Source organism: Macaca nemestrina, chromosome 8 (assembly GCF_043159975.1).
Source record: "Macaca nemestrina isolate mMacNem1 chromosome 8, mMacNem.hap1, whole genome shotgun sequence".
Taxonomy (NCBI): Eukaryota; Metazoa; Chordata; class Mammalia; order Primates; family Cercopithecidae; genus Macaca; species Macaca nemestrina.
The window spans coordinates 21,764,865-21,836,791 of NC_092132.1; the positions used below are offsets into that span (position 1 = coordinate 21,764,865).

Genomic DNA, 71,927 nt, shown 5'->3' on the forward strand with positions numbered 1-71,927 from the left:
CCTCTCACACTATGCCCAACTTATTCCCGGTGGGCAAAGGCCACAGCTCACTTATCTTTATTTCACCAGTGGCAGGGCCTTGGCATGGCACTCAGAAACTACCAGAAAAAGGCATGGAGAAGGAACAAATGAATATTTGGTTTCCGCAAATCCCAAAGGATTTTCATTTGATGATAGCCAATAGAAAAAGGTGAAGTAATAGCCAAGTTCTACCACATGTCTGTAGAAGTCAATTTTCTCATTTATGACATAGACATTTTTGTGATAAGTCTGCAAGGAGGAAAGTACATTTGCCTAAGTTTCTTAGATAAAATCAACTTTTAAAGTAGCCTCCTCCCCTTATTTTATATGACTTCTGGCATGACATCTTGGAAGTCTGCATATAAATCAGATGTTTGTAGAGCCAATTGACTTAAATATCACAGAGATACGCGTTTTCAAAAAATACCATACGTATCTTCTGGGAAAATGAAGACTGCTTCAATAAAATGAAATCCACACCCAATGTGCATCACCCCGGGACCCAGCAGGTTACAAAACTTTGTTCAAATGCTTTGACTTAAGAGATTTTTAATAAAGGGACCAGTTACAGAGGTGCAGATGATAGGGTTCGTGGAAACTACGAGACTAGCATCTGTGGGAAGCTGTTGCTACCTCTGGGTCTTAAGGGAAAAGGGGAGGAAAGTGCTTTCACAGAATCCAGTGACAGCTGAAATCAGGGCAGAGGGGTGGCCTGGCAGGAACTGAGGTCACAGAAGAACTAAGGCTTAGGTGCTGATGCCTAAGTTCTTCTCATCTTCTGCTAAGTACCTTCAGCGACCAACAGCAACTGGAAACCAGACAGCAAGAGAACCCAGGTGAGGTGGTTTGGAGGGCTCAGCCTCCTTAGGCCTAAAGAAGAATACAGAATGGATTGGAGAGAAGTGAAGGGGAGAGATGCAGAGAATAACCTGCATGGTCCACCCCTTTTGTATCCACTCAGCATCTATCTTGCCCCTCACTCGGGTGAAGAAACTCTCATCCTCAGCATTTTCGAGACGGAGTCTTATACACTGTCACGTCATGGTAAGAGATGTCAATACAGTCATACTCTCACCTGGAACCTAAATTGTAGTGTGCCTTTCACACAACGGAGCGGAAAGCTGAGAGGGAAAAGAAAATTATAATCCATTAGATAAGACGAGCATAACAGTTACATTCCACACCTCAGTAACTGGTCATGTAACGGAAATCAACAGCCATAGCTTCCTCCTTCCCACCTCTCCTTACCCTCAGCATCTCAGATGGGTGGAGTTTTTACCTGATAGAATGACTCAACCCTTTATTTCCCAGGATCCAAGCCCTAGTGATCCTGTATTACTGAGCTGTCACAGTTTGCCATCAACCATTATGATTGCACATAGGAGTGCTAAGAAGTGACCCACTGAGTCTTTTAGGCTCCTAGACATGGTTTTTTTGCCATCGTTAGATAGCAGTGGCCTAATTTCCCTTGATTAAGATCAGTCACTCCAGTCACTACAGTAACCTTCTTGTCTGTCTGTTGATTCAGTAGCATGAGGATCTTAAAATGCCTAGGGGACAGTTTTAGCTTCAGATTTAATAGAAGCATGTCTGTTTCCTCAGTGGCAATCAGAATCTGCAAATGCACCAACCCAGAGTTTCAGGGATGAAAACCCAAAAGGCTACATCTAAGTTACTATGTGTGATAGTCTCAAACGAGATTGGGCTACACCCATTCCTTCCACCCTTGGTTCCAAGACCACGTACTCTGGACATAGAGGAAACACCACCATATCGACCTCCTTCTGTAGGGCAGTATCCCTACATTTTTACAATGTTATTTCTTAGCTGGTCTTTAGAAGGTCATTCTGCAGTTCTACAAAAGCTTCTGAGTGATGAGTTACATATAAGATCAGTTCATTTCACCAATAAGAGCGCGGGCCTGTACTTCTTTTGCTGTAACGTGAGTTTCTTGGTTATTTAGAGGTGATATTGTATGAGTTATCAAGACAATCAAAACTCCTCAGACTACGCAATGACGGCTATGAAAAACCAGTCAGCTATGTCTTCAGTCCCGATTCTCATTTACATGGAAGAAGAATGTTCTTCTAAATTCTAAAGTCTCTCTCTCTGTACTTTTCTCTCCTGTTGACCTCAGGAAATCTTTGAGAGAGGCAGATATGGTAGGATAGGAAGAACACAAGCTTTGGAGTCAAAAGTCCTGGATTCAAATTCCAGTTCTACCACTGGTGAACTGTGTGATTCTGAGCAAGTCACCTACTTAGTTTCCTTGTGAATACAACAGAAATGTTATACCTCCTTTGTAAGGTTTTGAGGTAAATTAAATAAACCAATGTAAGGCCAGGCATGATGGCTCACACCTGTAATCCCAGCATTTTGGGAGGCCAAGGGGGGAGGATCATTTGAGTCCAGGAGTTCAAGACCAACCTGGGGAACATAACAAGACTCTGTCCCTATAAAAAATATAAAAAGTTAGCCAGGTGTGGTGGCACATGCCTGTAGTCCTGGCTACTCAGGAGGCTGAAGCAGGCAGATCCTTTGAGCTGAGGAATTCGAGGCAGGAGTGAGCTATGATTGCACCACTGTGCTCCAACCTGGACGGCGGAGCGAGACCCCATCTCAAAAATAAAATAAATACACAAAGCAACGCAGATGAAAGTCATTCACACGATAGGCACTCAATAAATGTTAGTCCCTTCCTCCTGCCTTCAAACTAAATTTCATGTCTGAAGCATGAATTTTAGAAATCATTTGCAACAGGCCAGGCGCGGTGGCTCAAGCCTGTAATCCCAGCACTTTGGGAGGCCGAGACGGGCGGATCACGAGGTCAGGAGATCGAGACCATCCTGGCAAAAAAAAAAAAAAAAAGAAATCATTTGCAACAAAACACGTGCCTTGGGTACATTTATAAAATCTCACCAAATGCACTTTCTCTGGGCTCGCCCTTGCTGCAGTGATGATACTCTTGCCATGGTTTTATAAGCAAAATCTACAGCTCTAAGCTTTTCAATACTTCATCTTTGACTGTCACAGAGGGATAATTCAACATTCTTTTCTGTCTCAATATTTCTAAATCTGCCAGTTTTGTGCAACACAAAATCCTTTCTCTGGGCTTGAGTCCAGTTTTCTCAGCAGATGATTTCTTTTGGTAAGTCCTAATACAAATCATTCTTTCTGGTCTAATTCAACCCTTGGCCCCAGTACACACATAAGCACGTAAGATTGGAGGGGCTCTGGGGAGTAACGGGTGAAGGAGAAGGTGAGTGTGTGTGACCCTGTCTCTGGATACTTCTCCTGCATGGAAGGTCTACACTGTCAGGACCAGTTTGCAAGCAACAGAAATCAACCCTGGCTCAGGCAAAGATTTTATTAAAAGACTATTTGGGTGCATAGTATCAGCAAGAGGCTGAAGACACAGACTTGAGAAATGCAGGAACTGAGAAAGCTCCGGAGGACCAGGCCACAAGAACCATAGCAAAGCTCCCACCACAGGAACCATTTGTGGTAAGCACCCCTCACCGATGCTGGCAGGAATGCCCTCCCAACAGAGAACCACCAACCTCCTTCCCTCACTCCCCCAGAAGAATGTGTCATTCGCCAAACCTTTTAGTCACATCCTGGTACCCTGGCTGGACCACAGCAGAGAGTGAAAAGATCAGATCTTTTTAGGTCCTGTTTTTGGAAGTGAGTGTGACCTCCCACCAACAGTGCACGCAGTGAAGCACCCTCTAAAAATCAGGGGGCTAGCAGAAAATGGGTCCTAACCAGATGGCAAAAAAAAAAAGATAATTTTTACCGTGAGTTCATCGACTTACTGATTTCAGGTCATTTCATTATTTGTTTGTTTGGTTAAAATAAAGTTTATTATAACCACTTTATAGAGAGAACTAGCATGATATATAAAATATATAATATATATATATATTCATAACATTTTTAAGGCATTTGAAAATGGAACATGTACAGGAGTGCTGTAACCACTGGCACAGAAAGACCATTTTATTCAAGATGGATCAGATAGGTGAAGGTAACAAGAACAGATCCCTTCTGAATGTTGTTCCAAATACAGTTCCTGCCTCTTCCTCTGGGCAGGCCTGGGCAATTAGGAAGAAATCCTTCCAGCAACACAGGCCATCTCCCCAGGGGCACAGGAAGCACAGAATTTGTTCTGTTCTTGGCCTGAAAGCCAGAGAAAGTGAAGTCTCTCTCAGAACAATGAGACTGCAGTCCTCAGGCTTCCACTCAACCATTTATTTCTTCTTTTACCTAAACCAGAATCTTGAAAGGCCCTGCTTGGCGCTTCCCTTTCCTCATCCCTTGCAAGGAGGCAAGTCAGGGTGTCCTACAGTGTTTGCATCTTAGGTATGGAGTAAGTCTGTCCCGGCTCTCTGTGGCACTCCCAGTTCTGCTGCTCATCAACTGCTGCTTGGAAATAGCCACATCCTCCTAACTGGTCTCTTGCCCTCTGTCATGTACTTCTTCTATCCATCTCTCTACTCCGCAAGAGAATCTCCCATAGCGCTATCTGCCCATTGGCGGTCTCCTGCTTACAGCTCTTCCATGGCTCCCATCATTTCAGACAAAGCCCGGGCTTTCCAGTGAGGCACATGGAGGCCTCTGCAATCTCACCCTTGCCTATTTCCCCATCACCAGCTATCCTCATGTCCTGCTCCACATACTATTCTTCACCACGTCCTATGCTGCTCCTCTCCTCTCTGCCATTGTTCCTACTGTCTCCTCTCCCCGGAATGCCCACCCACTCCCATCCTTACCTCCATTTGCTTGATTAGTTCCTACCCGTCTTTTAAGACCTAACTGAAGACCAACTCCATGAAGCTTCCTCTGACTATTCCAGGCTGATTAGGTGCTTTACCCTCCTAAGTGTTCTAATAGTACCCTGTATCTATCTCTCTGTCTCTCTGTCTCTCTCTCTCTCTCTCTCTCTCTCTCTCTCTCTCCCCGCCCCCCCATTCCTCCCTACCTCCCTCTCTTCTCCACCCCCCTCACTGCACATAGGCTCAGCTTTAGATATACATATTAATGTCTCTCTCTCTCTCTCTCCTTACAGCCTGTACACTCACTAAGGGTAAGTGTTCATCTTTGTGTTCTCAAAGCTGCTTTAGAAAAGCCCCAGGATCATAGCAAGGGCATGATGCATCCCTATTGAGACAATCAATGAATAATAATTTGTAGTAAATTTTACCACCCCAAGAATGCTCTAAAACAGAACTAAAGATAAGCATTCCTATTGCTTAGCTGATAGAGCAGGGGAAAAAAAATCTAAGACATGCACCATCTCTTCAAAATATACACAGTTTCAAGACATTTAGCAAAGGTTTTATGGCATACCATTTTTAGCAAAGCAGATGCTTAAAAGACTAAATTATTTCTTAAATTACTATCAACCGTGGTTGAAAATATTATGTCCCTTAAGGGACTGAACTTCTCAGGCTATAGTTGGAATGAAAGAGAAGATGAACATTCTGTACTTCTTTTTAAATCACTTTCTTCTTCCTGAAATGAAGGCACTATTTAAAAGAAATCAAGGATCCATTTGCTTTTTATTCTTATTGAATCGCCTGAGAGAAGCAGTTAAGACGGCTTGCAGTTGATGGGCCACAGTTGACACACACTGAGATCTCCTATGTGCCAGGGATCAGGTATTTTTTTTTTTTTCATAAAATAACTTCTATACAGGATTAGTAGATCTGTTTACATACAAAAAACAGAAAGGACCTCATTACAGTCAGATTTCACATAAATTACACATTGACTTTTAAAAACTACTATTCAATTTCATTTAAAGTCCCTTTTAAGGACAGCATTAGGAGAAATACCTAATGTAGATGACAAGACGATGGGTGCAGCAAACTACCATGGTATGTATATACCTATGTAACAAATCTGCATGTTCTGCACATGTATCCCAGAACTTAAAAGTATAATAATAAAATAATAAAGTCTCTTTTAAAAATTTCATTTTTGCTGGGTACCGTGGCTCATGCCTGTAGTCCCAGCACTTTGGGAGGCCTAGGTGGGCAGATCACAAGGTCAGGAGTTTGAGACCAGCCTGGCCAACATGGTGAAACCCTGTCTCTATGAAAGATACAAAAAATTGGCTGGGCGTGGTAGCTTACGCCTGCAATCCCAGCACTTTAGGAGGCTGAGGGGGGCAGATCATGAGGTCAGGAGATCGAGACCATCCTGGCTAACACGGTGAAACCCTGTCTCTACTAAAAATACAAAAACTTAGCTGGGCGTGGTGGCAGACTCCCGTAGTCCCAGCTATTTGGGAGGCTGAGGCAGGAGAATGGTGTGAACCCGGGAGGCGGAGCTTGCAGTGAGCCGAGATCGCGCCACTGCACTCCAGCCTGGGCGACAAAGTGAGACTCCGTCTCAAAAAAAAAAAAAAAAAAGAAAAAACAGATACAAAAAATTAGCCGGGCATGGTGGCACACTGTAATCCCAGCTACTTGGGAGGCTGAGGCAGGAGAATCGCTTGAACCTGGGAGGCGGAGGTTGCAGTGAGCCGAGATCATGCCATTGCACTCCAGCCTGGGCAACAGGGCAAGACTCAGTCTCAAAAAAAAAAAAAAAAAAAAAAAGTCATTTTGAGGCCAGGCACAGTGGCTCATGCCTGTAATCCCAGCACTCTGGAAGGCCGAGGCAGGCGGATCACTTGGGGTCAGGAGTTCAAAACCAGCCTGGCCAACATGGTGAAACCCCATCTCTACTAAAAATAACAAAAATTTGCTGGGCATGGTGATGCACGCCTGTAATCCCAGCTACTCAGGAGGCTGAGGCAGGAGAATCACTTGGACCCAGGAGGTGGAGTTTGCAGTGAGCCAAGACCGCATCACTGCACTGCAGCGTGGGCAACAGAACAAGACTCTGTCTCAAAAAAAAAAAAAAAAAAAAAAAAATCATTTTCAAGGCACAGTGCATGAAATAAACCAAAGACTGAAGCACTTGAGATAAGTGGGTGTTGGGCACCTCATATAAACAGTTATAGGTTGCTCTGGAACTGGGAGTATCACTTGGAAAAAACTGGAGAGGTGAAAAGTTTGCAGACTACAACTGCAGACTTTTGCTTTCTGTGAAAAAATGACAGACACAACAGGCAAAAATAGACAAACCACCCCAGAAAAAGGACAGGAGGAATTGTGTTTTTCTATTTCCTAATGAAAAATTGTCATCACTGTTAATGATCATCCTTCAATCAATAATGTCAAAGATCCATACAACATGGCTGTGCATGGTGGCTCACACCTGTAATCCCAGCACTTTGGGAGGCACAGGTGGGCAGATCACTTGAGCTGAAGAGTTTGAGACCAGCCTGGGCAACATGGCAAAACCCTGTCTCTACGAAAAAAAAAAAAAAAAAAAAAAAAAAAAAAAAAAAAAAAAAAAATTAGCTGGACATGGTGGTGCACACCTGTAGTCACAGCTACTTGGGAAACTGAGGTGGGAAGATCACTTGAGCCTGGGAGGCAGAGGTCACAGTGAGCCAAGATCACACCACTGCACTCAGAGCAAGACTCTGTCTCAAAAAAAAAAAAAAAAGAACCATACAACCACAACCATCTTTATAATGTGTGTGTGTATAAACGTGAAAACAGAACACCAAACAGGTTACATGACTTCTCCAGAATCCAACAGATCAAGAGCTGACTCACACAAGGAAACACACTTAAATGACTCAGAAAACGCTTCTCCAATCACTAGAGTCGACCAGTCAAAACATGCAGTGGTGACAAAAATGTGTGCAAGAATAACCAGCAGCAGATCTGCATTTATTCTGGTGGTCAGGGAAGGGCTTCCAGGGTGCCTGATTTTCAAATCTGTTGTTTCTCTAGGATTCTGGTTGACTTTGAAGAGTAATCGTTTTCGGGGCTTACGTACCTGTTACCGTTTTTCTTGTATTCTTTGGACAAAACTCATTAGATGAGAAGTCCTGAAAATATTCAGTTACTGGGATGTGTAAATCAGATGATTTGAATTTTACTTCAACATTATATTTCTCAGGGACATTGGTCAGAACAGTAAGTGTAATGGAATATTCTGTCCCTGTTGGTTTGGTCTCATGGTATCCAATTCTGCTACTACCAGCTAGCTCTGTGTACTTCAGTGAGTCTCTCTTCTGTGAGCCTTAGCTTTCTCATGGGTAAAGGAGGACTGGACTAGGTCACCTCTAACATCTATTCTGGGTTTTTTAATTTTGTTTTTGTTTTTGAGACAGAGTCTCGCTTATGTGACCCAGGTTGGTCCCAAACTCCTGCTGGTCAAGCAGTCTTCCTGCCTCAGCCTCTCAAGTCGCTGAGATTACAGGCATGAGCCACCACACCCAGCTCCTGTTATGATTTTTAAGCAGACCTATGAGTAAGTTAACACATCTGAGCCTCAGTCTCTTCATCTGTAAAATGGGAATAAAAAGGTCTACCTTGCAAAGTTACATGAACATTGTTGATAAAAGTAAACCACCAGACACGTATCTAGACAAATTTCAGTCCAAGCTATTTTTGCACATGAGAAATCTCAGAACTAAAATATGACACTCACTCATCCAAGATACCATTTGAAGGATTATTGATAGGCTGGTTTTAACCAATTTCAGGCACTAATATTGTATTGAAAGCTCTGCATCCATAACAAATTTAACATACAAAATTGACGGTCACAAATTTAACATCCTCACTTTAAAATCTTTTTTTAAAGATACACTAGAAATTTGACCTATTGATGTAAATGTTGTGGTTTCATTCACTTCCTTATATTACACAAAATTTAGCAGGCTTGTCTTCAAATCCTTTTTGCTACTTATTAAGAGAAAAAAAAAAAAAAAAAAGAATTTTCATTAAAACTGAGCAATTGGCCTACAAAGGGGGGAGGAGGATTACAAAATCCCCTTGACTCTCTCTCAGAAACAGAACCAGGCCCACATTTGAGGAATGCCAAATGATTCTCATTAAAGTAATGAGCATACTTTCAGTGACATGTGTCTGACCGCCTTTAATTTAGTTGGCAGGACTTGTGGCAGCCAGAAACCCAAAAATATCACCCAGCTGGCAATTCCTGCTCACACACCTAACAGACGTATTTCACACTGTTTCAGAGATGCCCCACCCTAGACAGATGGGGTGTAAGGTCATATGCAAATTGTTGTGACATTAAACATACATTCCTTGTGACCACACTAACAGGTTGAATTTAATACATTGAATTCCCCTAGTTCCTTCTTTATAAAATTCCCTCTAACTTGAACAGATTTAGTTGCTTTCTGCTCCTGCCCTACCCAAAAAGCTAAAGTTATTTTTAACTTACAACTACTACTGATAAGTACTTTTCACCAAAAAAAAAAAAAAAAAAAAAAAACCCTTTCAGAAAGAGACACTATGAAAAAACAAAGTATCATTGCACTTCAGTGAGAAGTAGTCAGCCCCTCAGCCAAAGTATAAACCAAAGTCATTTTGGTTTAGAAGCAACAAAATACTTTATGTTTATGATTTTTTTCACAGTCCTTTCTACAATTTCTGTAAACAGTCTTATGAGGAAGTGGACAGGTAAATTTGTGTTGTGTGTACCTTTGAAAATATAGTCTTCCAGCCGGGTATGGTGGCTCACTCCTATAATCCCAGCACTTTGGGAGGCCGAGGTGGGTGGATCACCTGAGGTCAGGAGTTCAAGACCAGCCTGGCCAAGATGGTGAAACCCAGTCTCTACTAAAAATACAAAAAAGGCCAGGCACGGTGGCTCACACCTGTAATCTCAGCACTTTGGGAGGCCAAGGCGGGCGGATCACCGGAGGTCAGAAGTTCGAGACCAGCCTGGCCAACATGGTGAAACCCTGTCTCCACTAAAAAATTACAAAAATTAGCAGGGCATGGTGGCAGGTGCCTGTAATCCCAGTTACTCAAGAGGCTGCGGCAGGAGAATCTCTTGAACCCAGGAGGCAGATGTTGCAGTTAGCCGAGATCACGCCATCGAACTCCAGCCTAGGCGACAAGAACGAGACTTCGTCTCAAAAAAAAAAAAATTAGACGGACGTGGTGGCGTGCACCTGTAATCCCAGCTGCTCAGGAGGCTGAGGCGGATAATTGCTTGAACCTGGGAGGCGGAAGTTGCAGTGAGCCGAGATCGTGCCGCTGCACTCCAGCCTGGGTGACAGAGCAAGACTCTATCTCAAAAAAAAGAAAAGAAAAAGAAAATATAGTCTTCCACATTTTCTACTGAATAAGGCCCATTTCCATAGTTCAAGTGTAATAAATAGTAACTAATAAGATGCAAGGAATTATTTCATTATACTTGTACTCCATTAGACACATTTGTCCCACATCTGGAAATTTGCTGAGTGAGCTATGCTCCATGCCCTTAAAACCTTACAGTTTGATGGGGAAGGTGGACATGACTTAATTGAGTAAAAGATGGAGGTGCAAACTTTGCATAAAGATAATGACAATAAAGAGCCATTAGCATTGGCACTGTTAGAAGTCCTTCATACATATTACCTCAATAAATCCTCAAAACACCTTTTGAGGTAGATACTATCATTATTCCCATTTTACAAAGGAAGGAAGTATGGTACAGAGATGTTAAGTAACTTGCCCAAGATCACACAGCTTTTTAAGTGGGGACTATGATTTGGACCCAGTGAGTCTGGCTCTAGTCAGGGTTAGAGGTAAGCCTGGGTACCCGCTGGAGTCCCACCACATCTGCTAGGTGATCTCATGCAGGCTATTTAACTTTTCTGAGCTGAAGTTTCCTCATCTATAAATTGGACTAGCCAGGAGATCGAGACCATCCTGGCTAACATGGTGAAACCCCGTCTCTACTAAAAAATACAAAAAAAAAAAAAAAAAAAAAAAAAAAAAACTAGCCAGGTGCGGTGGCGGGCGCCTGTAGTCCCAGCTACTCGGGAGGCTGAGGCAGGAGAATGGCGTAAACCCGGGAGGCAGAGCTTGCAGTGAGCCGAGATCCGGCCACTGCTCTCCAGCCTGGGCGACAGAGGAAGACTCCGTCTCAAAAAAAAAAAAAAGAAAAAAAGAAAAGAAAATTGGACTAGCAATTTCTAGCTCACAGGTTTATGAGGAGTATGAAACAGGAGTGTGTTTGCAAAGTGACTGGCACACTGTCCTCAGCATGGCAGACATCTATCATCAGTGGAATAGGACATTAATTTTTTTTTTCTAAGATGCCACCTTTTGACTACCTTCCCCATCTGCCTCACTAACCCGTAAAGCATCACTATTGGAGAATGCAGCTATACGAGGCAGGACTGTGGACTGCCAACCCTCCCTTTGCCCCACCCTGCTATGTCCCTAGAAGTAATAAAATGTCAATAGGTAAAGACATGGGAGTTAGTGTTAGTGCCTTCCAGGTCAGCTCAACAACATTTGTTGATTTTTTTTTTTTTTTATTTTTTTTTTGAGAAGGAGTCTCACTTTTGTCACCCAGGCTGTGCAATGGTACAATCCTGGCTAACTGCAACATCCACCTCCTGGGTTCAAGCGATTCTCCTGCCTCAGCCTCCTGAGTAGCTGGGATTACAGGCACACACCAACACGCCTGGCTAATTTTTATATTTTTAGTAGAGATGGGGTTTCACCACGTTGGCCAGGCTGGTCTCGAACTCCTGATCGAGGTGATGCGCCCTCCTTGGCCTCCCAAAGTGCTGGAATTACAGGTGTGAGCCACTACGTCAGGCCCATTTGTTGATTTATTGATGTAAATGTACCATGTACCAAGAACCTTGTTAGACACTGTGGCACTAAACTCCTAAGACACAGTCCTGCCATCAAGGAGCTCACACTGCTAGAGGGGAGAAGAAAACACAAAAAATGAAATACCCAGCATGTAATTTGGGTAATGTGTTATACAAAACTATGCAGGAGAGGCAGTAGCTAAGTGTGTAAGCAATGAAACACACAGCCATGGTACACACGTTGTGTACACTGCCAAACCATTATGCTGCATGGGGTCCTAACCAGTCTGTGCTGTGCCTTGTGAAATTCTCTGAGTATCCACCTGTCTCTATGTCTTCAACCTGAAGCTATAACACTGATATTTTGCCTTTGGTGATTCTCAAATGCTCAGCTATGATAGGGTTTACAATCACAGAGCCTTCACAAAGTCAAGCCAGCATCTGATGTGAAGGTAACTGTTCTGGACATAGCCTAGCAAGTTCTTTTTCTTGAGGGGTCCAGCATCACAAAACTTCCCAGTAGAAACCATGTGTTTAAGTAAGTGTCAGCTGCCTGTACTCCTAATGCTTTGGGAGGCCAAGGCAGGAGGATCACTTGAGGCCAGAAGTTTGAGATGAGCCTGAGCAACATAGCAAGACCACATCTCTCAAAAAAATTTTTTCTTAATCAACCAGGCATGGTGTTGCACGCCTCTTGTCCTAGCTGCTCAGGAGGTTGAGGCAGGAGAATCACTTTAGCTTAAGAGTTCAAGGCTGCAGTGAGCCATGAATTGCACCAGTACACTCCAGCCTGGGTGATAGAGAAAGATCCTGGTTCAAAAAAAAAAAAAAAAAAGTGTCAATTTAGATTTTTTATGGTGGGAAAAATCTAAAACAGTCAATCATACTTCAGAAGAAGCCTGCATTAAGATATGATAGCAACACTTCTGGGTTTTTTTGTTTTGTTTTGTTTTGTTTTTTGAGCAACAGAAAGCTGAAGGACTAGAGACAAACACTGAGGCTTCCTAAGATTAGTTATTAGACAAAAAGACAAGGACAAAAATAATTGTAATCTCCTATTTGTGCTTGAATTTTAGAAGTTAAAGAAACTTTCACCAACTTTGAGCCACTCAACCCTTTATAGTAGTCAGCCATCGACACAATAATGCTGTGTAACAATAAATCACAAAAATCTCAGTAGCATTCAACAAGACACATTTATTTCTTGCTAACACATCTGTGGGGTCAACTGGCGTGTCTGCTCCATGTGTCACATCCTGGGGACACATGAACATCACGCAAGCCACTCCAGGAGCAGTGGCTACTCAGGGTATGCTCTTTTCATGGAGCAGGTGAACACACAAAACATCAAGACCAACCAGGCAAGTACATACATCAGATCCTCTGCTCACATCACATCCATCAGCATCCCATTGGCTAAAGCCAGTCACATGGCCAAGCCCACTGTCAAGAATTAGAAAAATACACATCACCAAAAAGTGTGGGCGCATGATGCTACTGGAAAGGAGGGAAGAATGGTTACTAATAATTCAATCTACCACAGCTTTTAAACCATCCTGAAAGGTAGGCATTATTGGCTCCATTTTTTCATGACAGTTGAGTAAATGGGGCCTTAAGAGTTTAAGTCATTCATCCGAGGGAGGACAGGTAGTAAGTATGCTGCTCCAGCAGAATTAGAATTCAAATCTTCTACCTTCTGGCCCTTTGTGGTTTCTATAGGTATGTAGCTAGCTTACTAACACATAACTAACACACATCTTTAATAATCACATCCCAGCTGGGCATGGTGGCCAACGCCTGTAATCCTAACACTTTGGGAGGCCAAGGAAGGAGGATCAGTTGAGCCCAGGAGTTCAAGACTAGCCTGGGCAAGATGGCAAAACCCCATCTCTACAAAAAATATAAAAAATTAGCCTGGTGCAGTGGTGAGTGTCTGTAGTCCCAGCTACTGGGGCTGAGGTGGGAGGATCGCTTGAGCTGGGGAGGCTGAGGCTACAGTGAGCCATGATCACTCACTCTAGCCTGGGTGACAGAATGAGATCCTGTCTCAAAAATAATCATAATCACATCCCTTAATTATGCAGATACCAATTCTCTCCAACAGAGACCAGACACAACATTGCCTCATTTGTTAGCACCATCACAGTGTTTAACATTTGTTTGGGACTTCTGTAATGTTTTTACAAGCTTTTTTTTACTATTATTACACCAATAAATTATTTACGGTGGGAAATCTAAATCAGAAAGCTCTGGCTACTTGAAAACAAACTTTATTAAAAACATCTTCCCAGTCCAACATGTAGCCTCATAGGGCACACACAGTTTCTTTGCCTGAGCCTTAAAGATTACACCGAGTCATTGGACGAGATGATATTGACGGCAGCAGAGAAAGGAGTATGGAAGAATCAAGTTTGAAGCTAATGCTTGAGCGTGGGATTTTTACTCTGCTGCTGCTGTCCTGTGCAAACTAATTGCCAAATAGACCAGGCTGTAAAGCATCATAACTAGAGGTGATGAAGGGCAAGAAGCCACCCTCACGCCAGCAGCCTCCCATATCCATTCACTTATTCACACAGTTGTTGAAGGCCTGCACCGGGCCTGGCAGGGTGCAGGGGCTGAAATGCCTCCAGAACAAGACAGACCAGCTCTCATGGAGTTCCCACTGCTGACAGGGGTAGATTGTTACAACAACAACATAAAGTAAAAGCAAACAGGGTAGTTTCAGATTGTACTGTAGCACTGGCCCTGGGTACATCATTTAACCCGTCTTAGAGTGTTCGGGTAGGGTGGGGGCGCTGTTCTTTTTCTCCACTCCCACCCTGCTGGAACCAGATACCTCCCGGGGCTTCCTCTCCTTCCCCTCCTTTGCTACCCCAGAGGCAGGCCTGATGGAGGACTGGTTAGTGACAGCTAAGAGGTCCGGAGGGCTGGGAGGCTGTCCCTCCTCCCCGCTCCAACCCCCGCGCGCTAGGGCGGGGTTGGAGCTGTGAGCGAGGTCAGTAGGCTGCGCCCCCTACTCTCCGCCCGGCTACGCGGTGCCGGCCACAGCTCTGCGGACGGTCTCGGAGGCTGATCTGGCTGCGGAGGTCCATCCTGACAGCTACAGGGCAGGAAGGGGGCTGGCCCTGCTCCCCACGCCCACCACGCAGGGACCCAGACGCCGCTCCGGCTGCTTCCCTGCACCTCGTCAGCCCGGGAGCTGCAGGAGACCCGAGGACAGCTTTCCGAGCGCCGGGCCTCGCTCTGGGACGACGGTGTCCTGGGGGAGGGGAGAGCGCGCGGAGGTGCCAGGGGCTGCGGGGGACCCGGCCTGGCAGCACCGCTTCAAGTTTCCACCGGCGCGGTTGTGCAACCGGGAGAGGAGCGTGAGCCGCAGGCGCCTCGGAAAACAAGCCGAGCCCATAAACAAAGCCACGTGGCCTCCGGGCCGGGGGGCCGGGCTAAGAGCAGGCGGCTCTTCCGGCAACAAAGAGCAGCGGCCGGCAGCGGGCATAAATACTGCGGCAGCGACTGCCGCGCAGCACTCCCGGAGCCTGCAGCGCCTGAGACCACCACCCCCGCCCCCCGAGCCCGCCGCCCGGCAGGGTGCCCCGCGCCGTTCCCGCCGCCCCCACGCCTGTTCCCGGCCGTCGTCCCCGTCGCGGGCCCCTGCACCCCGAGCATCCGCCCCGGGTGGCGCGTCCCCGAGGCCACCAGGCCGGCCTCTTCTCCCCATCCGTCCCGTCCGCTCGCGGTGCCATGCCATTCCTCGGGCAGGACTGGCGGTCCCCTGGGCAGAGCTGGGTGAAGACGGCCGACGGCTGGAAGCGCTTCCTGGATGAGAAGAGCGGCAGCTTCGTGAGCGACCTCAGCAGGTGAGGGGACCCGCCACCAACTTCCAACCCCCGCGAAACTGACCCGGGCTGGTCTAGGGGGCGCAGGGACCGCGAATGAGGGGTAGGCAGGGCTGGAGCGGGCTGAGGAGGGAGACCCTGGCCCGGAGGGTGGGACTGCAGTGCCTGATTTCTGTAGAGGTCTCCGGACCATCGGAGACGGGAAATTCGGTTTCTCTTCTTGTTCAAGGTCAGTGTCTCCAAGTGGACACGACTCCTTACAGAACACCTGGTCCCTCTGAGAGTCTGATGACATTCGCGGATCGTGTCCCCAAACGCTCGCTGAAACTTAATGACACAGCTTTAGTGGTCCATGCTTTAAGGACACAGAAGTCGCGCACTTTGCCCTTGTGGGGGCGCGGGCTGGTGGGCTGAGCCCCTTCACCGCGGGGTGGCCCGGCTCCCAGCGCCCAAGCACTGTGGACGCGACGGGTGACGGGATCCGACGCAGGTCCCGCCTGGAGCGCTTCCAGGCCCTGCCCAGGCACGGGCAACCACAAGTGGCCGGGAGGATGAGTAACTAGGAAGGGACAGACAGATGGTCCCTGGAGCAGCCGCTTACTGGGCGGACTTGGGAGCGGTGGAGGCTCGGGGCTGCAGAGGTGCAGAGGCGGGAAGTGGGCAGGGGATGAAACCCAAGACAGCTCTGCTTCTGGGAGGACAGGGCTCTTGCACCTGTTTCCTCGGTGGCCCTCTCGGTCGATCGGCTTTATATAGAGAGTGCGCTCCGTTTCCAGGGGTGCCTGTCAGCTGCGAAAAGCCTGCCTGGCCCCGGTGAACCTCTGGATTTGAGGTCTTACCTGAGCCCTGTGGTCTGATGGGAAACCTGAGGTCCGCTGCGCTCCCCGCTCAGCTTGGCGAACGACGCTAGCGCCCGGCTAGTAAGTCAGGTAGCCTGGAATTTCTCAGCCCCTGATCTCAACAGTTGACTTTCAGAGACTCTTAGCATTTAGCCTCGTGAGGCGGGGGGGCGATGAAAGTGGTTCCAGAAGGGACTGGTGCAGCCAGAGTCACCCTTGGGAGCCTTTTCCTGCCGCCTTTGGTTAAAACCATGGGCCCCTGCACCCTTAAATTGGCTTCAATGGAGAATTCTGTTTCTGGGCCAGGTTCCCGCTTACTGAGATTTACCAGTGGTTGCTTGGATAAAGCATTGGCAATAAATTTTGAGAAGACTATCAAGAAAATGTGGTTATTTTGTCAGCTTGACCTCCCGTGCCTCCCATTTGTTTGCGATTTGTAATGCATCAAATTCCCATTGTCTCACAATGTAAAGAAAGACATTATTTAATCCTGGTGGTCTGTCCGGAGAGACTTAAGCATATTAACTGCCAGCATATAACCATTTATGTTGGAGTTACTTGGAGGCAGTCCCAGGGGAATTTAGGGACCACCATAAGGAAATCTTATTTACATAAAATCAGGTAATTTATTTACAGTAAAGTAAGACCAACTGCTGTTGACAGACTGTGTCTTTTATCTACTGGAGTTACCAATTATGCCTAAATTATTCTCCCTCAACAAAATGGGAAACTTCCTTCCTCCTTGTTCCTAAGGACAATGATCTAATATTTTGGTACTTTATTTCTGTCTACAAGTTCAGGTTCTTTCTAGAAAAGTGCAGAAAGGGTCTGAAGAGTCATATTAGAGCCACTCACCCAAATATAATTTCAGGATGCTTCTCAGTGGATAGCAGATGATTGCGTTCAGCAGGAGAAGATTTAAAATGTAGGGTTGTATTAATACTCACCCTACTCGGGAGGCTGAGGTAGGAGGATCGCCCAGAAGTTCAAGGTGGCAGCAAGTCATGACTGTGCCACTGCGCTCCAGTCTGGGCCACAGACCAAGACCCTGTCTCTAAAAATAAATAAAAAATTAAAATTTGCTTTAAAATACCCTGTACCAGCATCAGGAGAGAAACTGGTGTCACTCTCCTTTAGAAATAAATAGTGGTATCTCTGTCTTCACAGTATGGAAGACCTGAAGATGGTCTTAACTTACCACAAAAGTTTAGACTGGGCTGGGATCAGGTGGCTTCCTGCACAGCCCCCCTCCCATGTCCCTGTCCCCTTCATAAGCCTCTTTTCTTTCTTCCCATTTCACACCTGAGCTGGAGCTGTCACATCCATCATCATTACCGCAAATAGTCATTGATATACTGACCACCTGTGGTCTCCTTTGAGTCAGCGTTTAGGAATCATTGGGTAGCCTCCTAGCAAAGCAGCTGGCTGTTTGTTTGCAGGGTATTTTTTTTTTTCCAGCAACTGTAAACAATCCCTTCCCTACTTAGCATGAGAAGCCTGCCAACTTCTTAAAAGCAGTTGGCCTTCTGTGGTCTGGGTTTGTCATCTTAAATATCCTCAGTTTTTGGTGTTGGTGACGTTTCCCCCTGATGTCAGGTTTGGGCTGCGTGTCTGCCTACACAGGTGAAGCTGAATGCTTCTCCTGTTTTGAGAAAACAAAAGGCAGGCCCTTAAGCGGGCAAGGATCATGAAACAGAACTACAGAGACATGGTAGACTAATTCTCTAATTCCACAGACCATTCGGCAAGCGGCCCGAACAAGAGCCCAGGATAAAGGATGCATGTGTTGGTTTTCAGCCTGGGGTTATTATTTTGTGTTGACCAAGGCTTGTCCACACAGCACACCTATTCTGGACTCAGCTGGCCATCTTCTCTGTGGTCCGGGACTCCAACCTTCTCCGGTGTAAAATGTTACAAATCCAGTCTCAGCCTTGTGTCCAGGAGTGAGATCATGGGAGGATTTAAGATAAGCTTAAAGCAGGACCCCTTCTCAAAAATGTTGAAATTATATAAAATAGAAGGGGAACGGCAAGTGTTAAATATGGTGGGGCAGATTTAAAATGCAAGGAAAGAGCTTGGCGTGAATTGGGATGATCCAAGAATGCTTCAAGGAAGTGGTGGTTCAGGCGCCTGCACAGCCCTCCTCAGCAACCACCCCCTCACCGCCCACCCCCAGGATGAGTAACCTAAGCTGTCTGAGCCTCTGCCACTCTTTTCTAAGCCTACACTTCTGTCTTTGAAAACTGACTCAAATGTTGCTTTACTGTATAGCTAAGGCTGGACCCGGAAGCAGGAAGTTTACCTTGGTGCCTGGATAAAAATAATAGTTCAGATTTTATGAGTGCTTACTGTGTGCAAGACACTGTTCTATGAGCGTTATACACTAGGCTGTTGGTTTCACCAGAGCATTCTGGGTACTAGCCTTGTGAGTTTGGCGATCTAGAGATGTGTCAGTAAATTGGCGTAGAAATCTCACTGGCTTTCATCAAGGCTATATAACTACAATTAAGCCTCTGGGGGCACGTCACAGCTTTCTTAAATGGTTTTTATTGCAAATGAAATGAGAAATAGGGCTTTATTTTTTTTTTTCATTCCCTTCTTTATCTGCTGCCAAAACAGTCTTATTTATGGTCTTATTTTGAATTTTTTCTACATTTTTAAAAAGTTGCCTTAAAGTGTCTTGGTATGTGGTAATGTGGGGCTGGGGAGTGCGTCTTTTTCTTATTCTAGGCCTGTGCCTATAAAAATCAAGATTAGTAAATAGTGACTACAAAATAGCAACTTGCTGGCTATTATTGAATTTAGTGAAGAAAGCAGCCTCGTTGAGATGGTTTTGCTTATTAAAAAAAAAAAAATCCAGTGCTCCAATTCCTAAATGGTGGTGGTTTTTCTTGTTAAAAATTTCGGTTGTAATTTTCCATTGGCTTTGCATTTTCTTGAAAAGGACACAATTGAACTCTCAAAATAGCCTCTAACTGAATATATTACTGCTTAAAAGAAAACATATAAGTAGGCAACACAAATAAACCCCATAGGCCTTCTTTCCAGGCCCTACCTCCGGAATCTAAAACCTAATACCAAGTGAAAATATAGGGTTTCTCTTTGGTTAAAACTTTTCTACATTCGACAGTGAGAGAACATCATCAATTATGTAAAATTCTTTCTAAACTAGCTTTTGAAATGAGTCACTCAGGCTTAAAGCAGGTTATTGTAGTTTCTGAGGAAAGTGAGTGCTCCAGTTCCTTTAAAGAATGTTTTCAACTGGAAAAGAAAAAGATGAAATATAAATATTTGACCTTGCTAAGTAATGATCACAGTGTATGGCCCAGGCTCGGAAAATCTGCTGCTGAACCTTAAATGTTGAGAATAAGACAACCTCATTTTATGATTCTCTCTATGTGGAATTTATACTGTAGGTTTTTGTTGTTTGTGGGGGGTGTGTGTGTTCTTTCTAAGGAAGCCTTCATGTGGTATTTTTGCACACAAAATGTTCTAGCTTTGCTTTCTAAAGCTGATCTCAGCTGTGGTACATCACGGACCACTCAAATGACCTTCCATCTTTTGCTGTTTTTCTCAACGTTGATTGAAATGTCTTAAGTTAGCCTCAGGAATTCAGCTCTGTTCTTTGTTCTGTCCCTCTTTTCCTTCTGACCTTGGAGCAGAAAATCAACTGGTCAGTGATTCTATACCCCTATAGTCATGCAAATAGACAGAAACACACTCCTGTGTTATACAAAGCTTGGCCCAAAACACTCATCCTTGGCTTGTTTTCAAAAGTGCCTCTGAGAGGACATTTCTGCAGGACTCTATCTGAAACCTAAAAATATCCTGTTTCCCTGGATGAAAAGAAGGCTATCGAGTTTAGTAGGAAACTCAGTAAATGGTATTAAGCATGGCCTTATGAAGGAAGATTAACAAATGATTATTTATCATGTTAGCCCTTAAAGGTCCAGAAAAGCAACACTGAGTATATTGTTGGAGATGTCATATGTGAGCATATTAGCAAGATACTTGTACTAACTGAAGTGCTACTTAAGACAGTATTGTATTAATAACAAAAAGATACTGGAAGTTGCTTCAAATCTTTTTTTCTCTTCTACCATTTATACAATGCCAAGGAAATAGAGAAGTGCAGATGTACATAATTATACCCAACAGATGTATATCCAAAAAAGATATAAATCAAATTGCATTTTAAATTCAGCAGAAAAACTCAGAACATTAAAGGAGTATAAAATATCGGTGGTATAGCAAAAAAAAAACCTAATTTATGTTTTACCAGTTGGCATTATAAATCCTGTTTTATATACTTCGTGGGGGTTGAGGGAGTTAGGGAACCTATCTTATCATACTTCAACATTTCTCCTGCATTCCTTCTGTGGAAATTATTCAGATTTACTTTGAAGTAACATTGTATAGTTGAATAGCTTACTACCCCTCAAATGATTGCTCAGCCCACTGAGGGAAATAATCGCCAGGCCCGAGGTGAGCCTGCCCATCCTTCAGTGACCTGTGAATTAGGCAGGTACATCCAATGTCTGTTCAGCCCTTATAAACTTATCAATTATAAGTTTACCTTGTACAGTCAAGACCCAAAGTCTTCGCCTCACAGCATGATGCCTAGTGTGTGTAAGTCAAGGCACTACATGAAACCTAAGCAACTAGCACTATACACAAAGCATCTCCTAGAAATGGAGTTTATATGTCAGATTTTTGTAAATGTGATTGTGTTTTAAAGACATGTTGGAAGGATACTACTTAAAAGCAGCTTAAGTATACTTTAAATGGATGAATTGTATGGTATGTGAAGTTTATCTCAACGAAGCTGTGTTTTTTTTTTTGTTGTTTTCTTTTTCTTAAGCAGCAAGAAATTGGGGTAGATGCTTTCGCAAAATGAAGGCATTGTGTAGTACAGCGATACCAGTAATCACCCCTCCCCTCCATTCATCGCTTTTGTTTAAAGTAATATTGTAGTACTCTGCATTGCTCTTAGTTGAAGAGTAGAGTGCTATGTGTCAAATTACAATGCAAGGCACTGTTAAGGAATTCAAAAGAAGTAGAAGCTCCCATCCCTGCCTTCCACACAGATGTGAACTTGCTTCATCCTAAAGGAGAAGTCTGTGCCTGTATAGACTTTTTTTTTTTTTTTTTTTGAGTGATCATTTTATTGTTTTATTTTGTTTGAGAAGCCTGTATGTTTGTTTGTCTTATAACTCAGTGAGTTATTTATAGAAACAGCTCAGGTTCATGTATCGCTGTTACATCTCATCCTCTTTGTCTTCTGTTATTCATAGTTACTGCAACAAGGAGGTATACAATAAGGAGAATCTTTTCAACAGCCTGAACTATGATGTTGCAGCCAAGAAGAGAAAGAAGGACATGCTGAATAGCAAAACCAAAACTCAGTGTAAGCCATTTGTTTTGAACTTCAGAAAAAATCTGTTTGAAGATAGTTATGATTGGTTCTTGGAGGAAAAAAAAAAAAAAAAAACACCTCCCATGTCACACGTCTGCCTCAGTGTTTTACTGTGTGTCCCTGACAGAGGTTACTGAGATCTTAGCACTCAGAAACCTGGCTGTGCATTTTACAAGCGAGATTAACATATTCTTTATAGTCTTGTTTATAAGTCAGTTGCTAGTTGAGGGCCTTTTTTCCTGCCAGTCATTTGTATTTGGTTATTTTACAGTGATGTGGTCGGCTGAATCAGTTCCAGTATGTATTTTTATTTTGAACTGTTTTGAGGCTTTGAAAACAGATTTTTCTCCCTCTTTCCTTCTATAAATCCTATTAACATTTCTAGATACTATATGTAAGTATCAGCAGAGAATATAAAGTTGTATTAATAGCAGGAATTACAGGTTACTTTATCTGTAACGCATGTTTTCCTCATGTTATCTGTTTGATTTCTACTTTTCATGGGCTTATATAAGTTTCAGGTTTGGCATTGAAAATAAACTTCTACTTGAGTATTAGGTTTGTGTGGTTTTTTTATTTTTTTATTTTTTATTTTTTGGTGTTTTTTTGTTTATTTGTTTTTGTTTTTTGAGACAGTCTCTCTCTGTCACCCAGGCTGGAGTCAGTGGCATGATCTCAGCTCACTGCAACCTCCACCTCCCGGGTTTAAGTGATTCTCATGCCTCAGCCTCCTGAGTAGCTGGGATTACAAGCACCTGCCATCACACCTTGCTAATTTTTGTGTTTTTAGTAGAGACAGGGTCTTGCCATATTGCCATGTTGCCCAGGCTGGTCTCAAACTCCAGGGCTCAAGCCATCCACGCCCCTCTGTGCACAGCATGTGACTCAGTCTGTCAAAGCCTAATTTCATTTTTTGGTGGGGACGGAGTCTCACTCCGTCGCCCAGGCTAGAGTGCAGTGGCACAATCTTGGCTCACTGCAACCTCCATCTCCCGGTTTCAAGTGATTTTCCTGCCTCAACCTCCCAAGTAACTGGGATTACAGGCGCCTGCCACCACACCCAGCTAATTTTTATATTTTTAGAAGAGATGGGATTTAGCCAGGCTGGTCTCGAACTCCTGACCTCTAGTGATCTGCCTGCCTCAACCTCCCACAGTGCTGGGATTTCAGGCGTGAGCCATTGCATCCGGACTGTAATTTCTTATGGCATAATGTTTTAGAAAATAATAATAATAATTTGGAGCTTTGGTATAGGAAATCTGGCTATCAAAGATTTAGAGTGCTTCAGACAAAGCAACTTATAGCCCCAGTATTTCTACACTGCAGAAATTAAGCACTTGAAACTCCTTAGGTTGTCAGTAGAGTCCTTATCTTTTTTGTCAAAACTTTTAAAACTTTGGAATACATGAAATGAAATGTTTTAAATCTTGAGCATGTTGCAGATATTAAAGCTGTGTATTCTTTTTGTCTCTATAGATTTCCACCAAGAAAAATGGATCTATGTTCACAAAGGAAGTACTAAAGAGGTGAGCATCCATTCATTTACTAAGTTATGCTAAACCTTATCCCTTCCTGATAGCGTAGGGAGGGAGGGATATGGTAGGGAGGGAAATTACTTCAAATCATGAGTGTCTTCTTGGATGTGGGAGACAGAAGCTATTAGTCTATTATCTAGCCAACCATCAGAGTTTGGAACAACAGAGAGAGAAAGAAGCAAAAGTCACCAGGTGGACCCTCTAGTCGTTCAATGAAATTATGTATGTAAAAGTGCTTTATAAAGACTGACATGCCCATCTCAACCATATTATTATATCATCCTGGGTTTTGCCTGAGGGCAGTGTCTCCCTTTTGTTCTAAGATCTCTTTGGACTTCAACTCAGTTAAATTTCAGTCCTGGAAGGAATAATCACTAAATATAGTAGAAGTTTTCAGTGCCTGCTCAGTGTGATGTGGGAGGGGACAAGACATTATAATAACTACATTTGTATGGCACTTTATAAAGCCCTTTTATGTATATTTTCTCTCTGCACAGGCATTTGCTAAAATAACTAGGATACAAGCATATGAAAGAATTTCTCTGACTGTCAGGGACCTCAGTGAACATCTAGTTCCCTCTGTGATTTGAGGTCCAGAGGGGGTCACTGATAGTCCCAAGACCACCCAGATACCCAGATACCAGGACTACGAGCCAGGACTTTATACTCCCAATTCCCTCTGTGTTCATAGGTTAAAAGATCAAAACTTCTTTGCTTTCTCCCAAAACCTTAAAAACACTTTTGATGATCACAGTGAGAAAAGCACTATTGGTATAAGGCAAGCTGGTGACACAGTTGGCGCAGATAGGTCTAATTCTCCTCCTAGGAGTACGTTATAGTCACCAACCATCATGACCTCCCGTATCCCATACCTTGCTCCCAGTCTTCCCTTAATACACAATTACTTATGATTTTTCTAGACTAATATGTGGAAAAATCATAAGCAAGGTCCCAAATGGTACAAGTCAAGAAAAGGGCGTGTTTAACATGTGAGGGGCTGACTGAGGCAGCTGCTGGCTGTGTTACCCACCTCGGTGCCTCTCAAGGGCTTGTGGGTACAGGAAAGAAGCCAGTGCCCCAGGTCACCTAAGACAGGCATCAAGCTCATTTGGCAAAATCCAGTTGGGTTGTTGTAACTGGCTCATTCTGACATGGATGACCTCTGCATGCAGGAGTAACTTCTGTGCCTTTGTTTTCGCGTTCAGCGCCATGGATATTGCACTCTGGGGGAAGCTTTCAACAGACTGGACTTCTCAACTGCCATTTTGGATTCCAGAAGATTTAACTACGTGGTCCGGGTAAGTCTCAAATGCCTAAAGGCTCATCCAGGCCCTTTCCCAAGTTGAATCATCTCTTTGGGTTGTCTTGAAGTGGTTTCCCCAAAAAGTAACTTTTTAGGACCTTAAGAATTTTGAGGCAAGCAGAAAACAGACCCCTCAATCTCCTTCTTCCCCAACATACTTCAAGTTCTTAAGTGGGTCGCACTAGGATGTCCCTGAGATTGGCCAGGACGGGCAGGGGCCGCCATATTACCCCCGTGAGTGGGTTAAAGAGCCAGCCTCTTCAAGTGAAATTTCACGCCAAGCCCCTTACAAGCCCACCCTGTGGATACATGGGAACATGTCACAGGCAGCACCAGCCCTGGCAACAGCCTTAGCAAGAGAGAATTCAGCAGGAAGCAAACCCTAGAGCACTTTGGCCTGTTTCAAAACCCAGCACTTCTGACTGTTCTCACTGTCTCCCACTTGTCCTACTTCAGCTGACTCTGGGGGACCCCAAGACATTCTCAGAAGAGGCCACAAAACTGGATGAGTTAAAGCACCTCCGTGTTTTGTGCCTGTGGTTCCCGTCCACCCCCGTGTGATAACAGTATTCAATCCCATGTCCACCGAAAGCTTAAAACTGCCTGTTTTGGCCAAGTGCAGTGGCTCACACCTGTAATCCCAGCACTTTGGGAGGCCGAAGTGGGTGGATCACCTGAGGTCAGGAGTTTGAGACCAGCCTGGACAACGTGGTGAAACCTCATCTCTACTAAATTCAAGAAAATTAGCCAGGCGTGGTGGCACACACCTGTAATCCCAGCTACTCGGGAGGCTGAGGCAGGAGAATTGCTTGAACCCGGGAGGTAGACATTGCAGTGAGCTGAGATCACGCCATTGTATTCTAGCCCGGGCAACAGGAGTGAGACTCCATCTTAAAAAAAGAAAAAAATACAATTCTGACTGTTTGGATCTGCCATTTTCCATTTTAAACCCATTTTGAAAAAAAAAAGACTGATTGCGGTGACTCATGCCTGTAATCCCAGCACTTTGAGAGACTGAGGCAGGCGAATCACGAGGTCAGGAGTTCAAGACCAGCCTGGCCAACATAGTGAAACCCTGTCTCTACTAAAAATACAAAAAAAAATTATCCGGGTGTGGTGGCAGGTGCCTGTAATCCCAGCTACTCAGGAGGCTGAGGCTGGAGAATCACTTGAACCTGGGAGACAGAGGTTGCAGTGAGCTGAGATGGCGCCACTGCACTCCATCCTGGGCGACAGTGCGAGACTCCATCTCAAAAAAGAAAAAGTTAATGAGCAAAATATTAATGATGAATATGGTAAAGCAGATCAGCTTAACCATGACTGTCATGTTATTATTTTTAATTGGTTTATTATTTTGTTATCTCTGCCTACCCTCCAAAGCTCCCTTGTGTATTTTTGTCAGCAGTCAACCTGGGAGGTAGCAGCTGTTTGGGTTTTAGGCTCAGAAGTAGGAGGGAATTTTCCCCCGTGGGTGTGGTTGGTTTGGTTTTTATTTTCTTTTTCCTGGATTGTTGTGCTTCTCGGTGCTGTGCCACTGAGTCAGATGATTGCAGAGGCTCAGCCAGGGTGATGACATTCAAGGCCCCTTGAGACCTGGATCCTTCACCTGTCATCTGGGCAGATGCAGGCTTGGCTGTCCAAAGTGACCTGATAAAAACCCAGGCCTGCAAGAAGCAGGTTAGGAGCTGTGAGCTGAGCCTGTGACCAACAGAGCAGATATATTCGCTCTTCAGCTAAGCTTTTCTTCCAATCCAAAAGGGATAAAAATAAGAGACCTTCTTGGGTGAAATGTTCACGCCATTCAGTGTGACTCTGCAAGTTCACGGAGGTCACCTAGTCCTCCTAGGGCCCACAGACTAGTCTAGGCTGGTTGGAAATGGGCCCAGGATGATCTGGAAGCTTCTACTGCTAAGAATACGAATAGTTTCCATCTTCTGGGTATTAGAGGAAGACGCTTAGATCTGATGTCTTATTACAAACTGATCTTCAAAATGGTCAGTTTTTAGATGGCCTTCCTTTCTACCTGCTTTTCCTTTTACAAGAAATAAAGCAAAGGAACAAGCATCATGATAGTGAAAATCTATTTCATCCAATATGTTCATTTTCACCTTTTATCTTTTTAGTAACCCTATAAAATATGGGTGCTTTGATTATCTCTCTTTAAACAAATGCTAGTACAGTAAGATAAAATGACTTGTCCACGATCACAAAGGGATGAAATCAAGATCTGAAATCTGGGCAGTCTTAGAGTCTACACTTTTAACTGCTACCATGAGTTCTCTGTGAGCAGAGGATCTGAAGTAAAACAGCCTGAGGGCAGGTCCCAGCTCCACTGATTTCAAACTGTCTCAGCCTCCCTAGAGACGTGGTTTCCTCCTCTGTAACAATGACTTACCTCAACTTTCCAAGGTAACTGGGGAAACTTAGTGATATAAACAGAAGCACTTTGCACAGTAGAATCTATAAGCACTTTGCACAGTAGAATCTATCTACTGTGCAAAGTCAGCCGCTAATGTTTACTATTACCCACTTACCAAAATTATTGATTTCCCCCTAAGATGCCTTTTCAGTTGAGTTGATTAAAATGTTTTCTACTTTTGGCCGGGCGCGGTGGCTCAAGCCTGTAATCCCAGCACTTTGGGAGGCCGAGACGGGCGGATCACGAGGTTAGGAGATCGAGACCATCCTGGCGAACACGGTGAAACCCCGTCTCTACTAAAAAAAATACAAAAAACTAGCCGGGCGTGGTGGCGGCGCCTGTAGTCCCAGCCACTCGGGAGGCTGAGTCAGGAGAATGGCGGGAACCCGGGGGGCGGAGCTTGCAGTGAGCTGAGATCCGGCCACTGCACTCCAGCCCGGGCGACAGAGCCAGACTCCGTCTCAAAAAAAAAAAAAAAAAAAAAAAAAAAAATGTTTTCTACTTTTAAAAAAATAATTGGTGAATCTGGCACTTGCGTAAGACGCAGCACAGAGAACACGTATCCAAGAGTATCTAATTGTAAAATACATCATGAGCATTTTGCTTTAAATAATCTTAGAGAAACTGCTGAATGCTTTCAAAGTTGTTAGGCTCAGAAATAGTGGAAAAATATGTCTATTTTGCAAAGGACAATTTTTCCCCATCACTATTAGAGACCTCTGTAATTTGAGGAATAATATGTTATTTTTATAAAGAACTTAAAACTTTTTAATGATAGCCACCGTGTTTTGAGGTTTTCCTTCTTAGGAACTCAGTATACTTCTCATACACTCTTATCCTTAAACCAACTCTGCAAAGTAGCTTGCCAGTATATTATCCCCATCATACTACTTTGACCTAATGGTGTTTAAATGCTACAATGATTACTGGTTTCACTAAGGAGCTAAACTGATTTTAAGGGCCATTTGGAGGAAAAAAAAAAAAGTTCAAAGCCTTGAGAGCCAAATACATTTTCTGAAAATCTGTTATGTTCATGCTGGTTGTCATCTTCCCAAAAAGAGCCATGCAGAGGTAATAAAAGAGACGGCTAACACTGCTATCTCAAAGTGTTATCACTCAGCATGAAAATTTCATGGAATGTTTAGAGTTGGAAAATTTTTTACTATAACTTGGAAAGATGTTTATATAACATTTCTACATCAATTTCACTGGCTACAAGCTACATGTATTGGCCCTGCTCCCTCCCCTACACAGCCCCAGTGACATAAAGACAGTTCTAGCTATGTGTTTTAAAGATTTCACATCTCTAGAAGCAGCAGCTTACCTACTCGTAGAAGGACATTTAAAACATAGTTTACCCTATAGCTCAAGACCAACACATTTTGGAAATTCCCTCGGGGAGCTGGAGAGGATTCCAGAGGCTGAGCCAGTCGGACTGGAAGTTTGTAAACATGAGTAGGTGAGTGCTGACTAACCAGGTCACAGAGAGGTCCGAGGATTGAGTGAGTCTTGAGCATCAAGTCAACCAGGAGAAGGTTTCAGAGACCATCACCCATGTAATGGCTCTGCAGTGAGCCTGCTGTGATCCCAGTGGTTCTTAGCCCTGGCTGCACATTGAAATCACCTTCGAAGCTTGTTAAACTACAGAAGCCCCCCTCTGGAGTTTCCAATTTAATTAGTTGAAGGTGGTACCCAGGCATTGCTACTTTTAAAACGTCTGCCTGGTGATCTCAATGAGTTTTCAAGTTTACAGACCAGCTCGGAAACTACTTTGGAGCCCAGATATTACATTTTGCATATTAATGAGAATTTTTAAACAAAGTGCATGGAGACATTAAACTCTAGATATGACTTCTGGTCCTTCAGGAATTTAGTGATGGAAAGAGGACAGCCCCTCCTATATTCCAGCTCAAAGTTCGAAGCTTGTTTTTTGTGGTACCTTCTGCGCATCAATCACTTTACTTCTCTGAACTATAAAACTGGGATAACCATACCATACCTATACTGAAGCATTTTTATGAGAATGAACAAATAAAATGTAAAAATAAAGGCAGTGGGTGTGAACGTGTTATATACATTTCAAAATGCAATGTAACTTACTTTTCAGAAAGTTAAGTAGGATTTTAGCATATGCAACCATCTTTCTAGGGTGACTAAACCTGAAGACTCAATTCATAGGCCAGATACAGTTGGGGACAGAGATTTGCCTATTTGCAGTGGGACTTCTGAGGCCCTTAGAATGGTTGTACATTTTTAAAATCTTTATATTCTCGCCAGAGAGGCTCAATGACAGAAAACACCAACATTTATCCAAACAACTGCCCCAGTTCCCTTGGTCCCTAGTGAGTCCCTTGAGAAACTGCATTATTGGGATAAGATGGAATTAAGATAAAAACTGAGCAGTACCAATAAAAAATATGGCTTTAAAAGGTCATGAAAGCAACTGTTATTTGGTGTCTGTTATTGCTGAGTACAATGTAATACAGAGCTTAAACTTGAATTCAAACTTATACTCCTCTAAAACCTGTATTATTTTCTCCAGGCCCTGCCACTATAGCCAGTGAGGGAAATAGATGAAATAAATCTGACTCTACCTTGAAGGTCTGCAGTAGGGGTCAGCCAACTCCTAGCCCTCAGGTCAATAGCCTACCATCTGTTTTTATATGGCCCATGAGCTAAGAATGATTTGTACGTTTTTCAATGTTTTAAAAAATTAAAAGTATAATATTTCATAACACATGGAAATTATGTGCAGCTCAAATTTCAGTATCCATAAATAAAGTTTTATTGGAACAGCTATGCTCATTCATTAGATACTGTCTGTGGCTGTTTTTGTGCAAAATGGCAGAGTTGGGTTCAGAGTCGAGCCACAGAGAGCTTATAGCCTGCAAGCCTAAAATATTTACTATCTGGATTTCTACAGAAAGAAAAAAAAGTATTGCCCCCTGCCATACAGTGTAACTGATAGCCTGAGAAGTGTGCATTAGAAGAAGTTACCTACTCTGACACCATGAGAATGAATTTGAAAAGAACCAAGATGTGCTAGAGGCAGATAGGCTATGAAGTTTCGGAAGGGTAGCATTACTGTGGGCAGGATATTCAAGAAAGACTTCAAGGAGAAAGTGGGATTTAAACTGGTCTTGAGTAAGGGTAGAACTCAGGGGAACTGGTTTGAGGCAGGCAGGCAGGTATAAGGTCTGTTGAGAGATCAGTGAGCAGAATATTCAAGTATGGACAGAAGTAGCACAGTGTGCTTTAGAATATAGATCATGGGCTGGGTGCAGTGGCTCATACCTGTAATCCCAGCACTTTGGGAGGCTGAGGCAGGAGGATCACTTGAGGTCAGGAGTTCAAGACCAGCCTGGCCAACATGGTGAAACCCTGTCTCTACTAAAAATACAAAAATTAGCCAGGTGTGGTGGCGCACACCTGTTAATCCCAGCTACTTGGGAGGCTGAGGCAGGAGAATCACTTGAACCTGGGAGGCAGAGGTTACAGTGAGCCAAGATCGTGCCACTGCCCTCTAGCCTGGGTGACAGAGGCTGTTGTTTTAGAAACTCTGTCTCAAAAAAAAAAATAATATAAGATCATCGAAGGGTGTTGCCACGAGCTGGTTATTATGATCTTGGGCAGGCCTCTGTTGCCCATCTGTAAGATGGAAATGATGACAATAGCACCCTGCTCCTAGATATGATGAGGACTAAATGAGATAAGCAGTTTATGAGTGTTAGTCATGTATAATAAGAAGTTTATAAACACTACTGATGATTGTTCATTTAAATATGGCTAGAAAAGGAGATTGGACAGACTTGAGAAGAGGCTTCGAGTGTGAGGCTACATTACCTAGTACGCAGGAGGAAGCCACTGGAAAAAAACAAGCAACGGCACCTTGGCCAAGCAGTGTTTCAGAAGGTCATGACTTCTAACAGGCTCTGGCATCCCCAGATGCCATCAACCAGCAAATTATAAATCTGTTACTTTGTGGTTTACAAATTCCATCTTTGTGTATCTACGTCTTTGATAAGCACAGTCAGGCTGTACAGTAGGCAGATGTTGTTAACCCATTTTAGAGGTGAGGAAGCAGAGGCCAGGGAACCGGGTGATTTGCACAAGGTTGCCTGCCCAGGAAGGGACGTGGAATAGAGGCAGGACCTAAGCCTGGTTCTCCAACTCCTGCTCCAGTGCTCTCTCCTTTCAACCGCATTGCTTAGAAGGCAAAATGCAAAATGGAGCCTGCCTTTTATCACCACTAAAATATTTGCACACATGCACACACGCTATCACAGGAGAGGGTCTTAATGCCAGAATGACCTTTGATCTGATTACTCCTAGCTCTCTCTATGGGATGAGAATGAGCCCAACTCTATAGTAACTGTAGCTGCCATTAACAGCCCAGGAAGGTCAGGGAGAACTTGAGTACCAGTTTTCTCACTGGAGTAAACTGACCCATACATGCTAGTGGATGAAGAAGGACAAATAAAAGCTTGCATCCCCAGTTTCTTTGTCCCTCTGCAGCAGAGCATCACAACCTAAACCGATGCACATTCCTATTTTTTTCTGCGTTACCACCGTAAGTGCATTTGAATGTTTCCAGCAAGTTACTGCATTCCTACCACCCCTGAAAGCATTTTCCAAAAACATGTTTTAGTTTAAGTTGACTGGCGGTTTGGCAAACAAAAGGCTGGAATATGGCACAATGACTCAAATTTAAACCCAATGCCTTAAATTAAAGGCATGCTGTTGCCAAGCCCCTGGTGGGCCTTGATGTGCATCAGCATCCTGGCCCCTTCACACAGGTTCCTCTGCCACAGTGACCTTGGATTCACTGGAGGCTGTACATGCAGAGGCCTTCCTCTGATGGAGGGTGGCCTCAGCCACCTGGGCTTTAAACTGGTGCTATCTGGGATGAAGGAAAGGCCAACCACTGCAGCAGCAATAAAGGCAAAAGAGAAGAATCATGGGCCTGTTTGAAAATGATGCACAGAGCCAGGCGTGGTGGCTCACACCTGTAATCCCAGCACTCTGGGAGGCCACGGCAGGCAGATCACCTGAGGTCAGGAGTTCGAGACCAGCCTGGCCAACATGGTGAAACTCCATCTCTACTAAAAATACAAAAATTAGCTGGGCTGATGGCACACTGCTATAATCCCAGCTACTCTGAAGGCTGAGGCATGAGAATCACTTGAACCCGGGAGCCAAGATCTTGCCACCGCACTCCAGCCTGGGTAACAGAGGGAGACTCTGTCTCAAAACAAGAAAAAAGAAAAGAAATGATGCACAGAAATGATTGTGATCCCACCCTTCTGAAACTTCCAAGCCTATCTGCCTCCACCATATCTTGGTACTGGGAGCATTCACTTAGTCCCAGCTACTCAGAAGGCTGAGGCAGGAGAATCATTTGAACCCAAAAGGCGGAGGTTGAGGGCACAGGGTGGGTCCCTCAGTGACTGCTGATTAAACTGCTAGTGATTTCATGGGAGGAAATCTGTATCTCCTGGAATTTCTGGCCTTGTTATTCATTTTTATTAGCATTCAGGCAGGCAGATCCTGAGGTGTCTAGGTGCCCACAGAAGTGGAGGCTGCTCACAGACACGGGGACATGGCCACAGCATTAGAGGGGGCTGTGCGGAAAAAGGAGGCCACCTGAAGAAGTGGGAGATGCCCGCACCACCCTAGGTGTAGTAGGGTATTTGCAGAAGTAGGAGGGTACCCACAGAAATGAGGGCTCCCGTGGAAATGGGGGAAGATTAAGAGACTAGAGCATAGACTCCTAATAGTATAAAATAATTTAAGCATGCACTCTCAATTTATGCATATTCATAAATTCACTTAGAACTCATACACCTCTAAAAGATGCCAGTAATGACATCTACCCTGCAGTGTTGCTGTGAGAATGAAACTGAATGTCAACCTGGTAAATGCTGTAGAACCACACCTGGGATGTGGTAACATTCAAGGAGTGTAGTAGTTGTTGCTGTTACTGTCATCATCAACTTGAGGGACCTTATTGTGGGCATTAGAAAATACACAAAATCAGAGATTAAAGATCATATAAAATACTGAGATTTCTGTTTTGTTAGTTTTCTACCTGATTTTCTTTCCAGTACTACTTCAGAGACTGCTGGATTGAAAGTGTGCCCATTTTGTATAATTTTTTTTCTTGATGACTCAGGATCTAAACCTATAGCACTAGCATCCCAGCAGTGTTTTTTCTTTTTTTTTGTTTTTGTTTTTTGTTTTTGTTTGTTTGTTTTTTTTTTGTTTTTGTTTTGTTTTGTTTTGAGACAGAGTCTCGCTCTGTCACCAGGCTGGAGTGCAGTGGCACGATCTCAGCTCACTGCCACCTCTGCCTCCCGGGTTTAAGTGATTCTCCCGCCTCAGCCTCCTGAGTAGCTGGGATTACAGATGCCAGCCACCACACCCGGCTAATTTTTGTATTTTTAGTAGAGACAGGGTTTCACCATGTTGGCCAGGATGGTCTCTGTCTCTTGACCTTGCGATCCACCTGTCTCAGCCTCCAAAAGTGCTGGGATTACAGGCGTGAGCCACCGTGCCCGGCCAATGTTTTCTATTAAAATTCTAGCTAAGCATCTTGGCCCTGTCGGGGGCTTATCACACCTTGGGATGTGCCAAATTGTTCAGGTGAGCTGGGTTTTCAGTGCCAGTCCCACAGACCTTTTCTCATCCAAGGAGGGATGCTCCTGAGAGCATTTACACTGTGCTCTAAGTATCTGGGACCCAGAATCTAAAGGCCTCATGAGTCCAGTAAAGGAAGAGGTCTCCGACGGCAAGAAGTGGGAATTGACAGCATCCTCCTGCTAGGTCTCCATATGCAGCAAATTGCTTCAAATGAATGCTTTTGAATCCCTGAACAGGTATTTCTACATTGGGCCCAAACACCTAGTGTTGCCATAGCCACTTGAGAATCATGTCAGACCTGGCCCCTGCTTGTCAGGTGCTTCTGGGCTACTCTGGGGGGGACAAAGTATAACTATTCAAATGGCAAATTGAATTAGCACAGTCTGGGAGCCTTGGAGACGGCTTCTTGAAAGAGGTGGAACCTGAAATTCTCCTTCCTTGGGGGACGGCCAGTATTTGGCCAGATGGAAAGACAAGTGGAAGGCTTTGCAGAGACAAGCGATGTAAGCAGAACCTAGAAATGGGAAGGAGCGAACGTGAAGGGGAATGATTTTGGGTCGGGGTCAATAGCAATGTGACATTCAGCCTGTAAAACTGTAGGGCAGAGGTGAGCGTTGCTGGAATAGATGGGAGCTCAGTTTAAGGAAGATCACTGCCAAACGTCACCGTTCAGATGGATGCAATGGGGAATCAACGACCATTATCAATTCAAAAGTAACCAGGGCCAGGTGTGGTGGCTCACACCTGTAATCCCGACACTTTGGGAGACTGAGGCGGGTGATCACTTGAGGTGAGGAGTTTGAGACCAGCCTAGCCAACATGGTGAAACGCCATCTCTGTTAAAAATACAAAAATCAGCCGGACATGGTGGCAGGTACCTGTAGTCCCAGCTACTCAGAAGGCTGAGGCAGGAGAATTATTTGAACCTGAAAGGGGGAGGTTGCAGTGAGCCAGTTCACACCACTGCACTCTAGCCTGGGCAGCACAGTGAGACTCCGTCTCAAAAAAAAAAAAAAAAAAGAAAGAAAAGTAACCAGGATGGGTGAAAGATGAAGAGGCAAGTCTCTCTCGGCTGAGAATACAATTAATGCATATAAACTTGGCTCTCCTTATTATTTTAACTCCCTCTGTTAAAAGAGAGCTGTTTCACTTGCAAATAATATTTATCCAATCTTGACATGCCTGCAGATTATTAATGTCGCTGAAATTTTTTTCTCTTTCAACCTGTCAGTGTTCAAGCTCAAAGTCAGAACAAAACTTTCCAGGTTTTTTTTCTGTGTTATTCGCTGAGTAAATAAGGGTTTTGGAAGTACCCAGCACTCAGAGCAGGGAGAGGCACTGCCTAGTCTAACTGAAGGTCTATTATAGAAGACGCCACCTTCCTATAGATGGACACCCAACTTGGGTATTGAGCATGTGAGGCATGGCAAGGCTGCTTGAGGCTGGGCCTCGTTTCTGCCTTTGATAACTCTGGCAGATTTTCCAATCAGACATATACTTCATACTGTAGCACCCCACTTGTATACAAGATAAGGAATTTGGGGATAAATTGTGTTCTTATTCTTAACAATTCTGTATGAGAATGATAGAGTATACTTAGGCAAGAGCCTTGTGGTTTTGTCCTTTTAAACTAACAGGTAGAAGAAGCTGCTATTTTTGTTGATGCTTCTGAAAGCCCAAGTGTTTACTGTCCCTCCAGATCTCAGGCTGCTTGCCCTTCTGGAAAGTGTTTGAGATGTGTTTGCATTATAAGTAATTTACTCCTAGGCCCATGCCACTCCTGGGGCATCAGTCTGGAACCAGTCCCCATACAGATATCAGCCTGACCAGCCAGATGGTCTGCCATGGACCTTGATATGTCATTTGGCCATCATGAGCCGCCTCACCTGTAGCAGGAGGAAATTTGGGTAAACTGTTTCCTGAGTCCCTTCCAGCTACAACACTCTTTGATTCAAAAAGACAAATGTATGTTTAAAAAAAACACTATTTGTTGAGTGCCAGGCTGGGGGTAGAGTGGGAAACAGGACAACACTTGCTGTCTTGAGGGTTCCATCCTAATTAGCCCATCAGCAAGTAAGTGAGCAAGACCAGTTCAGATATGCATAAATGGAACAATGAAGAACAATGAAACCATAGTAAGATGAAGATGGTACCAGGGAGGCTTTCACATGAGATGGCCAGGAAAGGGTCCTCTGAGCCCGGGGCAGGCCACATTTGAACTGAGACCTGAGGGATGGGATGGAGCTGAGCATGTAAAGATGTGGCAGAGGCAAAGGCCCAGAGGTGAGAATAAGCTTGACCTACTCAAGAGACAAATAACCTGTGTAGCCAGAGCAGAATGAAATTGTGCAAAACTAGGCTGGAAAAGGAGTAGAAACCAGATCAGGGAGAACCTTGCCAGTCATGGTAAGGAGCTTGAGTTTTTTCCTAAGTGCAAGGAGAAGCCATTTGAGGATTTTAAGCAAAGAAGTAATGTGAACTGATGGATTTTTTAAACTATGAATGCTATACTAAAATAAATTGTAGGGAAGAAGATGTAAGAAGCCTGCTCTTGACACAAGTGTAGTGAGATAAGAGGGAAATCTCTCTTCTGCCCATTCATCTTGCACACACCACTTCAAACTCTGGTTCATATCCGCTCTGAGATTTGCTAGACGATATTGCTTGCAACTAGATTTGTCTCCTGTTCGTTGCCTCCAGAACTAGCATGAGCCAAAGCTGAAGGGCAGGATGTGGTTTCAGCATGTGGTGACCACCATCCCTCCCTCCAGTAGCTCAGAGCCGTTCCTGCTACTGCACAGCTCGTCACTGCAGATCATGCCGGATGCCCAGAGTGCCCACACGATAATGACACCATGGAATTCCAGAGGAGCCGAGAAGCCTCCTCCTCCTTCCCCTTCCCTCCCCCTGCCTCTCTTTAAACATAGCCACAAATTACTGGCACCTGGGCTAAAATTTGCCCAGTCAAAAACAAGCAGCCACTTCCAAACAAGACATTTTCCTCTGTTCTCTTTTTCTCTTGTGGCTAGGGGCAAAGAATCCAATTGGCTAAGTCATCTTGGTACACAGATTGCTAGATACAAACCTACTTTCCTAGGCACACAGCTCTCTTAACACAAATAAAAGCGATAAATTTGGGCTGTGCGCGATGGCTCACGCATGTAGTCCCAACACTTTGGGAGGCCAAAGTAGGTGGATCACCTGAGGTCAGGAGTTCAGGACCAGCCTGGCCAACATGGTGAAACTCAATCTCTACTAAAAATACAAAAAGTTTCCAGGTGTGGTGGCGAGCACCTGTAATCCCAGCTACTCAGAAGGCTGAGGCAGGAGAATCATTTGAACCCGGGAGGTGGAGGTTGCAGTGAGCTGAGATCGCACCATTACACTCCAGCCTGGGCAACAGAGCGAGACTCTGTCTCAAAAATAAAAAAATAATTTGAAAGTCGGTAAATTCTGCTCTCTTCACCACTAGTTCCATACATCACTACCTAGTGGCTCTGGGCCTATAGAGTGATGCTGATGTGGGAAGTAGAACCTGTGGTTTACCTAAAGCAGTTGCTTCATCCTAAATGTGCTGTTAGCACTTTCTGGGCATTATAGCGCCCTTAATATTAAAAGTTGATTACCAGTCACAGCATAATATTATGTAAAATTTCTAGACTCTGTTTCCCCAGAACACAACAGTAAATGGTATTGCTCCATTTTTGGAGTAAAATTTGGCCCTCCATGCAAATTGATTGGCCTTGACAAACTGAAGTCCTGAAACTGTCAGAATATATGTTCTGCCAGGCACAGTGGCTCATGCCTGCAATCCCAGCACTTTGCGAGGCTGAAACAGGAGGATCACTTGATCCCACAAGTTCAAGGCCAGCCTGGGTAACATAGGAAGACTCTGTCTCTACAAATAGAAATAAAAAACTTAGCCAGGCATAGTGGTGTGCCCCTGTGGTCCCAGCTACTTGGGAGGCTGAGGTGGGAAGATAACTTGAGCCTCGGAGGTCAAGGCTACAGTGAGCCATGACTGTGCCACTGCACTCCAGCCTAGGTGACAGAGTGAGACTGTCTCAATAAAAAAAAAGAAAGTGTGTTCTCTGTTAGACATATCTGGGCTCAAGTCCTGGCTCCACCATTTGCTACTGCTGGTATGGCTTTAGGTGAGTGCTTCTCTGAGCCTCAGTATCCTCATTGGTTAAATGGAGAACCTACCTCATTGGGTTGTTGTTAAAGATAAACAAGATTACACATGTATAGTGCTTAGCGCAGTTGCTGACACATAGTAAGCACCCCATTGTTATTGTTATTGTTATTGTTAGCAAAATAAGACTCCATGGTAGAAAAACCATGCAAGTCATAAAATGTATCAGCATTAACTTTTATCAACAGATAGGGTGCTATTAAATGTATCACCAACATAGTACAATGATAGAAAGGAATATTACAGTGTGAAAGCATTTATGCATTTGTTTGACAACAGGTACAATTGAAATACAGATATGCATTTGTTTGACAACAGGTACAATTGAAGCAATTCCAAAGGTCTTTAAATGGGTTGTATTTGCCCTGTTAACTCAGTATTTCCTGACTGGCAATAATTTTACTTGGTAATGCTCTGTATTATGGTAAAAGCTAACGATAATAATTTATCGAGTATATTCTTTGTACCAGGCACAGTTATGAATGCTATGTGAACACATTTAATCTTCACTGCAACTCGGAAGTAGGTACTATTACTGTGCATATTTTGCAGGTGGGAAAACTGAAGCGGACAGTTTGCCTCTGGAGCCCTCACTCTTAAACTCTATGATATATACCAGAAACTCTATGATACAGCCCAGGTGCCAAATCTGGCGCTCCACCTGATTTGTAAATAAAGCTTTATTGGAACACACCCACGCCCACTCATTGACACATTGTCTATAGCCATTTCTGTACTATAGCTTCAGGGTGGAGTAGTTGCTCCAGAGACCATGTGGCCCACAAACCTTAAAACACCTACTGTTTAGCACTTTATGGAAAAAGTTTGCCAACCCCTGATGTCAACTTTAAACTTCACAAAAAGACTGGAGTTCAGAAAGGAAAGAAAGAATACCTTGTAATAAAAATGCTTATGTTTGGTATTTACTGTGGATTTGTACATATTTATCTCACTTAATTCTCATAGCAATCCTGTGAAGTAAGTAGTCTTTTTATTTCCATTTTAGAAATGAAGAATCAGGAGTTCAGAGGGATTAAATGATTTACACTGTAGGCTGGAGAGCAAACTCCATGAGTCTAGGGATCATGTGTCCTCATCGTCATGTCCCTGTCACCTACCACGATGCTGGCACAGGGTGGACACTCAGAAAATACTTGCTAAATGAATGACAGTTACAAAGGTCATCCAGCTAGAGAATCCAGGTCTTCTCCTATTCCAGGGTTCTTTCTCCTGACTCCACAACTGTCTGACAGTTAAAAAAAAGGTCCGGGGGGGGGACTTTCCCTTGAGATAGGATGAAGCCCAGAGTGGTTAACATGTCATTATGCTGTCAATTGACAAGTTTTTGCTGCTATGTTCCTCCTTCTCCTTAGTCAGAGAAGATAATCAGACCAAAAGGCAGTTCGTTTCTCCTCCAATGCACAGTCATGGTGTTGAGAGTTTACTTGTCCTTGTGATTGGTGCATATTTTGACAAGATTAAAACTGACACCCTCATGAGATGGTAGTCACATGGAATCTGGGTTTTGGATGGATTTCAGGCAGTGCTCTGGCTGCCTTCCTCCCAACCCCTTGCCCCACCTCCTACCCAGTGATGAGTCACAGTGCACAGCCGATTGCCCTTCAAGAGCTGACCCAAGGCTTTTGTTTTCTTTCATCTGCTTCATGCTGGTCATGTGAGGATCAGGGTATTATTAGACCATCATCTTGGGCTTCTAAATCTTGCTGTTGGTCAGGGAGATACATGAAAGGTTTAGTCAGTCCCTTTGTGCCATTTTCACTCCTCTCTTGACTGTCACATGCTGGTTGGTGGCAAAGCTAAACCACAGAATTCAGTGTGATCACCGCCCATGGCCATGGTCTCTACTGGTGTTTTGATTTCCCGCCTATTTTAGCAGACACTCGGTGAGCTCCTAACTTCAGACTAGATCACCAGTACTGATTGTAACAAACCACCTCCTCCTCCGGTCAGCTGGCCTCATCTCTCCCTGCATGTGGAAAAGATACAGAAGCAGGGAGAAAAAGGAGTTTGGATGGGGGTGGGTTTTTTTATATGTAAAGTAAAATTACATTCAGGAAATTAAAAGTCTGTGTGTGGTTTAACAGGCTCCTAAAGGACTCCAGAGGGACAAAAATTTTACACAAATGCCATGGAAGCAGAGGTGCTCTGAATTGCCTAGGCTGTTGATCCAAAAGTTTCCATTCTCCTCTGCCACCCAATCTTTAAAATTTCATTTTGCTTCTTCCCTTGGGCTTGATTCCAGCGCCCACCAGAGTGTCATGCTCAGTGTTTATTGACCTGAAATGAAGTTGGGCTGAAACCTAGCCAGGAGATGAAATTCTCTTAGAGAGTTTCCTAACAGCGAAGATTCTAGCTTCAATGTAAAGGAGGGTTCTCGGTTCTCTATGTCTAGTCTGCTGAGTCTCAGGCTACTTATTACCCCAATTACTTTTGCACCATCCTAATAGTTTTCTCTGGGGGCCTGGTGGGTTCTTATGAAGTTAATTACTTTCACTTTATATCCTCCTCTTTTGTTTGTTAACCCTGTGAATGCATGAAGTGTGTTCTTTTATTTTGCTGTGTTGAGAAGGACTCTGCTGAGTCCTCACTGGTTGTAAAGTGGCTCATAAGGTGGGTCTCTTGAGCCTCACTTTGCTCATCTGTTAAGTGGATTGAACTAGATGGTCTCTTAAGATTCCTTCCGGTCTAAAGTTTCATTTTTCAACAATAGGATCTTTGTTTTTTATTTTTATTTTTTTATTTTTTAAGATGGAGTCTTGCTCTGTTGCCCAGGTGGGAGTGCAATGGCACAATCTCGGCTCACTGCAACCTCTGCCTCCTGGCTTCAAGCAATTCTCCTGCCTCAGCCTCCTGAGTAGCTGGGAGTACAGGCATGTGCCAGCATGCCCAGCTAATTTTTTGTATTTTTAGTAGAGATGGGGTTTCACCATGTTAGCCAGGCTGGTCCTGAACTCCTGACCTCAAGTGATTCTCCCGCTTTGGCCTCCCAAAGTGCTGGGATTACAGGCATGAGCCACTGCACCCTGTCTGTATTTGTTTTTTAATCTTGCCACATCGGTAAAGAATTTTGCTATAGAAGGAAAAAAAGATTCGACTAAGTATGCACTAACCTCAGTTATTATCTTCCTTTATTTTTGTCTGGCGATTATGGGGTGGTAGGAATGGGACATACTTTTTCAACAAACAAACTGGCTGGGCTTGGTGGCTCATGCCTGTAATCCCAGCATTTGGAGAGGCCAAGGCGGTCGGATCACCTGAGGTCAGGAGTTTGAGAGCAGCCTGTCCAACATAGCAAAACCCTGTCTCCACTAAAAATACAAAAAAAAAAAAAAAAGAAAATTAGCCAGGCATGGTGGCGGGCATCTGTAATCCCAGCGACTTGGGAGGCTGAGGCAGGAGAATCACTTGAACCCGGGAGGCGGAGGTTGCAGTAAGCTGAGATTGCACCATTTCACTCCAGCCTGGGCAAAAAAGCAAGACTCCATCTCAAAAAAAAAAAAAAACACTCTGTTTAGCACCGAATTAGTGCCAGGCACTTGCTGAGGGCTTTATGTGCATTCTCCTATTATCACTCACAACAACCTTGTATTATTGACTCTACCTTGTATTAAAGGTATTAAATACTCAACCTTGTATTAAAGACTCTAAGTATTACTAGTATAGGTGAACAAACTGGGTGGGGCACCAAGAAATATAGTAACTTGCCCATCATCATGGGGCTAATACATGGTCAAATCAAGACTTGAATCTAAGGCCAAGAGCTACAAGGATCCAAGTTTTTAGCCACAGTGACATCATATAAAATACATCCCTGCATTTCTCTCTCTTTCTGTGATAGGCATCTTTCTGCAGAAATTTAAGTGCGATGAAAGAGTCTAACTAATAGACATGTTTATTGAACACTGCAGAAGCAGGAGGTATCAGGATAAGACTCTCCACTTCCATGGAAAGTGCACGTGGCTGCTGAACATGGGCTTTAGGTGCCTTGTGAGCAGTCAGTGCCAATAAGGAAGAAGTTCAAGCGGGGGCAGAAGAATTCCCCTGGGGAGGTGATTCTGCAGAACTCAGCCATTCACAGGTCATGGGAGATTTTGTTCCCTTCAGGATACGTCAGCTTCACTTGCTGAAGTAGGACAAATAGAATGAATTAGCCCTGGCTGAAGCCAAAATTCTTTATATTTAAAAGAAGAAAAGCAATTAAATACTCAGCCCAATCCTGGGTTTTGAATTACCCCATTTATCTTTCACTCTGAGCATCTGCTTTTTATTGCATTGTGGCCCTGCCTGCCATTTATCTCTCCCTGTCAGTCTGTATCCACGTGTCATGGGACTCAAAAGTGAAGATTAGAGGAGAAAAATATCTCTGTATTCTAAGCCTGGCAACTTCTATTTTTATCCTCAGCTGTTGGAGCTGATAGCAAAGTCACAGCTCACATCCCTGAGTGGCATCGCCCAGAAGAACTTCATGAATATTTTGGAAAAAGTGGTACTGAAAGGTGAGCCTTCTGTCACTCTCTCGCCCCTTTTAATAGGCATGGAGGTGGGCAGATGGATTTTCCAATAGAGTGGACATGTCATTAGATTTAAAGATGTGTGAATGGATGAAATGAACAACTCCAGCTACATTTCAGAGGCACTAAATTCCAGTTCAGAAGGGGGTGCAGTGCATCCTCATGGCAAAGGGTGAGACCGTCGCCCTCCTGTCCTTCCTTTGGGACCATCTACTTGCCCTACTAAAAGCCTCGTAGGCTTCTCAGTGTAGACACAGGTCCCAACACTGGCTCCCGAGCCTCCAGGTCCCAAATTCCTAGAAAATCGACACGTGTACAAAATCAGAATAGATTCGTAGACTATTCGAGCTAGAAGGAACCTTAGGTCTCTGGTTCACCTGACTCATTATACACATGGAGAAACTGAGGCCCATGAGGAGAAGTGATTTGTCCACAATCACACAGAGTCAGCCAGACAGGATTAGAGCCCAGGCTCCAAACCCCTGAAACCATGCTCCTTCCACTGACTGTCCTAAAGGGGGGGTCACTTCTGGGCAAAAGGAGTGGCTTCTGATCAGGTGAGCCATGGCTGCTGGGAGAACAATGAAGAGAAAGAGGCTTTATAGAAAATGAGAGAGAAGAGAACAAAGAGGGACCTAGATAATGGAAACTCTACCTTTTGACCTCAAGTGCAGAAGTTTGGCCAACCGTATAGTAAACACGCGTGAGGAAGAAAACCGTATCCCCAGAGGCAGTGCCTGGGTAACATGACTGGAATAGAGACAGAGAAAAGCTCATGTGTAAAATACAGGGGGTTCCAGTATCATAACTTTGATTATTTTTTTCTTCCCCACTCAAGTCCTTGAAGACCAGCAAAACATTAGACTAATAAGGGAACTACTCCAGACCCTCTACACGTCCTTATGTACACTGGTCCAAAGAGTCGGCAAGTCCGTGCTGGTTGGCAACATTAACATGTGGGTGTATCGGATGGAGACGATTCTCCACTGGCAGCAGCAGCTGAACAACATTCAGATCACCAGGGTAAGCGGGCAGGCCCAGCCTCCTCCCAGCAGTGGGTTCCTCCACGGAGACACTGAACAGCCTCGCCAAGACTTTGAATTCACTCCTGGGACAGAAGAGTCCGGTCTTTTCTGATGGCTGCTTTGTCCTGGTGCTGAGGGCGGGCTGGGGGACCTCCTGATAAAGGGAGGTGGGAAGAAAAACTTGGCAAAACGGGATCAAAGTACATGAAAGATGGCAGCCTGGTGAACTACTGTGGGAAAGCTGGAAACTGGGCTTTTGAGGAGAAGCAGCCCCGCTGCTGAAATCTTTAGCGGGGTTCAGAGATGTCTGTCTGCTCATTTCCTCATAAAGGATGACTTGTTTGCCGCTTTAGGTTGCTGTCTTGAATATAACAGAGCTGGGAAGGCTTGGAGAACTGGTACCAGCCTTTTAAAATCCTAGTTCCGATTATTGGTAGTTATGACAAAGGAAGCCTTTGATTAAAGTCTGCGAGCTTACATGTGGGAAAATGATGAGCAATTCTCAAAGCACAAAGGAAAAGCCCTATATTACCAGTGAGGTTTGGCGATCTACAGCAGTTGTTCCTTTTGGCTTTCACAACCTAGCTTGGCCCTCAGCTCTTGTCCTCCTAATAGTGAGCAGGAGGACCAAGGCACAAAAAAAAAAAAAAAAAAAGGAAGATGCTGGTGCAATCTCTTAGGACTCACTAATGGACAGACACACTCAGGCGGCTCATGTAGCACTTTGCTTACTTATCTCATCACAGACTGTAACTGGCTTAAGTGGTTTCCGGGACCCACACTGATAAAATTTGAGGTTGCCTCATATCAGGAGAAGGTAGCAGGAAGAAATCCTTTGACTGCTTTTAAATAACTTTTACTAGATTAAGTTTTTAGAATGCATGTTCATGACTTTACTGGTAATTACCTCTCTGTCCCTTCGCTTTTTAAGCTGTGAAACAGAATCATTCGAAGGCTCAGAGTTACGTGACTTCCTTAGAGTCACGTAGGTTACAACACCTACACGCTGTTGCCACAGACACACACGCAGAGCAGAGCACAGATGCAAGTCATCTTTCAGAAATCATCTCGCGTATTTGATTTGTTTAAGAGAATGTACATATTTATTATGAACATTCACCTGATTGATTCTAATAATTTACCCCATTCCTACATCTCAAGTGTAGGCACATAGTCTGACCATGTGAACGTGAGACCCAAGTTCCCAGCTTCTCTCTCACAGAAAACCCACATACACGTTCTACCTGGTTTCTGGCGTTCTCTATGGCCTGGACTGACTGACTAGGATTTTTCTAAGACCAGGAGAGAACTGCCAAGCCAGTGATATAAACAAGCAGGTCCCATGTGTCCCAAGGGCACTTCCCTTCAGCAACTTCAGAACACCCATTTAGATGGTCACAGTTGGCCAGGTGCGGTGGCTCATGTCTGTAATCCTAGCACTTTGGGAGACTGAAGCAGGCAGATCACTTGAGGTCAGGAGATCGAGACCACCCCAGTCAACATGGTGAAACCCCATCTCTACTAAACATACAAAAATTAGCCAGGTGTGGTGGTGCACACCTGTAGTCCCAGCTACTCGGGAGGCTGAGGCAGGAGAATCACTTGAACCCGGGAGTTGAAGGTTGCAGTAAGCCGAGATCACACCACTACTTACCAGCCTGGGTGACACACTGAGACTGCATCTCAAGGAAAAAAAAAAAAAAAAGGAAAAACTCTAGATAGTCACACTTGCCTGGAGCTTGCCTCTGTTCCCTCTGTCCACCTCCAAGGACCCCTTCTGGCCACATCTGCCCGCATACCCTGCACTGCCATAGGCTTACATGCTCAGAACCCTTCTTAGCTGATCCACCAACGCTCTTCGGAGCTAGCTGTTGTAGCTGTTGTTACCCCTCTTGGAGTGGAGGTGGAGTGGCGACCAGAGATGCCCAGTGACTTTCCAAGCGATATACAGCAGTTAGGGCCAGAGCTGAGGCCAGAACCCTGGATTCCATATTCCTAAAATGTCAAAGCTTGCTTGAGTTTCCAAACTTTTTCAATCCAGCTTTCTTCCAACTATTTATCCAATGATCCAGCTGTTTAAAAAACTCTCTTTGGGCCGGGCGCGGTGGCTCAAGCCTGTAATCCCAGCACTTTGGGAGGCCGAGACGGGCGGATCACAAGGTCAGGAGATCGAGACCATCCTGGCTAACACGGCGAAACCCCGTCTCTACTAAAAACACAAAAAATTAGCCGGGCGAGGTGGCGGCGCCTGTGGTCCCAGCTACTCGGGAGGCTGAGGCAGGAGAATGGCGTGAACCCGGGAGGCGGAGCTTGCAGTGAGCTGAGATCTGGCCACTGCACTCCAACCTGGGCGACAGAGCGAGACTCCGTCTCAAAAAAAAAAAAAAAAAAAAAAAAAACTCTCTTTGATCCAATGAGATCCCACAAAGAAGAGATCAAACACTGAAGTTCACTCACTATCTCTTCTACATGAGGAGGTCCAGCCAAGCCAAGTCATTCTCTGCACTCTCCAGGCTTGACCCTGCCTCAGGGTTTTGAAGCTTGCTGCCTTCTTTGACCATCCAATCTATGGACGTCACCATCATATCACCTTCCTCTGAGCAGTTATGATCTGAAATTGTCTATAATGTGTACTTTTCTGTCTCTGTCCACTGGGTTATAAACTCCACAAAGAAAGGACATTACCCATCTATTCCCTGTTCCTGGCACAGAGCAGGAGACAGTCAGTAAATCTGAGTTGAATGAATGAGTGGTTGAAAGGGAGTCTCCTTCCATTGCCTGCCTGAGTACTCGTTCAGTGTTCAAAAGAACACAGTTGGAAAACATGAAGGTTCACGTGATTCTCCCACCTCAGCCTCCCAAGTAGCTGGGACTACAGGCACTCGCCACCACACCCAGCTAATTTTTGTATTTTTAGTAGGGAGGGCGTTTCACCATCTTGCCCAGGCTGGTCTCGAACTTTTGGGCTCAAGCAATCCTCCTGCTTCAGCTTCCCAAAGTACTAGGATTACAGGCGCGAGCCACTGCGCCCAGCCTCCACACAGAAGCTTAACTCTCCAGGGGAAGGAGAAATGGAGAGAAAGAGAAAAGACTTAATTACTTCAGTCTGGACTGTATTTTAAAACTTACTTTTTTTAACAGTTTGACCCAGAGAGAAGTACATTACTACATGCAAATATGAAGTTGACTTTCAGAGTAAATGCTTTCTATTTTGCCAAAATTCTATCATTCTCCTCCCAGCATGAAATCTTATTTTCCTGCGAAATGTTCATATCTAATTCTATGGAGCCCATTTTTACTGGCAAAATAATATAATAAAGAATGAAGGAAAGAAATTAAGAGAACTGGGTCTTAGGGGGAAAAAAATCAAAGACAGTGACAGTATGCGGTGGGCAGGGCACTGTTTTGAAGCATGTGAGGAGTGACATAGACCCGAATGGATGTTAGCCAAATGCTTGACTAGAGGAGCGAGAGTGACTAATTTTTCTTTTATACGTTTATATTCGAAAGGAGGAGGCATGTAAGCAGTTAACCACTTATCAGGAGGAAGGGCTCAGCATGGGGTCTGGGCACGGATTTTGGAAAAGTTCAGGTTTGAAAATTTGACAGAGTGAACTCCGCCAAGTGGACTGGCCTTTAGTAGGAGTTAATGTAATAATTGGCCTGGGAGTTTTAACCAAAAAAGTAGAGGCTTTGAAGTGTTGGAAACGAAAAGAAAATCTCATGGCAGTTTTATGAGCTCATATGATCAGCAGCAGATGAAAAACGATAAATAGGTCTAGGGCCTTCTGCGGCTGGCAAAGACCTGAAGTTTGCAAACAATTGAGAGTTCTGCCCAGCAGCCTGGGGTAGAACCGAGCCCTATAAATTGTCAAGTCATGGATACTTTGAATGAAACAGGAGGCTGAAGTCCTTCTACAACTGAGATTGTTGGAGCTGGGAGGGATCCTCAGAGTCTTCTAAGCCATTCATTTTGGACATGGGGAGACTTCCCAGGGGAGCTGGGATCCAGATGTGCTGCCTGTCCGTCGGTGTTCCTCCCCTGCACCTCCCATTCTTCTCCGTAGCTCAGCCTTCCCAAGGCCCCTTGCCACCGCTCCCTCCCCACCTCATGCCTACCCAGCCTTGCCGGGACACAGGAGAGAACTTCCCAGACCTAGTGTCTCCTGGAATCCTCCATGTGTTTAGGCTTCGATGTGCTTCATACAGAGTTTGGCTCCTGTAAAAATTTGGGCAGGGAAATTGATACCCATTCTCAGGATATTTTCCCCCGAGCTAAGGGAGAGTTTCTTCATCCTGTATTGTTTTTCTCCTGTGACCTCTCAGAGGTCACAGAACATTGATCTAAAAATGTGAATAGTCCAAAATCAAGAGCTCACCCAGAACCAGCAGGGGCAGGACAAGGAGTCGCAGTCCCAGGTGGTCTATTGACCTATCTGGATGGCAGCATCCTGTTGCCGTTCAAGACACATCAGCAAATACATGCGCGGATTCCCAGGTGCAGATTCTCCCCACGGAGCTTTGTGCTTCCCTCCATGACAGCATTTACTGTCTTATTTTATATTATTTTATGATTATTTGTTTCTGCCTCTGGGTCTCTCACCAGCCTAAAGAGCTTATTGCAGCAACTTCAGCACCAGGCCATAGTAGACGCTCAGGAGAGGTGGCTTGTGCTGGGCTGGTCTACAAGGGACATAAAATTCGACCCTGCCTTCAAGGATGTAGATCTGGGCAGGGTATCATAAGCTCATCAAAATTTAAAACAATAAAGGCTTAAATATATTAGTAAGTTCAGGGGTGTACCAGAAGCTCTTGGAGAAGCTCACAATTAATTGCCAAGGTATTATCCACAGACCAACAGTTTTCACAATGTTCCACGGAGGCCTCGGTTAGAATAGAGATGTCTCAAGGGATGGTGGAGCTTGGGCCAAGGGCTTCTGGACCTGCCATTCCCAATGTGCGTGCGTGCACGCACACACACACACACACACACACACACACACACACACACCAGCACAGAGTCTTTGTGTTGTTTTCTACCTATTTAATTATTTGGGCTTCATTCATTCCACCGGTATTTGTTGAGTGCCTTCTATGTGCTGGGCACTCCTGTAGACACCCAGGACACAGTAGTGAAAAAAGATTAAAATTCCTGCCTTCATAGAGTTTAAGTTCCAGCAAGAATGTTCCTTTCAAAGTTTCTTTTAGAAAGAAAGCTCATGTTGCATGACAAAAAGAAGGATATTGCAAGAAGTGTCTCAAAGAGATCCTAGGAATTCTAGGAAGGTGCAGTGGGTAAGGGAGTCACAAAAACAGAAAAGGCCTTTCAGAGGAAGTAGGTTTGAACTGGATCTGAGCAGGACGACCACGTGGCCGAGCAGAGAGGACTGGGGAGGCGAGGGCATTGAGGTCAGGCTGAGTCAGGTGTGTTTAGGTGCCAGTGAGTAAACCTACTTGGAGGGACCTGAGGTCTGGAGGGCGGCCAGAGAGATGGGTCTTGGGGTGGCTGGCTGGGCCACTCCATCCAGGGCAGTGAGGCCTTCAGGAAAGCAGCAAATCTTGTAACTCTGTGAACTGAGTAAAGCACATGCACCATTTGGAGAGTCTTTAAGAGTGAAAGTTTCAAGCTTTGGAAATGTAGGGAGATCCCTCTGGCACCACTCAGCTCAGCCCACTCCACACAGTTCTTTGTGGCTCACAGCCATGGCCTCGTGTCTGCTTTTGGGATGGGGAGATTTACTCTGCTTTCGAGCTCTTATCAATAAACTGCCTCGAGGGTGGAGGACGGGGGCAGCTGCATGCCTAGAAGGCCTGGTGAATCGCTGCTCTCTGGCATCCCACCTATTGTCACCCTTCTCTCTGCAGCCTGCCTTCAAAGGCCTCACCTTCACGGACCTGCCTTTGTGCCTACAACTGAACATCATGCAGAGGCTGAGCGACGGGCGGGACCTGGTCAGCCTGGGCCAGGCGGCCCCCGACCTGCACGTGCTCAGCGAAGACCGGCTGCTGTGGAAGAAACTCTGCCAGTACCACTTCTCTGAGCGGCAGGTGGGCAAGGCCCAGCGGGCTTTCCTCCCACCCTCCTCTGGCCCCCACCCCAAGCTTCCTTGGTGCCCTGCTCAAGCCTGAGGTCTGGGTTCGCCCTACTCCAGGTTTGACTGAACCTTCCCTGGTTTGACTGAAAAATGACAGTTGAAGGAGTTTTGTGATTTTGTTTCTTGTTTTTTGAGACAGGGTCTTGCTCTATGGCCCAGGCTGGAGTGCAGTGATGCAATCATAGCTCACTGCAACCTCAGCCACTTGGGCTCAAGCGACCCTCCCACCTCAGCCCCCCGAGTAACTGGGACTACAGGCTCATGCCACAACACCCGGATAATTTTTTTATTATTGTTTTTGTAGAAATAGGGTCTCTCTGTGTTGCCCAGGCTGGCCTCAAACTCCTGGCCTCAAGCGGTCCTTCTGCCTCGGCCTCCCCAAAGCACTGGGATTACAGGCATGAGCCCCCATGCCTACCCAGTCTTGAGTTTTTAAATAGAGATGTTGTCTGTGTGTTTTTTTCAGGTAGTTTTTATGAAAAAAATTGAACTTACATTCTTAACCTATTCTTATTTTACAACTCACTCAAAAAAATCATAAATTGGCACCCATCCTTTTTATCTAGAACCCCATAACTTACATTTTCTGAGTGCCTTAAAGTACTTTTTTTGTTGTTTTTTTTCTTTTTTTTTTTTTTTTTTTTTTTTTTTTGAGACAGAATCTCACTCTGTCACCCAGGCTGGAGTAAAATGGTGCAGTCTCGGCTCACTGCAACCTCTGCCTCCCTGGTTCAAATGATTCTCCTGCCTCAGCCTCCCAAGTAGCTGGGATTACAGGTGTGCGCCACCATGCCTGGCTAATTTTTGTATTTTTAGTAGAGACAGGGTTTCACCATGTTGGCCAGGCTGGTCTCGAACTCCTGACCTCAGGTGATCCGCTTGCCTCAGCCTCCCAAAGTACTGGGATTACAGGTGTGAGCCACCGTGCCCGGCCTTAAAGTACTTTCATAGATATTATTTCATTTTATTCTAATGGCCCAGGGAAGGATAGGTATTGTTGTGCCTACTTCAAACAGATGAAGGGACTAAAGCCACAAATGGCTAAGTGACATATCCAAATTAATGAAGTAGCTCTTTGGGTGAAGAAACTGGCCCTGACCTTGAATTTGGACCTTCAGACACCAACTCCAAGCCTGTTTCCCTTCATCATGCTGTCTCAAGTTTGTTGGTCTTTTTCCAGTTTCTTTATATGGATGTGTGAGTTCAACAAGTTCTGTTCATGAAGCCACTAATATTTAGATATAAACTAAAGCCCTGGTGCCAAGCAGTTATTGCATCTCCCTGGAAATGATCACTCAAATCTATAGCAAAGAAAAGATTGAAGTTGTTTATTGAGATCCCCTAAACTTTAAAGGACCATCCAGCTGCAGTTTAGTAAAGGTCACTAGCAACGTGTCACCAGCCACCTGTGTTTTTGTTTTGTTTTGTTTTGTTTTAAGCTTGGTGAAAAGCTACTGTTTAACTGAGGAGAGCTAACAAGGTACTTGTTTATATAGTGACAGTTCTCCCCTCGCTATTGTAGAGCTGAAAAGAGGGGGAAAGGGTGAGAGTCAACCTTTTCAGAACCAGAAAACCACAAGCCATCTTCTTGACAAACTCTCTTGCAATTTCTTTTATTCATTTGATTTTTTAGATCCGCAAACGATTAATTCTGTCAGACAAAGGGCAGCTGGATTGGAAGAAGATGTATTTCAAACTTGTCCGATGTTACCCAAGGAAAGAGCAGTATGGAGATACCCTTCAGCTCTGCAAACACTGTCACATCCTTTCCTGGAAGGTATGTGTCTCAGAGGTGGCTGCCACAGACCCCCAGCCCAGTCCCTAAGAGCCAAGAGTGCCAGCCAGCATGGTGAGGCCAGTGCCTTTCCGCCTCTTCCCCATCATAGCCCCCAGCTGAAAGTCAGGGTAAACTGATTCAGTGCCTGGGAGGGTGGGGGTTCCCTTTGTCTGACAGACTTTCATAGACCTCCATTTTCTTCACTTTTCTTATGTTTACATTTTTCTGCATTCCACCCACCCACCCACCCTTAAATCCTCCTCTCTCTGTGTGTACCGGTACACACACTTACACACGGAAACACATGCCTTTGAGTTTTTCCAGACTTGTAAAATTTTTTCATTGATGCGTAATACATAGTTTCAGGGTCCATGTGATAATGTTATTCATGTAATTTGTAAAAATTAAATCAATGTACTTGACACATTCATAACCTTAAGTGTTTGTCACTTATTTATGCTAGAACCATTCCAATTCTTCTCTTCTGGCTATTTTGAAATGTTCAATAGTTTTTTTTTTTTTTTTGAGGCGGAGTCTCACTCACTCTGTCACCCAGATTGGAGTGCAGTGGTGGGATCTCGGCTCATTGCAACCTCCACCTCCCAGGTTCAAGCGATTCTCTTGCATCAGCCTCCCTGAGTATCTGGGACTACAGGCACATGCCACCACACCCAGGCTAATTTTTGTAATTTTTAGTAGAGATGGGGTTTCGCCATGTTGGCCAGGCTGGTCTTGAACTTTTGACCTCAAGTGATCCACCTGCCTAGGCCTCCCAAAGTGCTGGGATTACAGGCATGAGCCATCGCGCCCAGCCTGAAATAATCAATAGATTATTGTAAATTACGTTCACTTACTGATCTAACAGCAGGTCTTACTCCTTCTATCATACCATGTATTTGTACCCATTGATCCACTTCTCTGCATCCCCTTCCTTTTCCCTTTCTCTGCACTGGTAACCACCAGTCTACTCTCTGTCTTCATGAAATCTACTTTTATAGCTCCCACATACAAGTGAGAACATGCAACATTTAGGCCTGGGGCGGCATTATTGACAGAGAGTCGTTGCTTTGAAGTTGGAAAATGCCTTTTGGTGCCAAAAGCCAATGAGAGGCCTCTGAGAACTTGAAGCTAACCGTGTGTTCCTTTCCAGGGCACTGACCATCCGTGCACTGCCAATAACCCAGAGAGCTGCTCCGTTTCACTTTCACCCCAGGACTTTATCAACTTGTTCAAGTTCTGAATCCCAGCACATGCCAACACTTCAGAAGGGTCCCCCTGCTGACTGGAGAGCTGGGAATATGGCATTTGGACACTTCATTTGTAAATAGTGTACATTTTAAACATTGGCCTGGAACTTCAGAGATAAGTCACGGAGAGGACTTGGAGGGGAGAAATGCAGTTGCTGACTGGGAATTTAAGAATGTGAACTTCTCACTAGAATTGGTATGGAAAAGCAAAATACTGTAAATAAACTTTTTTTCTAACAATTTGCCAGCAAGACTATAAGGGCAATAATTCTGTTTCAGCGGTGAAAATGGAATCCTCTTAATGGTCACAGAAACTCCCTTATAGTTCCCTAGGAAGAAAAAGGCAAAACTCAAATACAAAATAGGACGCTTTGTTTACAATGTGAAAATGTGTTTAGAAAAGAAAAAAGAAGAAGGAAAGCTACATAGGAGAAATCCCTGGGCTTTGGGGTTTGATCTGGTGTTTGTTTTGAGAAGGCGAAGGAAGCGCCACCCATCCTAAACCTGCATGGGCACAGAGCCTTACCCTACAGAGATACCACACAATGGTCTACCTCTCAAAGTGTAGAGTGCCCTCTCTGACGACGCATGTGATCCAGTAGGCAGTGTCTGTTTTTCTTGTAAGTGTTCTCATCACTATAAAAAGTGATTTAAAATGGAAAGGGATATTGGAGGCAACCCTCATCTGGTTCCACACTTCCTTTTCAGGCAAACAGGGCCCTCCTTGGAGTTATCTGTTTACCAGAACAACCCAAAAGCACACGTTCCTTTTTTCCTGTCATGTTGTAGCTCATTTGGGGGAAGAGAAGGCCAACTTAAAACAGTCCCAGGGGAGGATTGCTTGAGCCCAGGAGTTCGAGGTTTGCAGTGAGCTATGATCGTGCCACTGCACTCCAGCCTGTCTCCAAAACAAAAGCCATCCCAGAGGAAGTCCTGCTGCAGAAAAGATGATAGAATTAGTCACCCAACTGATAGCTGTGAAGACTTTCTTATTCCTGCTTAACTTTCTTCCTTGGATATCTTCATGGAAAGCCTGTGTCTGTGGACAGAGTGGGGCCCAAGTGCTGAGGCTCGGAAGACAGGTTTTACAATCAGCCAGTTAAACATCTTACCAGTTGCCGTTCCCCTTGCCAGGGGGATGAGCTGAGGAGCTTCTTTTCTTTAGGTCCAACATCAAAATGAGTCCATCTGAGCTAAGGCTTTTTGCAAAGGTGATTAAAAATCAAGGCTGGAGTTCCAGCCAAACAGGGAGGAGAGGTACCACAAGTTCATCTTAAACTTGCTTCCAGGCTGGATAGTTAAAACAGGAAGATCCCAAGGGGATTTTGCGAGGCAAATATCAGCAGGTAACTGTGGAAGAAAGGAAATCTCAGGACCTAGTGAGTTCATTGTAAAATATTCTTGGGAGTAGATGGGGGATCTACTCCCAGTTTTTTACTTTCCACAGAATGTTGTTGCTTTCCTACAACAATGTACATATATTTGCAGTTGTATATGCTTTTCTTTTTTTTTTTTTTTTTCCCAAATAAAGTTGTCACCCTGCATGCCCTTGGCAAATAAGTGAAGCAGAAATAGGAACATGATCCACATGCAAGTTGAGGAACAGTTTATCTTTAAGAACTGACCTTTGGGGTGACCTGGAAAGGGGGAAAGATGGCTAAGCACGGAGAGAAATGAGGCAAGAGACAAGCTATGATACAACACCTCTTCAACCCCTGCCCTCAATAGCACACAACCCATGTATCAGCTTTCTGAAGAGAAGGAACTTACTATTCAGTGCTCCTCACTTTGCAATGTTTCTGCTACGCCAGGATTTCTCCAATTTTTTTTTCATTATCATCCCCCCAAGGAGAAAAAAATTACATTGAATTTAGATTTTCCCTAATAAGGAAAATTAAATATGAAAGAGTAGGATTTTGTTGGGTAAGATTGAGCTTTGGAAGATCACGAACCATTATACTATCTAAGGTGTGTTTTCTTTTTTTTTTTTTTTTTTTTTTTTTTTTTGCAGTCCCTCTCCCCCCTGAATCAATTTCACATTGGGAATGCGGAACCTAGACTGTTGAATAAAAAGCTACTTCTTCCATAATTATCAGGTTCTCTCCAATTTCTCAGCCTCCTCAAAGATGTGGGGTGGAGTTGGGTGTGCCACCACTGAGAGAGCTCTGGAACCTTTGACTCTCGGTGACGTTTTTAGATTTAGGGGTTCGTGGCCTTCCACATGTTGCCACCAACTTGCGATCTCTGCCCCTTCATGCTGATCAAGAAAATAGAAACTCCTTGTCGCCTTCAGGTTTGCAATCCCAGAAACATTGCCTGCTGTGGACTGTCAGCACAAAACTGGGAACTGGTCTCATTTAGACTGTCAGCAGTGCACGTGATTGTACGATAGACCCCAGGCAACCACGTGCATCTGGCAAGATGACCCCTGCCCCAAGAGAAGGGTTACAGTCTTCTTAAATGTTTACCAAGATGGTGCTGGTGGGCTCTCCCCATGTCCTTTGGTGTTACTGGAGTTGGTGTATGACAGAGTCAAGGAAATGTTTTAAGGAAAATGAAGAATAAATCAACCTTTATGGTTCTCTTTCATTGGAAGAGGAGAATAAAGAAGGAAATGGCAGGTAGAGAGGGAGGGGGAAAGGAATCGAAATGGCATGTCTTTGATGTTGTGGCTTGTGTGGGGATGATGGGAAGAGCACAGCAGGCACAGCGTATCTGTGCTAGTGCCACGTGGTATCTGTTAAGTATGGCCAGAGCCTCACATATAAGTGAAGAGAGTTAAGACAATTATTGCTCTTTGAACAATAATAGTCTATAGAATTTCTATTGGCAAACTGTCCCAGACAATCTGACCTATCAAACAAAAGCAAATAATCCCTGTCTCAGAACTGCTGGTCTAAAAGCCAGAAGGGGCACGACGATGGAAATTGCTAGAAAAGAGAGAATGCTCTACTCTCTTTCCTGGGCCTACCTACCCCCATCCTAAACCCTGTAAAACAGAATTTCAAAATAGATGTCAAATATGAAGTAACTCAGACTTCCAAAGAAGGAAGGAGTTCTGCCCAGGGCAGTATGAGCAAATCCACAGGGATGTTAAGATTTGGTCCAACTCAAAGGTTTATGGGCAGTGAGCCTAGAGTCTCTTGAGAGTAAGCCCTTGCATTTGGGACAAGGAGAATATGTGAAGCTCAGGAGTGCTCACACTAGAGCAAGATCTGGAAAAAAAACAATCCAATGGCATTTTAAACTAGATTGCATTATCACTCAATGCTGTTACTTTGAGCAGACAAATCAGTTGAATGGGAGGGCAAATGGCAGAAATGAACAAAAGCTGTTAGGTGAAAGCATCCCCAATGTATCAGTTGTGAGATGATTTTTGTTTAATGATGATCAGGTTTACACTGAAGTGGCTTGGAAGATGTATTTCAGAGGGACTGGGTTTGCACTGCAAATCTGAACACTAGAGCAGGTTCTACTAGCACTTGGGCAGTAAGGTAGTGGGTGTGTATAATGCTGTTGCCACAGTTCTCATCTTTGTGGATTCACATACCCTTTCCCATGAAGAGCTTGCTACTAACAGAGGCTCCTTGTTTCTGTTGTTTTTATACGGGAGAAGAGAAAGACCTTGGAATTTCAATTGTCTAAACAAGTGGTATGATTTACTAGGAAGCAAACTATTCAAGAGATGTTCAACAGTATATCATTCTTAGCATTCAATACAATGTTTATGATAAAATATACACCTGAGTTTATGTTTTTCTGCCAGGCTGAAAGGCAATAATGTCTTGCTATGCAAACACTATTTTATGTGTGGATTTTTTAACTGCAATTTTATGTGTGAATTTTTTTTAACTAAACTCTATCATCATTTTCTATGTTGACATCTTTTTTTTTTTTTAATCTGTTTCCAACTCTGAGTCTGTGAACTGTCTCTTCTGACTGGATGCTGGCCTAAAATCCTATTAGTGCTTAAACAGACCTCGAAACACTCTGATCCTCTAGGCCAATACAGAGATGTTGTTATTTGATATATCTTGGGTCCTTGATGGCTTCAACAAACAAGGTCATAATTTGTTTAAATTCAGTGTTTTCTGTAGATACTTTCTTCTCAGTTTCATTAAGGAGAGTAACCATCTTTGGTTTTCCAAAGAATGGAAACTCCTACCCCAGACTTCAGACTTAGAGCTTCTGCCTTTCACGATCACAATGAGGAAGAGATCCAGAATGTTTAGGGGACGTGCGTCAGCCCACCTGGTACTCAGTGGCAGAGCTGAATGCCAACTTGAGGCCTCCTGAGGCCTGACCTTGTGTGCCCCCAGCCCTCCACCCCAAGCACCTTTTGGTGTGGCTGGAGACACATGACGTTGGATGTGATTTTTCTCAAGCCCTTCACTGTGGAAGGCATGGGAGACTGCCCAGCACTGGGCATCTGGCTGTTAACGTTTCCATTTCAAGTCCCTGATTCTTACTGGAGAAGTTAAGGAGCCACTTAATGTTTTTACAGAACTCTGATTCTGTTGTGAATGTGGCATTCCAGTGAGTACAACCTGCTTGCTATAAAGAAAGCAGCATATTTTGACAACTTTATTTTTTCCTTGGGTACTTACATTTTTATTACAAAAACGGCCTTTATAAAAAAAAGGGCTGGGCAGTGACTTACTTCCTAGAAACTGAGATTCCAAAGCAGGTGTTTCCTCTCCGCTAGACTCAGAGGTACATTTAATCCATCTTCTCCATTTCCTCCTTCAGGACCAGCTATGAGATTCAGTGCATTTCTGTCCCAGCGGATGTTCATTCTCCGCTAAACTTCATCTTTTACTAAGCAAAGGGGGATTATTCCATGAGGCAGCCAGGAGCAAGGGGCCATGATATTCATGACTTTGTCTGCTGAGCATTTTTCAAAGTGTCCTTGAATTCACTCAGCAAACAAAGCTTTCTGGAGAATCTCTCAAAACAGGCCCTGCTCCATTTGGCCAAAAACGATGGCTGCTCCAAAACTCTGAACTTCTTGAAACTCCATCTGCTACATTATTTCTGGAGTTTAAACACGACTTTTTCTGTCTTTGAGTATAGATGTGTTTGTTTAATTAACGAAGCACAAATCTGTTAAGCAGAAGGCTCCAAGCTGTATTCTATACTTGGGAACCCTTGGTGCCATCTTTATTTTACCAAGTGCCAATCACCATGGCTAAAGTGGGTGTATATTACAGCCTGTGTCCTAAGCTTAGACGCTTTAATGTACTTTTTTAAATGAAAAATATTAGAGGGGGTTGAACATTGTAACTAAAGCATAAAGCTAGACCAATTACATGCAGAGATGTTTATTTAATATTGTGTGAGCTGAGTCCATCTGTATAAATTATTTGCACACTTTTCTTGCATGATGAACTGATTTTTTTATAGTTGTTTGTACCAGACGGTGGCATATTTTTGTAAAAAACTTTTGACACTGAATTGCAATAAATGTTTTTCCAACAACACACACTGGTGCATTTTTAGTATGTCCCAATTCAAGTTGGCTTTTTATCATACTAAATATGTTTATCTTTTGCTATTGAGACTTATATTCCTTCTCCCAGAAACTTGTCACCATTTTTGTAAAATTTCTAGGAATCCATAGAAAAACAAGCTTGTTGCTGAATACCAACCTGAGTCCATAATACAGCGTTATGCTTAAACTGAAGGTTTTCATATACTATTTGCACAGCAGAATGATTAGGGAATAATGAATTTTGAAGTCAACATCAGTTTATTCATCAACAGGCATTTATGGAACAGCTGCTATATGCTAGACCTGTGCAAGGCACTGGGAATAGGGTGGTGAACAAGATAGAAATTGTCTTTGCCTTTTGTGTGTGGTTTGGTTTTGTTTCGTTTTGTTTTGTTTTTTGGTGACAAGGATGGGATCGTCCTTACCTTAATGAAATTTAGATTTTAGTAAGAAAGGGGGCCGGGGTGCAGTGGCTCACGCCTGTAATCCCAACATTTTGGGAGGCCGAGGCGGGTGGCTCACTTGAGGTCAGACGCTCAAGACAAGCCTGGTCAACATGGTGAAGCACCGTCTCTACTAAAAATACAAAAATTACCTGGGCATGGTGGCACATGCCTGTAGGCTCAGCTAATCAGGAGGCTGAGGCAGGAGAATCTCTTGAACCTGGGAGGCGGAGGTTGCAATGAGCCGAGATAGCGCCATGCATTCCAGCCTGGGTGACAGAGGAAGACTCTGTCTCAAAAAAAAAAAAAAAAAAAGGCAGGGGGAGGGAGTGGAGGAGAAAGCAAGTAAAAAAAAATTATTTGTAATAACCAATACGAAGGGAATAAACAAAGGGTTGAGATATAGAATAACAAGTGGGACCCAGTTAAGACAGTGAGAACCGAAGCAGCGGGGGCTTCTCTGAAGAAGTGATGTTGAAGGAGCCAGCCCCAGAGGAATGAGGGCAAGAGCATTCCGGAAAGAGAAACAGCTTGTACAAGGTTCAAATCATGGTCCTGCCACTTACCTGCAGAGTGGCCTTTGTCACCTCACTTCACCCCTCTGTGTCTCAATTTCCTCAACGCTAAGAATACCTATCTCTTATGGCTCAGAGGGTTAAGTGAACTAACACATATGAAGTGCTTGGAGACAGGCACAAAATATGAGTACAGCCAGTGTTAATGATTATTGTTATTCCCTGAGCAACAAGAGTCTAAGAATTGGGTTCAGAATTGCACTGTGTTTCCAGGAGGGTATGATATATTCAGGTGACTGACTTGCGGGAGATTGGCTTACTTGATACTTTCACTCTGGTACACCCTCCACTCTGACCACTAACTGTCAATCAGAAAATGACAAAAGGTACATGAGAGTAATTAGAGATCATTTTTTTAAACCTCCACCAGGGTCACAAAATCTCACCATTCCCTAAATATGACAAGTCTTCTTTGCTCAGGTAGTGTGCCTCCTTAGTATGTTCTACCATCTGTCTGATTAGCACCTTTGGGCCACTTCCTCACTAAAGTCTCCCCAAGCCGAGTAAATCTCATTTCCCATCACACTTCTTTGCCTAGGGACTTTGTTACATTGTAGTCTTACTTGTGGCAATTGCATGGTACCTAGCACTGTGCCAGGACTGAATGAATTAATAGGACCATATCTACCAGGGGTCCCCAACCCCCAGACCATGGACCAGCACTGGCCCATGGCCTGTTAGGAACTGGGCCATGCAGCAGGAGGTGAGCAGCAGGCAAGTGAGCCTCACCACCTGAGCTCCACCTCCTGTCAATCAGCGGTGGCATTAGAGTCTCATAGGAACATGAACCCTGTTGTGAACTGCGCATGCGAGGCATCTAGGTTGTGTGCTCCATATGAAAATCTAACGCCTGATGATCTGATGTAGAACAGTTCCATTCCAGAACCATCCCCCCGCACCCCCTGGTCCACAGAATCCAGTCTCTGGTACCAAAAAGGTTGGGGACCACTGATATATACACTCAAAAAATGCTTTTGAAAGTCTTAGGACCATATACTTACCCTTAACTAGAACAAAAATTGGCATGAGTTTATGTGCATAGATAGAATTACTTGCAGCTTTTTGGTTTAAAATTACTGTTTGTTGATAAAGTAACAAATACAGAGACCCAGTTTTCATTAAAGTTTCCTTTAAATTCCACTAACAAATCTTGATATTTACAAGCCTAGTAAATTTTAATACAAAATAGTAGGACCTTTTATTCCTCTTAATAAACTCAAATTTAATAGATCACATTCCCTCTAAAAAGTAATTCTCTTTTACAAACTTAATAAAAAAAAATCCTTTAAACATTTTAAAGCTGCAATTATAAATCTGTTACTTTTGATTTGTAAGCACTTCAATTATAAATTGAATGCATTTGCTTTTTTAAAAAGCACTGCAGGCTGGGCGCAGTGGCTCATGCTTACAATCCCAGCACTTTGGGAGGCCGAGGCGGGTGGATCACGAGGTCAAGAGATCGAGCTCCAACCTGGCCAACATGATGAAACCCCATCTCTACTAAAAATACAAAAATTAGCTGGGTGTGGTGGTACAAGCCTGTAGTCCCAGCTACTCAGGAAGCTGAGGCAGGAGAATCACTTGAACCTGGGAGGCAGAGGTTGCAGTGAGCTGAGATCGCGCCACTGCACTCCAACCTGGGGACAGAGTGAGACTTTGTCCCAAATAAACAAAGAAACAAACAAAACACTGCAAATACCTGCTCAGATAAGCTTACAGCCTTAATAAGCAAAACATTCTCAAGTAAGTTACAAATTTAACAAATTAAGCATGAATATATTTTATCTCAAACTCTCTTAGAAACTCTAACATTGTTAAGTAAAATTATCATACCTTTCCATTTAAAATCATATCTTACACTAATTACTTATTTTAAACGGAAATCATAAGGCTACCACGGTAGGCAAAATAATAGCTCCCTAAGGATGTCCACATCCTAATTCCTGGAACCTATGAATATGTTGCTATGTGGTAAAGAGAAAAACGCAAATGTGATTAAATTAAGCACCTTTAGATGTCGGGGTTATCCTGGACTACTTGGGTGGGCCCAATGTAACTTCTTTTTTTCTTTTTTTTTTTTGAGACCGAGTCTCACTCTGGACTACAAGCACATGCCACCACGCCCAGCTAATTTTTGTATTTTTAGTGGAGACGGAGTTTCACCATGTTGGCCAAGATGGTCTTGATCTCCTGACCTCATGATCCCTCCTAGGCCTTCTAAAGTGTTGGGATTACAGGCGTGAGCCATCACGCCCAGCCTTTTTTTTTTTTTTTTTTTTTTTTTTTTTGAGATGGAGTTTTATTCTTGTCGCCCAGGCTGGAGTGCAGTGGTGTGATCTCAGCTCACTACAATCTCCATCCCCCAGGTTCAAGCAATTCCCCTGCCTCAGCCTCCCGAGTAGCTGGGATTACAGATGCCTGCCACCACACCCGGCTAATTTTTGTATTTTTAGTAGAGAACGAGGTTTTGTCATGTTGGCCAGGCTGGTGTCGAACTCCTGACCTCAGCTGATCCACCCACCTCGGCCTCCCAAAGTGCTGGGATTACAGGCATGAGCCAGCGCCCCAAGTCCCAATGTAACATTTACGGCAGGGCCTTTAAAAGTACAAAAGGAGGCCGGGCGCGGTGGCTCACGCCTGTAATCCCAGCACTTTGGGAGGCCGAGGCGGGCGGATCACAAGGTCAGGAGATCGAGACCACGGTGAAACCCCGTCTCTACTAAAAATACAAAAAATTAGCCGGGCGCGGTGGCGGGCGCCTGTAGTCCCAGCTACTCAGGAGGCTGAGGCAGGAGAATGGCGTAAACCCAGGAGGCGGAGCTTGCAGTGAGCCGAGATCGCGCCACTGCACTCCAGCCTGGGTGACAGAGCGAGACTCCGTCTCAAAAAACAAAACAAAACAAAACAAAAAAAAAGTACAAAAGGAATGCAGCAGAGGTCAGACTGATGCAACACAAGGACTCCACTGGCCCTTGCTGACTTTGAAGGTGGAGGGGGAGGCTACCAGCCAAGGAATGAGAGCAGCACCTATAATCCGGAAAAGGCAAGGAAAGGGATTCTCCCCTAGAGCTCCCAGAAGGGAACAGAGCCCTACCAACATCTTGACGTCAGTCTACCAAAACCTGTGTCAGATCTGACCTGCTGAACTATAAAAATAACAAATTTGTGTTGTTTTAAGCCATTGAAAGTGTGATTTGTTGCAGTAGTAATAGGAAACGAATACAGTTAAGCTGGCAGCTTCTCTAGTATGTCTACAACATACTAGAGAACAGCTTTTCCCTGCCAGTTCTGCCCCCACCCCAGACAAACTCCCACTGTCCCTACTGCTGCATAGCCCTCAACCCAAGCTGGGCAAAGATCTGTCTGAAAATAAAAGGCACAACCATCTTCACTGCCTAATTCAGCAGCAAGACTTATTTTGACCACCAGATATGTGGAAGTGCAAAAGCTAGACAGGGGGTGTCAGCCTCTGTCCATGGTAGGTGTGAAGTTTTCTCCTTCCTGTTTCACATAGGCTTAAATTGAGGATGACACCAATCACGTTTCTGCCCAAGAAACATCACAGAGAATCGGCGTTGCAAATTATCTCCACTGAGCAATGTTTATGAAGCAGCAGTGTCCTGGGCACTGGAGCAGCCAGGAAGAAGAGTGAGCTTAGCCCTTGCCCTCAGGGAACTTACCCCGCTGGTGGAGGAGTGGGAGGGGCTGGAAAATGTGTATCAATTACAATACAGGAGCCAAAGTTGTAAACGCCCAGAGTCAGTTACGATGCACTAGAGGAGTTCAGATAGGAAGAAGAACTGAGTTCACGCTTTTGAGAAGGAGAACAATGTGGGATGAAACATGAGCTCCTTCATTGGAAGCCAGAAATGGGACTAGGGATCAAAGGCCAGAGAACAATACTTAACACTTCCCAACCAAAGTCCATTCTGTGCATTGATAGATTTCTTGGGAGGGGAAAAAAAGTACTCTAAGGTTTGGACAGAGTTCCCTTTTAGAGAGAATTAAAGCTGTGTCCCTGGGATCTCAGTACCAGAGCTTTCCCAGTGTTCTAGAAAACTGACAGAAGCTCAAATGACCTGAGGTTCATTTGGTTCTAACCAAATGAATCAAATGAACCTTCAAAAGGTTCTGTGATGGTTAATTTTATGTGCCAACTTGGCTAGGCCATGGTACCCCAATGTTTGGTCAAGCATCAGTCTAGTTGTTGCTGTGAAGGTATTTTTTAGGTGTGATTAACATTTACATCAGCAGACCATGGGTAAGGCCTTCCATAATGTGGGTACACCTCATCCAATCAGCTGAAGGCCTTGAGAGAACAGAGTGACATCTCCTGAAGAAGGAATTCTGCCTTTAGACTGCCTTTGAACTCAAGATGGCAACATCAACTCTTCCTTAGCTCTCCAGGCTGCCAGCCTACCCTGGAGATTTTGGACCTGCTACTCTCACAATTGCATAAGCCAATTTCTTTCCTTTCTTTCTTTTTTCTTTTTTTTTTTTTTTTTTTTGAGGTGGAGTCTCACTCTGTCGCCCAGACTGGAGTGCAGTGGCACAATCTCGGCTCACTGCAACCTCCACCTCCCAGATTCAAGCAATTCTCCTGCCTCAGCCTCCCGAGTAGCTGGGACTACAGGTGCCTGCAACCATGCCCTGCTAATTTTTTGTATTTTTTAGTAGAGACGAGGTTTCACGGTGTTAGCCAGGATGGTCTCCATCTCCTGACCTCGTGATCCACCCGCCTCGGCCTCCCAAAGTGCTGGGATTACAGGCGTGAGCCACGGCACCCAGCAAGCCAATTTCTTAAAATAAATCTACATACATACTGTATTAGTCTGTTTTCATGCTGCTGATAAAGACATACTCGAGACTGAGAAGACCATGCTGCTGATAAAGAGATACCCAAGACTGGGAGAAAAACAGGTTAATTGGACTTACAGTTCCACATGGCTGGGGAGGCCTCAGAATCACGGCAGGAGGTGAAAGGCACTTCTTACATCCCAGCAGCAACAGAAAAATGAGGAAGAAGCAAAAGCAGAACCCCCCAATAAAGCCATCAGATCTCTTGAGACTTACTACACAAGGATAGCACAGGAAAGACCAGCCCCCATTGTTCAATTACCTCTCCCTAAGTCCCTCCCACAACACATGGGAATTCTGGGAGATACAACGCAAGTTGAGATTTGGGTGGGGACACAGCCAAACCATATCACATACATACATAGATGATAGAGATAAATAGAGATAAAGGTACAGAGAGAGATTTTTAAAAAAAATTTTTTTGAGACAGGATCTCACTCTGTTGTCAAGGCTGCAGTGCAGTAGTGCAATCATAGCTCACTGCAACTTTGAACTCCTGGCCTCAAGTGATCTTCCTGCCTCCGCCTCCTGTGTATCTGGGACTACAGGCACACACCACACACTGGGCTATTCTTATTTTTTGTAGAGATGGGGTCTTGCTATGTTGCCCAGGCTGGTCTCAAACTACTAGCCTCAAGCAATTCTCCTACCTTGGCCTCCCAAAGTGCTAGGATTACAGGCATGAGCCATTGTGCCTAGCCAAATATAGGCCAATTTTAAGGAATAAAACATTTCACTTTACCTAATAAAGTAGTTAAAAGAATAAAATATATCAGCCAGGTGCAGCGGCTTACACCTGTAATCGCTTTGGGAGGCCAAGGCGGGCAGATCACTTGAGGCCAGGAAGTCGAGACCAGACTGGCCAACATAGTGAAACCTGCCTCTACAACAAATACAAAAATTAGCCTGGGGTTGTGGCACGCACCCGAAACCCCAGCTATTCAGGAGGTTGAGGCACAAGAATCGCTTGAACCTGGGAGGTGGAGGTTGTAGTGAGCCGAGATCATGCTGCTGCACACCAGCCTGGGCGATGGAGCAAAACTCTGTCAAAAACAAAAACAAACTACCTATATAAGCATATATGGAGATGATAGATGATAGATAGATATAGATAGATAGATGATAGATAGACAGAGATACTAGACAGAAAGAGATTTAGAGACAAAGAGATCATATATATATATATATATACACACACACACACACACACACACATTTATAAATAGAGAGAAAGACATGCACCTCCTACTGGTTCCATTTCTCTGAAGACTAATACAACCTCCTAGAAAGAGAAAAAGGGCAAGGAAAGTCTAGAGGAAGGTTTCAGAAGGCAGGGGGAAAGGGAGAAAAACCAGAGAGAGAACGGAATCCAGTGGCCGCAAGGGCAGTCGGCCAACCACCACATCCTGAGAAATCAGGCTTGGCAGATGCCAAAGAGCGCAACAAAACAGTCACTCCTGACCCACATAAAAGTGCCTGTGTGGCTCCCTCTTTTTTGTACTTTTAAAACGCCTATTCAAACGTTTTCATTACATTGTACGATTTAATCCTTTCTTAATGTCAAAAGTGTCCCTTAATGTCAAAAAAAGCCCCTACTTCCTTCAGAGAGGCAGAGCATAGCACAGTGGTGAGGGGCCCAGGATCTGAAGCCAGCCCACCACTTCCCAGCTGTGTTGGACAGTGTGTTAAACCTTGACCAGCCTGGCCAACAAAGTGAAACTTGCCTCTACAAAAAATACAAAAACGCCTCAGTCCCTCCATCTGCAAAACAGGCACAATGACAGCATCTGCATCATAGATTTGCCATGAGGAGTCATTGAGTTAGTGCATTTTGCATGATTTGATACGTTATGTGGTTAGAGCAGTGCTTGGCACATAGTAAGCTTTACATAAACATTTATTATTCATATTCACTAAGTCCACTTTCCATTTTTTGTCTCTGTCTCATATGCTCAAATCTGCCTAGCCTTATACCCAGTGTTGGGGTTTTTTGTTATTGTTGTTTTTTCAGAGACGGAGTATCGCTCTTTCGCCCAGGCTGGAATGCAGTGACATGATCTCGGCTCACTGCAACCTCTGCCTCCCAGGTTCAAGTGATTCTCCTGCCTCAGCTTCCAAAGTAGCTAGGATTACAGGCATGAGCCACCATGCCCAGCTAATTTCTCTATTTTTTTAGTAGAGATGGGGTTTCACTATATGTTGGCCAGGCTGATCTCGAACTCCTGACCTCAGGTGATCCGCCCAACTCAGCCTCCCAAAGTGCTGCGATTATAGGCATGAGCCACTGCGCCTGGCCTACCCAGTGTTCTTTTATGACACCACCGTTGTCTCTCCCACACAGCACCTAGTGTAAAACTTTGGGAAGAGTCTGTGAAATATGTTTCCTGCACCAGATACCCAAGGTCTCTAGGATAAACCTTCATTAGCCTTGCCAACCAAATGAGCTTTCTATTGGAGGAAGACTTGCTGACAAATAACTGAAATATCTCAACTTGTGCTAAGACCCTGCCTCTGATAAGTGGGAATACACTACACACAGAGCACTGTTCGGCTTCCATTTCCCTCATGTGGATGAACACAATGCTCTCTCCTTCCCCAGCTAGGATTTGTCCCTCTTTCTATGTCTGGCACTTCACAACTATGAAGTGCTTTGATATGAATGTAGTTTTTGCAACAAAGGTGAGAAGAGAAAAACCTTGAAACCAAGCAAACCTAAAACCATGAACTCTATAGACTCAAAGTGATACCTGACAGAGATCTGAAGAGGTGACGTGGTCCAGCTTCTGCCACCTTCCTACAGGCACACCCACCACCCCCATTTCACAGATGAGACAACCAAGACCTAGAAATGTTAATGACCTGCCCCCAAAAAACTGTAATAGGGCATCATACTCTGTAATTAACTAATTACTGTAATAGATGTTGAATGGAGTTTACTTTATTTTCCCAGAACTTTAGTTAAAAGTTAATGCTGGCCGGCCATGGTGGTTCATGCCTATAATCCCAGCACTTTGGGAGGCTGAGGCAGGAGGATCACTTGAGGCCAAAAGTTCCCGACAAGCCTGGCCAACATAGTGAGACGCCCATCTCTACAAAATGTACAAAAAAAAAAAAAAAATTAGTCTGGGATGGTGATGTGCACCTGTGGTCCTAGCTACTCAGCATGCAGGACCATTTGAGCCCAAGAGTTTGAGGCTGTAGTAAACTATGATCACACCACTGCACTCCAGCCTGTGTGACAGAGGAAGACCCTGTATCTAAAATAAATAAATGAATTTCTTTTAAAACCCAGTTCAGAGGACAAATGGCATTGAGTATCCTCCTGATATTCTAGTTTCCAATTTCAATAGTTGGAGCCAGCCACCTCCCTACAAGGTTTATCAAGAGGCCAGAACTGATCCTACTCATTCCCAGCATCAATATAAAAGAAGGGGTGAGGAGAAAGGACACCCTGGAAAGGAGAATAGTATTCATGGAAAGAGCCTGTCTTATCCTGTAAGTCATAGTGGGGACTCCAGGGGAATCATTCACAAAGCGCCGAAGTGGAACAGCATCGTTCATCTGGGGTGATACCTGAGATTCGTTGTCTCATGGCCACAGAAAACTAGGACACAGACACACAAAGAGTGAGTTTAAGAGCAGAAGTTTAATAGGCAAAAGCAAGAGAATAGCTCTCTCTGCTGCAGAGAAAGGGGTGCCCAATGGGTTTCGGTTCCATGGTGAAATGCAGGGGTTTTTTTCAGATGAGCTTGGGGCGGTGTCTGATTTACATAGGGACAAAAGATTGGTCAGATCAGGTGTGCCATTTCCATAGGGTGTGAATTTCTGGACACTCCACCTTAATCTTTTATTATGCAGATGTTCTCTACCTGGCTGGCACCAGGTTGCTTCTTTCTGTATTGTACATGTGGTAACAAATAAAAGGGAAGATGGAGCCTCCATGTTGAACATACCTGGCCCCCAGGTAGCCCTTTCTATTGGCACAGAGGCCGGCATTCACCTGTTCAAGCTTCCAGCTTGCTTATCTGTTTGCAGCTTGATATTTTCGGTGTGCTCTTTATTAGAAAAAAGAATTTCTTAGGCTGATTTTTGTTAAAAGGGAAGCCCTGCGGAGGACTCTTTTACCCTCAATGTCTGCCTAAATAAATCTTTTTCTTTTTCTTTTTCTTTTTTTTCTTTTTTTTTTGAGACAGAGTCTCACTCTGTCACCCAGGCTGGAGTTCAGTAGTGGCACGATCTCGGCTCACTGCAACCTCTGCCTTCCGGGTTCAAGCGATTCTCCTGCCTCAGCCTCCTGAGTAGCTGGGATTACAGGCACCCATCACCACGCCCGGCTGATTTTTGTATTTTTAGTAGAGACAGGGTTTCACCGTGTTGGCCAGACTGAGCTCCTGATCTCAAGTGATCTGCCTTTCTCGGACTTCCAGAGTGCTGGGATTACAGGTGTGAGCCACCGTACCCGGCATGCCTTAATAATTTCTTTCTGTCTCCTGCACCAGAAGCTCCAGTTGGGCAAGTGTATGGGGAAATAATCCCAAAGGACTTGCTCCCATGCCCCACGGGATAGCGAGCTTGGAATGCCTACCCCGGGGAGACCCGGCAGCAACAACCCACAGGGAGAGGAGAGAAACCTCTTCTTGAACGGCCAAGTCAAGAGGCAACTCTGCCTACTCCTAACTACCACCCCACCACACTCTTATCCCCCAACACCCATATAAGCTCCAGAAACAGAGACAGCTACAAGGGTCCCAGTGGCCATTGGGAGCTTTGCCCTGCACTGTCAGGGAGAAAAGGAGAACTGCAGATGGATCCAAGATAGACATTATGAAATAATGTTCTGTATCAGAAGTGCCAGCAACATGCAAGCCGGTCAATCATTCTCCTATGCATGGCTGCTGGGTCAACAGACTTGCCTATATTGCTTGGGGCTGGGGAAGAGAGACTTGGACAGGACAGAGGCCTGGGAGCTGGAGGGGTGGTGAGGCAGCTTTCATTGCTCCCAGCAGCATACAAGGGTATGAGAGCTTTCCATAAATTGAGAGGATACCAAGAAGGTAGCTGGGTTTGAGCCATCTTTGCTGCTTCTCATTAATGGATGTCCCCCAGTTCAGCGGCCTCAGCAGCCAGTAAAGGAGGTGGGGACTGAAGTGGTGTTTGTGGAACCATCCCAGCTCCCAAACAAGGGCTGCTAGTCACTGTAATTACAGGCTTGCAGCCTGTTACTGGGGAGGAAAAAAAAACAAGGATAATAGCTCCATCTGCCTGTGGAATCCAAGCTCTCTCTGAAATCATTCAAAACATCTATTTTTATTCAATAAATAGAATATAGTTGCCCCCTACCTGAAGAGGACCATGGCCTCATAAATGACATCATTGCATCTGGGTAGCATTTTGTGAAACTGAGAGGCTCCTCTGAGGTTCCCAACCATACAAATCCCCCAAAACATATTCTTTAATCAAGAATAGTGAGTTTCACTTCATAAGCATAAGACATGTTCATTAATCCATACTGTGGAGCAGGATTCCAGATGCCCAAATCCTGCATAGCGTCTTAGATCCAGTGAAACAGACTCGTGACTGAGACACAGAGCCCGTCAATTCTAAACACCTTTCCCGGATCAGCCGCCTCCTCTCCTCCACCGCCTGCCCTCTGACACAAGCCCTCAGCATTGCTTGCCTGGAATTTTGCAAGAAGTGCTTAACCTATCTCCCCTCCTCTAGGCTGAAGCCCTCCAATCCACCCACTTAGCTTTCCCATAGGTCTTTCTAGAACACATTCCTAATCGTATCACTCCCCTGTTTATAATTACTCAATAGATCACTGTTGAATCTGGGTAATGGGCAAATAATGCCTTTTACTATTTTCTCTATATTTGGTAGATTTGAAATGTTACATCACAAAACAGGTAATTTGTCAATGAAGATGGCACTAGACCATTAACAATGTCTGTAGCAGGAAAAGTCACAAGCAAAACCCCTCAGACGCCAAGTTAAAGAAGGAAGGGCTTCATTCCTCCAGGAGCGCCGGCAAGACTCACGTCTCAAAAACCAAGCTCCCTGAGTGAGTAATTTCTTTCCCTCTTAAGGGCTTACAACTCTAAGGGGGTCCACGTGAGAGGGTCGTGATCGATTGAGCCAGCAGGGGGTACGTGACTGGGGACTGCATACACCGGTAATTAGAACGGAACAGAACAGGACAGGGATTTTCACAGTGTTGTTCCATACAATGTCTGTAATCTACAGATAACATAACTGATTAGGTCAGGGGTCGATCTTTAACTACCAGGCCCAGGGTGTGGCGCCAGGCTGTCTGCCTGTGGATTTCATTTCTGCAGTTCAGTTTTTACTTCTTCTTTCTTTGGAGGCAGAAATTGGGCATAAGACAATATGAGGGGTAGTCTCCTCCCTTATCTCTATCTACCTCATTTTGGATGGGAGGAGGGATTCGGATGGACACACAGAGGGCATCCAAAACAACAAACAAAAAATAACTGCGTAATTTGGAAGTTTGCCAAGAGTTACTTTTTTCATTTTTGTAATAAATGTTAGAATCATTTGGAATCTTCCCATTAACTCTGGTCTAACACCCCAGCTCACTGCCATGGCAACAGGCCAGTACTCTCAAAGCCTCATCGAAAGCCACATGCATCCTCTGTTCCAGCCACACCAAATCGGTGCAGCTCCCTGAACGGATCGCCTACTTCATGCCTCTGTTGCACGTGTTGGTCTCATTGTCTAGAATGCCCTTCCCTGACTCGTCTGCCTGGTAAACTCTCTCCCTCCAAAGCCTAGCTCAATTAAAGGCTTCTCTAAGCATCACCCCCTCCAAGTCAACCCTTTCTTCACTTCTCATTCATTTTCCACCCTTCTTTGTCTTCTTTGTGGCCTGGGAGGTGGACCTGCTGAACGGCATCTGTGGGTTCCTTGGCTGTAGCTTCTGGCCAGGCCTGGCCTATAGAAGGAAGACAGGAAGATTGGAGCATGAGGCAGGGTGAGGGTGGAGTGTTTATTCCAAATGACGCCTCCTTGCCAGCCCGCAAGAGAGCTGGGTGTCGATTGACTGTCCGTGCAGCCTCCCTGGAATCTGGTCACACCCACACCCTTGCTGCTGCTTTATGCGTAAGGGTGTGAAGCCCCTGCATCCACTTCCTATTGCTGCTATAAAAAATTACCTCATATCTGTGGCCTTAAAACAAGACAAATGTGTTGTTTTATAGTTCTATAGGTCAGAAGTTTAAAATGGGGCTGGGCGCAGTGGCTCACATCTGTAATCTCTTTGGGAGGCTGAGGCGGGCGGATCACCTGAGGTCAGGAGTTCGAGACCAGCCTGGCCAACATGGTGAAACCCCATCTCTACTAAAATTCAAAAATTAGACAGGCTTGGTGGTGCCCACCGGGAGGTGGAGGTTGCAGTGAGCCAGTATCTCACCACTGCACTCCAGCCTGGGAGACAGAGAGAGATTCTGTCTCCAAAAAAAAAAAAAAAAAAGTCTAAAATGGGTTGGCAAGGCTCCATTGCTTCTGGAGGTTCTAGGGAAGAATTCATTTTTTGTCTTTTTCAGTTTCTAGAAGCTGTTTTCATTCCTTGGTTTGTGTCCTCGCATCACTCTGGCCTCAGCTTCTATGGTCACATCCCTTTTCCATCTCCGACCTTACAGCCTCCCAGTTACAAGGACCTGTGATTGCATTGAGCCACCTGGATAATCCAGGATAATCTCCTTCCATGAAGGTCCCTAACTTAACCACATCTGCAAAGTCTCTTTTATCATGTAAATTAGCATATTCACAAGAACAGGCGATTTGAACCTGGGGACTCTGGGAGCCCATTGCATTACCTACCATGGCTCTCCATCATTATTTTTGTTTTATCTTATTTGAGACAGTCTCCCTTTGTTGCCCAGGCTGGACTGCAGTGGTGCAATCACAGCTCACTGCAGCCTCGACCTCCTGGACTCAAATGATCCTCTCACCTCAGCCTCCCAAGTAG

At 44.5% G+C, this 71,927-nt stretch overlaps 1 protein-coding gene across 3 annotated transcripts; it reads left to right on the forward strand.

Annotated features, from left to right (window-relative positions):
* Positions 1-15,188: 15,188 nt before the first annotated feature.
* Positions 15,189-58,054, forward strand: LOC105468488 (F-box protein 32). 3 transcript variants are annotated; one of them, XR_979492.2, is made up of 10 exons: positions 15,189-15,573; positions 21,686-21,798; positions 23,284-23,333; positions 24,548-24,640; positions 42,322-42,415; positions 43,269-43,453; positions 49,321-49,503; positions 51,184-51,327; positions 52,478-53,194; positions 54,586-58,054. XR_979492.2 is itself a non-coding variant. In XM_011718689.2 (9 exons), exons 1-9 carry the CDS (start codon positions 15,458-15,460, stop codon positions 52,565-52,567), a joined length of 1,068 nt encoding a protein of 355 aa, XP_011716991.1. In that variant the 5' UTR covers positions 15,189-15,457; the 3' UTR covers positions 52,568-58,054. The 3 variants fall into 3 exon arrangements, 1 of the variants encoding a protein (XP_011716991.1); XR_979493.2 differs by having other exon boundaries at positions 52,478-52,770; XM_011718689.2 differs by having other exon boundaries at positions 52,478-58,054.
* The last annotated feature ends 13,873 nt before the right edge of the window (positions 58,055-71,927 follow it).

Coding starts and splice junctions, on each gene's coding strand:
- LOC105468488 (XM_011718689.2), top strand. CDS start 15,458: ATGCCATTCCTCGGGCAGGACTGGCGGTCCCCTGGGCAGAGCTGGGTG. Junction 21,799..23,283: donor TAGCAAAACCAAAACTCAGT/GTAAGCCATTTG, acceptor TTGTCTCTATAG/ATTTCCACCAAGAAAAATGG. Junction 43,454..49,320: donor ACAACATTCAGATCACCAGG/GTAAGCGGGCAG, acceptor TTCTCTCTGCAG/CCTGCCTTCAAAGGCCTCAC.